General features: G+C 38.6%; 1 pseudogene; it reads left to right on the top strand.

The window, feature by feature from the left end:
- The first annotated feature begins 41,486 nt into the window (after positions 1-41,486).
- On the top strand, positions 41,487-59,986 carry LOC123862870 (homeobox protein NANOG-like; annotated as a pseudogene).
- Positions 59,987-72,089: the final 12,103 nt, after the last annotated feature.

Here is a 72,089-nt window from a genome sequence, read left to right as displayed (position 1 = left end):
ACTGTTGGGCTCCCAGTGCAACAGGGCGTTTGTTCCCTCCCCCCCCACTCACCCCACTCACCCCGCAGGTGTGCTCTCTCTCAAATAAAAAAATAAAATCTTTTTAAAAAAATAATAGCATATAGAAATGTTAAAAACTCTCACCTAATTAAATATTAGGTAAAGGAGAAAGAAGCAGTTTATAAAAAATGAAATCCTACATAACAATATTTATGATGTAGCCCGAGGTACTGGGTCAAACTGCCTACTCTGTGTGTGGGTGTATAGTGTGAAAGTCTTTCCTTCCAAGTCCTTAGAACAAGATTCCTTTTTCCCTTTTGTGACAGAATACTTTCATAACTCCGAAGTGAATTTAGTTTTCTATTTGCAAGTCCTTAAAATGAAGAGAAACCTCTGTGGTCAATATGTGGGTAAAAAAAAAAATGAGTGTGATTTCACTTTAGTAGTTACAAGCATCAGTAATTGGTCAGTTGATTTATGAATTCAACATATATGAATAAGAATGAACAAAATATATGAATGGATGAGGAGAGGAAAAATATCATAACCACTTTTGGAGAGGGTCTCTCAGAAACATTTTTCTTTAATTTAAAGTGTGTATATACACATTGAGTTGATATGCCGTTGTGGTGCCAAGGCCTTTTCCAGTTTCAGTATCTTTAAAGTGGAGCAAAGACATTATAAAACCCCCATGGGGCGCCTGGGTGGCTCAGTCGGTTAAGCGACTGCCTTCGGCTCAGGTCATGATCCTGGAGTCCCGGGATCGAGTCCTGCATCGGGCTCCCTGCTCTGCGGGAAGCCTGCTTCTCCCTTTCCCCCTCCCCCTGCTTGTGTTCCCTCTCTCGCTGTGTCTCTCTCTGTCAAATAAATAAATAAAATCTTTAAAAAAAAAAAAAAAAAAACCCATGAAGCACCCTGAATGCACGAGTTCAAGAGTTTTATCATTCTGCCTCTCCACCTCCTGCCCCAACACTCCAAAACAGTATTCTCACCTGAGAGGCCACTAGCTGGATGATTTTTTTTTTTTTTTAAGATTTTATTTATTTATTTGTCAGAGAGGGAGAGAAAGTACCCAAGCAGGGGGAATGACAGGCAGAGGGAGATGCAGGCAAGGAGCCTGATACAGGACTTGATCCCAGGACCCTGGGATCATGACCTGAGCCGAAGGCAGACGCTTAACCGACTGAGCCAGCCAGGCGCCCCTGGATGGTTTTTTTAAAAGCAACATTCCTATGGGATATTTCCAAAATAGTCTATTTAATTTTCAGAGAAAAACAGAACAAACTCTTTTATTTACACTTGTATTTCATTAGTTACCTATTGTTTAATTAAATTACACTGAAAGAAGAGAATCATTAACAGATTGAGGAGCAAACATATCTGATCCTTGCTAACACAGCCGGCGGGAGCTGCTCCATGCTGGTGCCCTAGAAGAGGGTCTCCAAGTGCGGCCTCCAGCCAGGAGCAGCCTCCCCTGGGAACGAGTTAGAGATGCAGATCTACTGAACCAGGAATTCTGAGGTGAGACTCAGGGGTCTATACTTAGTTTGCATTCGTATATTTCTACATGCTTAGATTTTATATTTTAACATTATCTTTTTGATGCCTGCCTTTTAGCACTGATTAAGCTTATCTTTGTGGCTTTGTATATGGTGAATTATAAGTCCCTACCTAACTCTGATGCATGCTAACGTTTGAGAACCAACTGGCTTAGAATAGTCCAGCAGCTGAGAGATCTCAGTGTGTGGCAGACAGGAGTCTATTCTGTGGTCCTGAGGGGAGGAGCTGCTTAACCTTCCAGATCTCTCAATCCCCCTGAGACCTGGCACATTTCCACCCCCCTCCCCGCCCTCCCCAATTACAGACTGATGCCGGAAGCCTAAACGCTGTGCATGTGCTTAGTAGAATTCTCCCTGTTTGGCAAACGATCACAGAATATTAGTTCCTGTGCTTAATATGAGATGTTTCTCCAGGCCTCCAGGCAAGAGAAAAAGCTTCCCGCCAGGGGTTACAGTTTGCAGAAGTTCTGGGGATGTTTGCAAGGTAGCAGTTCTAGGCCTTTGGTCTGCTCCTTACAAGGTCCTACCACCACAGAAGTAAAGGCATCAGGCTCCTTCCCTACTCTTTTACTCATTTTTTTTTCTTCTCGGGTCAATAAAGTTTTGCTAGTCTGAAATGGAGATTGCCCCTCCTCCCTGTGGCTGGGACAGTCAAAGGACAAGACATGCAGAGAAGAGGGAGCCTTGAATCTGTTCACTAGGTCAGTGTGAAGAGCAGTGCGCTCAGGCCTGAAGCCCACCTTACTTTGTACTTGTTTCCTGGCCGGGATGGCTTGGTTTGAGGCGGTGGTTGTCCACTGTGGCTGCCCTTCAGAATCACTTGAGGAGCTTTTAAAAGATGCTAATGCCCTGGTCCACTAAATCAGCATCTCCAAGTATGAGACCCTGTCAAGGGTCTTTTTGAAAGCTTCCCCAAGTGATGTATGGCTTGGGCTGAGAACCACTTATTAAAGGAACACAGTAATAAGATTTTATGGGAGGTCTTGTGTCTCCAATTCATGGATTAGCAAACTGAGACCTGGTGAGGTTCCATTGCCTCAGGCCACTAGCAAGTGGCAAGTTTGCAGTTCAAAGTCCCTCTGATTAAAATTCCCTGTTTCTTGCAATTCACAGAAAAGGCTTACTAACTCCTGCATTCACAGTCCTGTAAGTTAAGATAGGTACAGGGATCGGTTGTCAGAAAGAGCTATTGAGCACTGAGAAAGGAGCAATTAGCCATAAATATAAAAAGTCCAAAGGGATGCTGGCAGAGGAGAATATATTCAACGGAACATGGTTTCTAATGCATCCTGGGCTTTAAATCCCAAATCTCAAAGGAAATGGGAAAGTATTGCCCATGGGCTAATGTTCCTTAATTGCCTGGAAAATGGAGTCACTTTTAACCGAGGGCCAATTAGCAAGTGCATGTTTGTGATCTGATTTATTTATTTATTTCCTGAGAGGAATCTCTTAGCAAAGTATTGCCCTGGATTTCACAAATTTGTGATTCTTTGCAGAACTAAAACCCAGTGGATTTTCTTGTAGCTTTCCTTGTCTGCTTTTCTTAATGGAAATTCTGGTTCCTGAGACAACTTATTATTGAAATAATTATACCTTCTGCCTCCATAATCAGGGCCTGGTTTTCCAAAAATCTCCCCCCACCCCAAAAAAAGTAAAAAACACTTTCACACTCTCAAAAGTAAAGATTCTCTCTGTCTCTCTCTCTCAAAAACAGTTGGTTCTGAACTTGGAGTCTTACACTGGAATTTCTCCAGAAGTCTATAAATCTTTTGAAGGTATGGATTTGTTGTCAAAAGGAGGGTGTTTCTTTTCTGAATGAGGTAAGGACAAGGTATGCAAGAATGAGCATTCTCAGTTCAATTTGCTCAGTGGACAAGGAATCACCTCATTCTCCTGATTAGCACCTTTTGATGACTTCCTATTGCCCCCAGGCATTCTTAGCATTAAAGGTTTTTGCTTTGTCCTCTGCCTCTTCAGCCTAACCTTCTGGCACATTCCTTTCCCTCTCAAACTCCATTTCACTTACTGAAATCGGTACATCTCCTTGTCTTCGTGTAAGTTTCTCTGCCTTTTGCCTGAATGACTTTCACCTTCACATCGGCATGGTTAATTGCTCTCTTTCCTACAAAATCTAATTCAGTCATTATCTCTTCCTGAAGGGAAGTCTTTCCTGCCTTTTCTAATTCTCTTTTAATCCCTACCTTCCTCCTTGCCCAACAAAAAAAAAAATACATCTATTTGGCTTAGGAGCCCCTTCTCTGTGCTTTCATAAGAAAGACCCTTACTACTATTATTATTACTATTTAATTTTTCTTTTTCTCTCAATCAATTTAAAGTGTGAGGGATGGCACCTTCTTTGTTTACCATTTCTTTCAAGGAGCATCTTGTCTGACACTAGCTCTAGACTTACAAAGACAAACATTGTGGAAGCATTAAGCCCATATTCCCAAAATGTTTCACTGGCAATGATCACAAGCCAGGCCACTCTTACTTCTGCTCCTTGGTTCCTATACCCCCCAGTATTTTACCTACTGGTGACAGTTCTGTATAATGGTCATTCATTTAGGTATACACTACTTCCTCAAGGATACCATTCTAACCTCACAGAATCATTTCTAACCTGGTACATTAGCTCTGACTTCAAAAAAACCACTTCATTACTCTTTTATGCTAGCAGTGTTGGGGTCATGTAGTATGTCAGAAGATCACAAATTATGTGCCCATTACTGCTTTTCATTTGCTGCAGATTTGGATTCTTGGTTCTTTAATGGCTTGATGCTATGTGGGATCCTGTATCTGTGCATCAAATAATCTATTAGTCTTTGGTTAGTGATGTTGGTGAGCACCCTGCCTGCAGGAAAGAAAAACATGCCTAGAAATGTGTCAGTTCCAACCAATACCAATTTTTGCCTTTTCCAAGATGGAAGGGGTACAATGGAATCAAGTTATCACCAAGTGATGACTTGGTCTCTTGAAGGGATGCAGTTATATTTGGGCTTAATTTTGGTCTTCTTTTCTATAATGTTAGGCACTAGACAGGGACAGTAGTTACATCAGTCTTGGTGAGGAAGAGCCCATGATATTGGATCCATCCATTGCCTAAGAGCCTACTTCCACAGTTGTTTTGTTGTGGTGGTGGTTGTTTTCCCCATGACCCTATTATGCCACTGGGCAGAACTGGGAGGGTACAATGAATGACACTGGCCTACATCAACTGGCCAGGTAATTTTATCTACTCGGTTGTTTACTGACTTTTTTGTGATAGGTGCTCCCTGGAGGATATTAACATACAATACAGAGTTCTTTACACTTCTTGCCCTTTCCCTTATGCCTACTCACAAGCTTCTTCTCTAGACCTCCTTGATCTTCCACTCTGTCCCCTTCTAGGCCTCTGGCCATCCAGCCAAACTTTTGCCACTGACCATGAATCTCTATATGTTCTTACTTCAGACCACTTTCTTTCCACACGAAGTTGATGATTAGGTATACTAGCCCCAGGATCTGTCCTTTAGAAAGACTTCTCCTTACAAGTATCTTTCAGGGCTACTCCTGTATGGAGCTTTAGTGCAGCTGCTTTCTATTTTCAGCTTGTATCCACATATGGAGCCAACCTATCCATGACCTAAGCTCAGCTTTTTCTCTTTTTTATCAGATGGTCATAAAAGACTCCTGTGCAACCAGAGATATGAGTGGAGAGAGAAGTATTAGTGCAATAGTGGTGAAAGGCATCGACTTCTGAGATACTTGCTTATGCACCTTACTCATGTCCTCTAGCACTGCTTGTGTCTAATCACAGGTATAAAATCTCTATGTAATAATGGGTCATTATTGAATCTAGCAGGCCATATGATTTGGTGAGTCTGATGGAACCACATTCATGATGGGCAGCTCTGGCTGCATGATCACATGATGTCCTATGGTCCAGCATCCCATCTTTGCCAGGGTCTAGAAGTATTACAAAAGTGAGGTCTAGGAAGATAAATTGTGAAGTTACAAAAAGACAATAAAAATGTACTAATATAGTAGCATATGTGTCAAGGGTATGGTGAAGAAAAAATGTTAAGATCCTAGACTATTCAGGAAGAGGGTAAGGTAAGGGTATTAATTAAATGTAGACTTTGATATGTTAATTGTGTTGTATTTTTTTCAGTAACCACTAAAAGAACAGAAAAATAATACTTAACTCCCAGACAAGTAAATAGCAAAAGATAATTTTAAAAAATTTCAAATGACAGTAAAAAAGGAAAGACAAAGTATTTAGAAGAGCATACAGAGAGTATACAGAAGTGTACAAATAGAAAGGATGAAGGAAGATATTAAAGTGGATAAGTAAAAATATTAAAATGTAAATGGACAAAATTATGCAATTAAAAATAAAAGTTGTCATATTAGACAACTAATAGTATTTAAAGAGTATATATAACATAAAGATACAGAAAGGTTAAAACTATAAGAATGGAAAAAGATATACTGTAAAATTACCAACTAAAAGACAATGATATTAATATCAGACAAGGTATAAGGTAAAAACCATTACCAGAGCAAATGGGGGTCACTTTATAATGATAAGCCTTTTAAATCACTAGGAAGTTATAATTTTTTATTCATATGCAACTAATAACACAGTTTCAAAATATGTAAAGCAAAAATTCAACAGAATTGCAAGAGAAATAAAAAATTACACAATCACAGTGGGAGATTTTAACAATTTCTTTGAGTAATTCGTAGATCAAGCAGATGGAAACTCAGTAGATAGAGTATAGCCAATCAATATTATTACAAACTAGACCTAAGGTACATATAGAACATTGCATCCAATAACTGCTCAACACTCATTCCTTCTGAGTACATCTATATATAGCCGTTTATAAAAGTTGACCTAAATTTTGGTAGCAGGTTTTAACAATTGTTCAAGGATTAAATACATACAGAGCATGATATCTGAACACAATATAATTAAGCTAGGAATAAATACCTTAAAGATAACTAGAAAATATCCACTCACAATACTATAAAATAATATGATAGACCTAAGAATAAAGCTAGCAAAAGACATATAAAATCTCTATGGAGAAAATTCCAAAAAATTTTTGAGACATGAAGGAATTTTTGAGACCTCAATGAAAAGAAAAATACACCATACCCTTGGATTAAAACATCCAATATTATAGAGAGTCAATTCTCTAAAATTGATCCAGAGCTTTAATATAATACAAAATTGTAAGTTTTCATATACATAGCTTAAAAAGCCAATTTCTAAAATATATATGGAAGTAGAATAGACAAGAATACCTAAGACATTCCTGACAAACAAAGAATAAAGTGGGAGAACTTGTTGTACCAGATATTAAGACTCATCAGAAAGCTATAGTAATTAACACAGTGCGATATTGGTACCTGGTTAGACAAGTAGACCAATGGAACTGATGTGTTAGGAATTCCCACAAAGGAACTAGGAAATGATTGATTGTTCTACAGCCATGGTAACAAATTGTCATCTGAGCCAGTTTTAAGCTTGTTCAAATAATCAGTAACTTGCCATAGCAAACACAAATTGCAAACCAACCAATCAGTATCACCAGTCAGTGCTAGACTCATTTCAATAAACCCAATTCTGAGTGCCAATCAATGAATAGCAGTTTTATCTGAATTAACCACATTTCCAGATAATATCATTTACATTTCTCAAAATGTGTGCTTCCTAAAACCTTAAAGAAGATCAGCTATTCTTCTCAGAGACTGATCTTGATGAGCAGGCTTCTCCCTTACTCTAGTAAACAATAAATAACAGCTTTGCCTATTTATTTTGTGGTGAGTGGTGACCTCATCATCCTTTAAATGAACAGTGTGAGGAATTTAGAAACAGATCTCCACATAAGTGGACACTTGATTTGTAACAGAAATGGTATCAGAGGTAAACCAGGAATGAATGGTGCTAAGACAGTTGGCTGACTTCTATCATATAACATGTTACAAAATGAATTTTATGTGGATTAAAACCTTAAGTGTAGAAGTCAAAACTGAAGCTTTTTTAACATAATGTAGAATATCTTCGTGATCTCAGTTTTAGGAGGGATTTCTTAAACCAGTACACACAGAAGCAGCTGATTATCCAGTTTGGATGGAACCTGGCTGGGAGATTTAATAATTACAGGCACTACTAGGCCTAGGCACATCCAGAGCCATTACATTCCCTGCTCAGGACAAATATTCTGCGACTGGTTTTCTCTGGATGTGTTAGGAACTCCAGATGGGTACCATAAAGGAATTCTTATCAGTGTATCCAGAAAGTCAGTCCATCTGAGCAAGGGTCCTACTCATCTGTGTAACCCTGGGCTTGTTGACAGAAATAGAAGTAATGAAGGCTTAATGGAACTGAGGAAGTTAAAACGATGGCAGTTAAGTCAGCCAGGTCTCCATGGGCATAAAGAAATTGGGGACTTGTTCCTAGCCTTTTTACTGTGGTCAGCTTTCTGATTTCCACTAGAATGTGTTAGGGCTTTTAAATTCTTCTCATGGAATCCGTCTACCCTAAGGCCCTGCCCTAACCCATCACACCTGTCCTTTATTAGAGAGGTAATATAGCTGGCACTGTAACTCAGAGGACCCCTGGGAGACAGGAACCAGACAAGGAACTGTAAGACCAGGATCCCATTCCAGCCCCATCCTAACCATTACCATGGCAAGTCAGAGGACCACTCTGCTTTGCTTGCGAAGTGGAAGAAAGGACTACCAAACAGATCTCTTGTGGGCCACTCTAAGGATGGTACCCAGAGACCCCAGCATGCTTTGTAAACTGAAGCAACTGATACCAAACTGAAGACTATATTGAGCGATAGAATAAATGTTTGCATTCCCCATGTAACATGAAAATTATCTCTATTTAAAAGAAACTGCCTCCAAAGTAGTGGTAACCACAAAGGAAAAGGATTTGAGTGTATTTGTATTAAAATTGTAACCAAATACCATAACAACAATAAAAGGAAGCCACATATTATGTAAGAGGATATTTGCACCACAGATTCAGGAACCAGTACCCAGAATATATAAGGAGTTCCTACAAATACATTTTAAAAAGCAGATAACTCAATAAAGAAATGGGCAAAATATTTGAATAGGCAAATCACAACAAAACATCCATATAACTCATAAATATATGAAAAGATCTTCAATTTAATAAGTAAACAGAAAAATGCAAATTAAAACCACAATGAGATTACCTTCTCAATTGTTCAGCAACAATTAAAAAGTCTGACAATATCAAGTGCTGCAGAGAATATACTACAATAGGTAATCTCATATACTTTTCGTGGGAGTATAAATCGATATGCCATTTTTGGAAAAAAAAAAACCCTGGCATTTGTAGTAAAATTGAAAAGATGCATATCCTGTGATCTAAAAAATCCACTCCTAGGTATATAACCTAAAAAATATCTGGGAAATAAGTATTCAGATATCTTTACAAGAATGTGGATGTCAGGATTTTATTCTTTGTCCCAAATGAAAAACAATCCAAATGCCTACCAACGTGTTATGGATAAATAAATGGTGGCAAATTAATGCGATGGAAGAGCAGGCAACAATGCAAATGAAACAATGAAAGCTTTGCACAAAAATATGATGGACGTCACATAGAAATTGGCAAAGAAGCTAGATAAAAAAAATACATAAATTATGATTCCACTTATAGAAAGTTCAGAAGTAGACAAAGCTAACCTATACTGATTAGGGAGACATGCTTAGTGGGTAAAACTATAAAAAAAGCAGGAATGTGTTTGTGACAAAATTCTGAAAGGTGGTTATCTCTAGAAGGACAGGGAGGGATTGTGATTTTGGAGGGGCCTCTGTGTGGGATGCTATGAATATTTTATTTACTTAACATGGGTAGTGATGTTGGCTTGTTTTATTTTTAGTTTTTAAATTTTACTTACATGTTTTACGTTCTTTTCTGTGCATATGTCATAACAAGAATTAAAACAAAATAGGATAATTGGTGATCTGTGTCACTGTAGTGATTGAGAAGTCTCATTGTTGTGGTTCAAAGGAAGAATGTGTGATGAGTCAGTAGGAGACCTTGCTCAGAGGCTACTGTATCAGCAGGGTGCATTTGGATAAAGTAAACAGAAGAACCTGAAGCCAATTGCCCTAAACCATAAGGACATACATTCTCCGATACAAAGCAGTTGGGTTGCTGCAGCTCCTGGAGTCAGGGCTGGTTCCTTTTCTCTGTAGTTTTGTTCCTATGTTTTTACAGGTGTGGTTTTTGTCACCTCCAACCCCCCACCCCGCCCCCCCGCCCCCAGGTTGAAGCAAGGTGGCTAAAATAGTTACAAACATCACATTTGGCTTTCCCTTCCTGGTTGATTTATAAAGATCTAGGAAGCCTTCTCCCATACTTCCTTTCATATTGCTTTGGCGAGTTTGGCATCACCATATGCATATTGTAAAGCAATCTTTATCAAATAGAAATGGGCTTGAACTGATTCTGTTTGATGGAAGGCATGCTGGTGAATAAGTCACTACAACCACTATTGAGAACTGCAGAGGGTCTGAGATTTACTTGCAAGCGAGCAAATTGGCCTGCCACAGTTTATGGATGTTGATGTAAGACATGAGATCATTCATCAGAGAGGAAGGACAGTTTCTTACTCAGAGTGAGAGAATAGCCTGTGTTAGCATTTTTGCACCGGTTCTCTGAAGCCCAGAGCCTAAAGCACAGCAGAAAGAAGTTTGGGTGACACCTGCCCGCACAGTGAATGCATTAGAGGAGAGGGTCTTTGAGTTTAGGGAATCTGAATATTTTATCTTGGCCTATATAGCATTCCCTCCCTTTGTTGAAAGAGAAACACTATCACTGTCTTCCATGGCTGTTAACTCCATGAACATCCTTGAAAGTATATTCTGCAATAAAGGCTAGTTAGTACCCCTGCTCAGAGGTAGAACAGAAATATGGGAGACTCCTGGATAACTGTTTTCCACCCACCTCTTGAATTCTCAAGAAATCTATCTTGAAATTGTCTATGAATGAATAAAGTGAATGAAGGCAGGTTGGAAATGCCTGATTTGGTTTAGAGGCAGGCAGTTTCCCTAAACAGCACCAAGATATTAATCTTGCAAGGGTAAAAGTTTAATGGAAGCTAGAGGAAATCTACAACCATTGGAATTCAGAAGACTGGATATTTCTAAAATATGTATTTACAGGTTTAGATTTAAAAAATAATATTTAAGGGAAGCCGGGGTGGCTCAGTCTGCCTTCGGCTCGGGTCATGATCTCAGGGTCCTGGGATGGAGCCCCACATTGGGCTCCTGGCTCAGAGGGGAGTCTGCTTCTCGGTCTGTCCTCCCCCCTGCTTATTCTCTCCCTCTCCCTCTCAAATAAATAAATAAAAACCTTTAAAAATAATATTTAAAATATATATTTACAGATTTAGATTTTTTAAAAAATAATGTTACACCTCATTGCCTTGAGAGAGAATACTTTTAGAGCATAAAACTAAATCTGAAAAGGAATTACCCAGTAAATTAGTAGTGTGTGTAAATACTCACTGTAGAAATAACAAAACAGAAATCATTGAAACAGTCACTGTCTTAAAAATTCCTGAACTCATGAAATATTTGTATGACTAGTTGTTACTTCTAATTCTTAGTACTTGGCTAGAATCTATAGCTATCCTTGCATCAATATGAAAGTATGATGTGGTACAAGTCTTAGTCAGATCTTCCTCTAATGGGCTTTGTTCTTTATCTGTAGAGTGAGGATATGGGACTAAGTTATCTCAGAGGCCCCCATGACGCTGAACTGCTGTTGCTATGTTATTTACTGAAACTTCCCATTCCCAACACTTACTGCTCTTTCCCATTTTACCTCCCCAGATATACACCCCAATCTAACATGTGTGAACCTCTTTAAAGACTTTAAGCATTTTGAATTTCCCAGTCCTCCTAGGTGGTAGACAAAAGGGGTCATCATTTTTCAATTGACAAACAAAAACAAAAACAAAAAACTTTGTTGCTCAGAGGGATCAAATGACTTGCGTAGGGTCAGTTTTTTTTAGATCAGACATATATTTAGTAAGTAGCAGAGTCAGTACTCTGCTTAGAGACTCTGAGTCTGAATCTTGGGACTTGAAAGTCTCTGATGTGATTGTTCTTAGAGAATCCTCAAAATTTCTTCCTGCATAGGAGGAACACAGTCATCAAGGAAAGTCATTCTGTGGGTTGCTGTGATGACAGAAGACATCCCAGAGCAGACCTCTACCTGAGAATTCAGTTGGTTTCAGAAATGACCCAGGAATTTTGAAGCTAAGTGGAAACATTTTTTCACCAAGGTTTGCTCAAGTTCATCAAGCCTTTTGCAAACCTCTCATAATATGGACAAAGTAACTGTAAATGAAATCCAATGAGTAAATATAGTTCTTCTACCTTCTGGGATAGCCCTTCTTTAATTAACAGTTAGCCCTGTAGAGTCTGTTTCTGCTTGAACTTTTCTGCAATTAATTTGGTCCTGTATGAGGATGTGTGTATCTGTGTGTATGTGTATGTATCTGGGTATGTGCTCACACACACACACACACACACACACATTATGAGAAAAAGGGGGACATATACATTTGACTCATAACTGGAAGAGCCATTAGAGATATCACACTGAATTATTATTATTGGTTTATGTCTGCTCCCCCACCAGATGTTGCAACCCTTGGAGCAGGGATCATAGTCTCACCTGTCTCTGAGCGTAGGACTTGGCATTTGGTAAATTCCAACAAATGGTGGTTAAATAACAAAGTGTATGAATTATGCAGTCCAATCTGCTCACTTTATAGATGAGAAAAAATGAGGCCCAGGAAGATGAGAAAGAAGCCTGAGTGCACAACTAGTTAGTAGCAAAGCCATGTATCAAACCTAGGTTTTGAATCTTATAGTACACTTTCTAATAGTCTAAACACTTTACCATTTTCAAATTATACAAGACATGTTTCTTCAAAACACCATCTCATTTAAAAGTGATGTTAACTGTACATAGTTAAATTAAGGTACGGTAGACACTGGGTGCCCTTAGTCTGGAATAATATAGCCACCTCATCCCAGATTAGCCACTGAGTGGGATGGGATAGGTTTGTGAGACACACCAAAAACTAATTTTTGTATTGCAGTTTATCTTTAGATTGAGCTTGAAACTAAACTCTAGTCCCAATGCTGCTTTGAAAGGTTGGTGGCTACATCAAAGAAAAATAAAACTCCTACTCACTTATAAGAGAGATGCATTAGACAGACTGATAAAACCTTGTATTTCTATGGTGCTTTATGCTTTTAGCAAAATATTCTCACTTGCATCCATTAGCTCCTTTGATCTCCTCAAACAGCCTGTGGAATAGGCAGGACAGCTCTTAACAGCCCTCATTTAAAGATGAGGAACTTGAAGTTGGGAAAAATTAAGCAATAGTCTCACCTTAAGTTCTTATAAATAGTAAGTGGTTCTGTAACATTAAGATCAGGTATTGCATCTGGTTCTACCACTAACTAGTTGTATGACTTTGTGCGAATTCCTTTTCAGCTTAGACTCAGTTTCCTTTCCTTGTTTGTGTGCTGATACCCAACTGTGAAGATTAAAAGAATTGCCTGAAATGCATAGGGTATACTCAATAACATGTCCTCTAGTTTATGTCCTAAGTATTGAGTGAGGTTGTATTGTTATTAATAATGTTTGCAAGAATCTTTTATGTGCACCAGCAGAAAGATGCCATTTTATCAATCGATGGTATTATTTGAGATGGAATTCTCACAGGTACCTTCTGTTAGGACAATTGTTTTTGAAACAGGTACATTGTGGGGGTGGAAATGGTGAGAGTGAGATCGGAGGCTTGCTGGTGGCCCAGATGATGAGACTACACATTTGCATAAGAACAGTTGAAATGAGTTGCAGAGTTAAAGCAAATCCATAAGGAAGAAAAATGAAGTTTGTTACACTAGCAATGGACTTAAAACTGTTTCTTCCATAATGTAGCTCCCAAACTGAGCTCTATCAGCAAATAAGCAGAGGACAGCGAGAATTTGCTAACACTTCATTCCTAGCAGTAGATTGGCCAACTCAAGCAACACAAGAAAATAATGTCATGGATGTCTTCTTTACTTCCCAGTCCCAGGATAAAAGTAATTCATTTGGACACATCCTGGTCCTCCGTCTTGCCAGATATATGATCTTAGCTGAGCTTATAAATATTTCTGAGAGCATTTCCTCTTTTGTAAAATAGGGATTAGTACTTTAAACTTAGAGTCTTGTTTTGAGAATTAAATGCAACAAGGTGTGCAAAGGTGCCTGCAATACCTGGTAGACAATGCTTTCTCTGAAGTGTTTCCTAAAACTGACATTGTCTGTCCTTAAATTTTATACCAGTTGCCAAATCTTTGGATATCAGAGATCTTTCTTGTTCACTTATTAGTATAAATATGAAAAGTATATTTATAGTAATTTAATTTCTACCAAGTATTAATAAAAACGTAGTTTTAAAAATTAAACATTACACATTATAACAAATAAGATACTACATCAACATATTACATATTATTAATACTTATTAATATTGGTCTATAATATATAATAGTATAACAATATAGTGTTTATATGTTAAAATATATTACATAAATTTATATTTTATAATATTTTAATAACATAAATTTTATTTTATATAGTTTAATAAGATACATTTTATTTTTTATATATACATTATTTTAATGTCTTTTAATAATATAAATATAATAGGAGATTAAAACTTATTTAAAGTTATAAAATCATGAATAAATTAAAATGAATGTTCCAGTATAAAATTTAATGAAATACATGGAAAATTATGCAGAGCTGACTAATGAGCTAAGCCAACTCCTTGGCTCTTAGTAAATGTCATGGAAAGCAGACAATTTACTCCCAGATGCTGTGATCTCTGTTACTTAATTGTTGGAATAATGAATTTCTAAAATAAGGAAAAGACAAATATCTAAGAAATAAAATATGAAAATGATCAGTGCAATTACTAAGCTGAATAATCATGGGTGAGCAAAGATCTAAAGTTTATCTCATTTGTGATGGAACATTCTCTAGCAAATAACAGTAGTATAAGATAATAAAATGGTTGGGAGCCCTTTGTAATCTAGAGCAAGTAAAAAACCCTGACTCAGTTTTTTTTTATGTTGGTGTGGTTTATTTTGTTTTTATGGGTAAGCTAGAGAGAGTAATATCAAACCTATCAATTTGTTGTTGAGCTTGATGTGTTATGTGTGAATAAGGTGGTTAACTCTAAGTAGAATACAATAATTATTGTCTTCCCCCCACGGTAGATTGAGCTTCCACGTCTCATGAATCTCATATCACTACAATTTGACATATTTTCTCACTCACTGTTGATACTCACCAAACATTTGTGAAATAAGACCAAGGAGAGTCCAAGTTCATTTTTTAAGTGGTGTTACCTCATGATTATTATTATTGCAGCTCTAATCCTATATCCCTTAACAACTTTACTTGACCTACAAGGAAAGAAAAAACCTTGAAAGTCCAGTTTCCTCCCATTTTCCTTTCTGAAACCCTGAAACATTATCTTTCTATTTTAAAATATATTGACACTTGTTACTTACATAATTCCTTGAATAACAGTTTATTCACCATTTCACATATCAGTCTATCATCTAACTTGACTGTAAATTCCTGGAGTTTCACTGACATGTTAAATGTCTTTGCACCCTCCATAGAACTTTTGTTGCCCATGTTTATTAAATAAATTGCTGTTCATAGCAACAAAAATCTGGGTCTTGTCCCTTTCCCAATTTGAATCAACAGAGACAAATCACCAGTAACCAATAATCTTTGCCTTTCTGTAATGGAAGACAAGTCCTCTTGTCAGATAATTTACTATTTGCAGCCTCCTCAACTAGTTCTACTATTAAGATAATAGAGATTTTCTTCTTCAATTCATATTCCCTCTAGGAACTAGCACAGTTTCTGGCTTGTCCAGCTTCAGTAAATATTTGAGGAATGGTTATGTGACAGGACAAGCATTACCAACACTCAGTCCTTTACCCATTGTCCATCAAATAGAATCCTGTACTCCCCTTCCTACTTTTCTCTCTTCCAGTGAGGAAAGATTCTTCCTGCTAGGAAGGGGATTAAGTTGATCTACATACTGAAGAGCCTAAAAGAATGGTATTAGGGTAGATGCAAGATTAAGGAAAGTGGCTAAAATTTTGTGAAGTGTTGCTGTGGATTGGTTATTCGGGCCCTTTTTAAATCCACCTATGGATAAAAGAATGAAATTCCTTTAATTACTTTCACCTGTTGAACGATGCTGGCTGAACTTGACATGGCTCATGTACTGATCCACAGAGGTCTCTGTGTGCTTTAGGACTGTAATTAAAGGGAGGAATGAAATTCTGGATCAATTAAAGTCTGAGAGAATCTTGGGGTTGGTTGTTTAATAAGCAGAAATTTTGGCATCAATAACCTGTGGATTCTAATGAGCCCCAAGAATGGGCAGTTGCAGTTCCAGTTCTTTACTTCTCCCCAAGCTGCCCCAACCTCCCACAGTCCAATCTTAGTCTGTTGGCTAAATTTGAGAATCCAAACTTGGTGTCATATCTCACAAAGTGGAAAGAGAACTCAGTCTAAGAAAACCAATATGAATACACACAACAGGAAAAGATATTATACAAGATATTTATCACTGTGTTGTATATAGTAACCAGGAAATTATCCTAATGTCCAATAATCTAGAATTAAATACATTTTGTTATAGCTCTATGATGTGACATTATGTGACCAAGTAATTATGCCATGAAAGAAAATTTACTAGCATGAACAAACATTTGTATTATTATGTTTAGGTTAAAATTTATAAATTGCTTATATCAAATGATCCATTAAATATAGGAATATTTATATATATATGTGCACATATACATATATATATATATATAATTTCCAAAATGTCTACAGTGAGCATATTACTTTTGTGTCCAAACACATACACACACACACACAAACACATACACACTTTATTTATTTATTTATTTTTTATTTTTATTTTTTAAAGATTTTATTTATTTATTTGAAAGAGAGAGAATGAGAGACAGAGAGCATGAGAGGGAGGAGGGTCAGAGGGAGAAGGAGACTCCCTGCTGAGCAGGGAGCCCGATGCGGGGACTGGATCCCGGGACTCCAGGATCATGACCTGAGCCGAAGGCAGTCGCTTAACCAACTGAGCCACCCAGGCGCCCAACACACTTTTTTTAAAGGGAGGGGGAAGGGGCGCTTGGTTGGCTCAGTTGGCTGAGCTTCCAACTCTTGATTTCAGCTCAGGTCATGATCTCAGGGTCCTGAGATCAAGCCCCGAGTCGGGCTCTGCACTCAGTGGAGAGTCTGCTTGGAATTCTCTCTCCCTCTCCCCTCCCCACTGTGCTCTCTTTCTCTGTCTGTCTCTCTCTCACTCTCTCTCTCAAATAAATAAATCTTTAAAAAAAATAAAAGGAGAGGGAATGCATTGCATACTTATTTCTAAAGATCCAGTGTTGAGAACTTGGTATTGAAGAAAAGTGCATGTTATTGAAATTAAATCCATAGACTCTGTTAACATTCAATTTACCCTCCAGAAAAGAAAACATCCTTGCCTGGGGCCAGGAGAAAGAGAGGTGAAGAGAGGAAAGGAGGCCACTGCTCCTATGTCCTGTTACATGGAATCTGCCTGAGCATGCTGTGTGTAAGCTGCCAAACATCTTTTCTCAGAGAAGTATTGATGCCGGCTGCCGGCTGATGAAATCTGCCTGACCTATTCTTTTTGTCTGTCTTCCTCCTCCGCCTCCAGTGCACTGTGCAAGAGAAAGCTTAAACCATCTTCCTGTCAGGTGGAACCAGAGGGTAAGGACCAGCTGGCCATGTTCCTGCTCCTCTGGCTCAGGTGCAGCTGCTGAGGTAGCGGGCCAGGCGTTGGCCCCCGGCACACACTGTCCCTCAGTAAGGGCTGGCTAGATAGGCACTGTGTGCTCATTTCATATCCCAAAGCCAGAGTTTTACGGTGGAGGAGCCAGATTCTTGTGCTAGGGGGTTGAATGACTACTGGGAATGCATGGAGCAAATTAATTATTTTGCAAGGGGACTTTTACCTCGCGAGTTCAGGTCAGAGACCCTGTAACAACTATAATAAAAGCTGGGGCATAGAAAAGAACTGTGGAATAGCAGAAGATTATAGCAATTCAATTGATAACTGATTGGATATTTAATAAGGCAAAGCACTTTCTAAGTGCTATGAGATAAAGCAGGAAGTCCGAGGGGCTCTGTCCACCAGAATCTTCCAGTTCCTGCCTGGGTGGACGCACATATAGTTAAGTGTCTTATGTCTATGGTAATGATTGACCCTAGGGTGACCTTTGGAGATCCAATCAATCACACATTGCTCCAAGATCAATATTACTTAAATATAGACCCTCTGGCCTTCTCCATTCTGGTGTAGTTAAGTTGGTAAAAGCTAGCTAGAAGAATAATAGTAGATATAGTACAGCCTAGATATCAGGATAAATGGTTCTAATCCTAGTTCGGCTGCTTACTGAAATTTACGGTTTGGAGTAAGCTACTCCCTTGCATCAAACTTCATCTTTTCCTAAGCTCCTTCCAACTCTAGCATTTTGTGATCATCACAAAAACAGCATTTCTGTGGAAGTCAGTGAAGTGTACTCATGTTATAATGTATCCTTCAAGCTGAAATCGTGGTTTAAATCACAGATAAAAGACCATGATGGCTCTTGATTCCTTTCTTTTCCTGTTCCTTTTGATTCTTCACTGTAACCCCATTCAATCTAAACTGTATTGAGCTCTTTGCTGTGTCAAATTCCACAGTGATGCATACTGACATGCAACCTGGAGTAATAAAAAAACAAAAAAATTTGGAAGTGTGCTCCTACACAAATGACCAAATAATGAGGCAAAATAAGATTAGTGCCTTGTCTTCCAAAGAAAAAGACAAAAAGACAGGTTCAGAAGATGGACAGCATACATCTGCCCTAAGAAAGGTGTAGTGGGAGAGGGGCCATTCAAGCTGCACCTTGGAGACGGTAGAAACATGGAGTTATGTGTTAATAAGAATGGTGGGGAGAAAGAGGGCAGGGCATTCTGAACCACTTCACAGTATTATGAAAGTATGGGCATGGGAGGGCGTGTGTGGAGAAGAGTGCACCATTCACTGAGTGGCACGACATACATCTGCAATAGCTGATTGCACCAGATGGTGGAAGGCCTTGAACCCTAGTGTTAAAAAAAATGCACTGTGTGGGGGGCAGTCGAGGCCCTCTAAGTGTTTCTGATTAGAGGCGTGCCATGATTAAAAATGAGTGTGTTCTGGCTTAACGGCCCAGGCAGAATAGTTTTAAAAGTTAGGACTTTGTCAAAAAATAAAGAAATAAAATAAAAGTTAAAGAATTTGTCTAGGTAAGCAATGATGAGGCCTAAGTATGACAGGGGTAGATACACTAGGGGAAAATCTGCCAGCCTCTGCCACTGAGTAGCAATAGGAGAACATTAAAGAAATGAGAGCTGAACCAGCAATTTTGAGCCAAGTTCACAAGGCAGATGCTGGAGAAGCCACGGAGGTCAGGAACAGGGGCTGATATGATGGAAGTCAATGAAGACAGAGTGGATCACATCGAGCTTCAGGGACATAATACTGATGTTGATTAGTTAGAAAAGTGGGTTGGGAGCTGAAACCCCAGTTCAGGTTAGCCTTCCCGGAATAGTAATCACCACTGGTAGGTGGTGATTTAAGTCTTAAGTGTACATGAGAAGTAGGCAGAGAAGACCGAATAAAGGAAAAAGAAGAGAGGAAGGTCTTCTGCCCAATGCCTTCCTGGAGCTCTGGTTGGTGGGTCTGGCCAGCGCGTGGAGAAGCACAACTTTGTGTTTTTCTTGGATGCATTCACAGCAGTGCCTAGACCATTCCAAAGCTCTACCAATTGGTTTGGATCAGAGTGTGACCACAGAAATCTGATCTAGGCCAGACTAAGCTCTAGAGGTCAAGTCTGCTTCAGAGAGGGCATGGAGCGGAGGACTCCACAGCTTACCTTGCTCCCTCTTCAACAGATATTAGAGAATAATGAATCTACAAGTGCTTTGTAAGTCTAATATTATCAGACCGCTATTACTGTTGTTGCAAATAGTGTAGCAAATAGTCATAATTAAAATGATAGATCCCTCAAAATAAGTGAAATCTTGGCAATCAACCTATTCAGCCCTGTTTCCATCAGCTGAGGAGGCTGAGGCTCAGGGAAGGGAACCTTGTGCCTACGGGCAGACAGAGTCAGGGCAGAGCTCAGACCTCTTGCACTCAAGCCCTCTTTCCCTTTTTTATCCAAGTTAATTCTTCCCCTCACCCTTGCTTTTTTGCAATCTATTTAACACAATGCAATATTCAGTACAGAGAGGTCTCATGTATTGCCTTTCACTTTTAACTCTGTGTTTGAAGGTATTTTGGCAAAGTTGCCAGCAAGTTGGGAAATGGGGAAGTGTTAAAGGAATAGCAGAAGGGTCAATTCAAGTCGGCCCTACTTGCCTGGGTATTTAATGCAATGAAGATTTCCCTGGGTACTGTGGGAGCTGAGGTGAGTCAGAGGGGCTCTGTCCTCCAGAACCTTACAGTCCCTGTCGGTGAGACAGACCAGCAGACAGCTAAGGCAAAGCTGAATGAGATAAGACCTACCCTAGAAAAGTAAACAAATGTCACATTTTTGGTTTTGTTCACTTCCTGAATGGCTAGAAAACGGGGAGACTCTGATGTTTTCCACCTCCCCACAGGTGTGGAAGAGAGATCACCTTGAAGTAGCCATTTTTCTGTTGGGCCAGGCATTCTAGGATCATATTTTAAAAAGCAGAACAAACCTCTTTTTCTACCCGTCTTTATACACTCTCCCATCCAGGGGCCTTCACAGTAGACTCCAGGAGAGACAGGGGACCATCCCATGACCCAGCACACCCAGGACAAGAAGCTACAGGGTTTTGGGACCATTGCCAAGCTGTGAGATGAACCTGATAGGGTTCCTAAATAACAGCATGGCCTCAGCCTCAGGCCTGACTTCATGCTATTCCAGTCGTGTGACCTGTCTCCTCCACTGATCTAAGATAACACTTATCACATTCTGCCTTGGAATCAAGTTACTTGTGTGTGTGCCTCCTTCCGCCACCAGACGAGAGAGCAATGGCCATGCCTTACTCAACCCTCTCCCCCAGAGCACTTGGCACAGGCCCTGGCACTCTGTGGATACCCACTAAGTGTGCAGGGTTGGCTGGAATTTTGGCAGGCCTCATCATTTTTCATTGGTAAAACCTATGGCTCTCCTTGCCCGGTTTGCGAAGGATAAAACGCACATTGTGTTGAAAGCCTGGATCTGATTTCAGAGGCCAGGGCTCTGAAAGAAATACTGACTGCAGTTTACTCCCTGTGGAACTCTGGGCCAGCCGTTTTCCTTCCACACCTAGGTTTCTGTCGGTAGTGAGAGGGATTCACATGCATTGTTCTTATAGTACTTGCTTTTTATGATTCTATTATTTTGTAAGGTAAATTCAAATGGAAAAAAATCCCTTTTGGTACATCTTCTCTTTCTTTATCTCTGCTGATCCTTGACCTAACAAGATGTATTGCAGTCAGTCATTGTTCTGATTTGAAAAAGATTTATTTCAAAGGAAGAGCAAAGGCAATGGACTATAAAAAAGCCAGCAACTGTACTGTCCCCCAATGAGAATAATCACTCATTAACAGGCTGCTCCCTGTCAAGCTTGGGACAAAAACTCCTTTATACATATTGAGGTATTTATTCCTTATTACAACCCCAAGGTGAAGTTTGCTAAGTTTGATTGGCGGGTGAGGAAGCAGCTTGGGATATTAGGAAATTCTCTGACATAACAGAACCCCCTCAGTGGTAGAGTCAGAAATCCAATTCAGACTGACCTTCTCTGTCTACCACTCTGCTCTTTCCATCCACGTTGAACACATCACTTAAGATCTTTGGGTCTCGGTTTGGCTATCACATGGAATTAATAATACCTCATAGCATTCACGGGAAAGTAAAATCCTATATGTAAAATGGCAACAACATTGAGACCCGAAGGACCTAAGCAAATCTAAGAGATGATTGCATCGCTGAGTAGTCAGACTAGTAGCCCAGGTAATCAAGCCTGGTTTCTGGTGGCAGTGAAATCCAAAAGCTGTTGATCTCAGTAACAAAAATCTCTTCGTCCCAGTTTTGCTCAGCGCCTTGTCATTTTATATCCCCCAATCAAGGTATTAAATCATGTCTCTCGTGAATTCGAGTTTACTTGCCTGCAGAATTAGAGGTTAGAATAAAACTAAAGAAATCTAAAGATTATCCCTTGATCATTCTTTGATTTTAATTTAGCAAAAATTTTCAAAATGATATCGCTTACAAGAATACAGTGAAACTAGTGCTCTCATTTATAGGAGATTGTTTTGTAATTCAGCTTGTCAATATTATCTGATGATGTTCATACATACATATTTTTGACCCACTAATTATTTCTCCAGTAACATATTGCAAGAGGGGGTAATAATTTGGGAGATACATGGATACGCTTGTCTCTTTTGCATTTTTATATGCCTGACTTCCATTCAAGTCAGCCCAAACATTCATTTACTGTTTAGGGGGATGCAGAGTGGGGAGGCAGAAAGAGTAATTAGGATGGGTACAACAACAATGCAGAGAGAGTAGAAGTTAATATTCGCTTTCTGGCCATCAAAATAGGAACTTTATGTCCACAGGAAAAGAATGAGATGTAAAGCCAGGCTTGCTAAGAGAGAGAAAAGTTCCTGAATTCCTCTTGCCCTGCCCTAGTATTAAGGCCTGGAAGACTAGGTGACAGACTTTTATTTAAGGATGATAGTGGTCATCTAGGAAGAGAAAGAGGAGAAACCCATCCTTGCCAGCCCCAATGGCTTCGAGAGGAAGAAGAGAAACCAAGAGCAGATACCAGTCTTCTCTTCCCCATCCTGGAGCCAAACGTATTGTCATGTACAGAGAGATATGGGGGATTACTTTAGAAAGGCCCAACTAAGACAGCCTGCTTTCATATGTGTGGCATGCAGGAGACTAAAGCACTAAAGACCTGCAGCCATCAGCTTGGTGCTCCCTCCACCACCATGCACACAGTGAGTTGAGATGGCCCAGGAAGGCGGATGGGCCAGAGGGATCACGGGCATGTCCTTACACTACTACTTATATGGTACAAAAACATCCAAAGAGCTTACATGTCTTATGATGAAGAAAGGTTTAAACTGAAGTGTTCCCTTCAGTGTCCTGCAATAGCATTGAACTTTTTGTGAATGAGGCCTATACATCTTGTTTGCAGCTCATTCAAAATCAGTTTTGAAAATTCCTCATCTAAGTATGCAGTGAATGAAGCATTAAAAAACTTCAGCTTTGAAACTTTTGGAGAAATCACTGAAAGTAAAGTTTACAAAGGGGAAGATGTTGAAATTTATCCCTGTAAAAGTAAGACAAGAAGGAAACAAACCAAGAAAGTACAAACTGTGTAAAACAAAATGACTCTGGAATTATTTAGTTGTGTTTTAGAATACATAAACTTATGGAAAGAGATTTTTTGTTTTTCATGAAGCTCTTATTTACATTGAATACATTTATATTCTGTTTTAGAATAAAATAAAATTGAGAAGAACTTTTATTTTGTTGTATCTAAGTTTGGTGAAACTTTCAACCAAATTAAAAAAAAAGCGGCAACTTATTTAATGAGTTTTGGCTTGTAAAAATATTTTTTGAAGAAAGGTATCCTAAATAGAAAAGACAGTATTTTTGAAGGTATATGGCTGAAATGTTAACACATTTTTATATGAAATAGAATAGAATATGTCCCCTATTTTTCAAATTTTGCACTGAACTCATGGAATATTTCAAGTACTATGAAGAGTGTTTTGTCCATAAAAAAAAAGTCTATAGAGAAGATTCACCTAAAAGTGTCAGCAATTTCAAGTGTATTAATAGTTAAACGCAACTTTGAAGAAATATTTTAGCCAATTGTCTGAAAAGTTAAAATAATATCATATTGAAAAACGTATGTTCTTTAAGAAACACCAATATCATGGTATTAGAAACAGATACAACTAAAAACAGTAGTTTGTGAGCTTATACAAACAATAATTATTCAGTTAGGTTGTTGGGTTTGGATAATTAATATAAAGAAATTTTTAAAAAATATTTCAATGTAACTTTAAATGCTTCAATGTACATAGATACATGTTACTTAAATTTTTTAGGGTGAATTTTATTTTTGAAAATAGGTTTTGAATAATACTATTTAAGGTACCTCAATATCTTGGAACTAATTTATCAGTCAATAAATATAAATTTCAAAAATTTATATAATTAATTTTAGCTCCCTTTTACTCTCAAAATTGTCCTGAATCAAACATAGTCTATGATCCCCCTAGATATCACATAGACATCTTTCCATATTGCTGTTTTATGTCCAGAACAAAAGCTAGAGACAAAAATACAATTCAATTTTTTAAAAACATAGGGAAAAGACTGTAAGGGACTTTTTTTTTTTTTTGAAGTGCTAAAATGACCGTGGTAGGTGGGAAAGATGATGAATTTCTTTCTCTTCTCCCAGTTGCATTTTAACAATTGAGATTCTGTTATTTTTACAAGGAACAAACTACACTAGAGGAAAAAATAGCAGAAAGTGCTGGGAACTTCCTGAGGCAAGAGGAGCCTGCCAGCAAGACTCTGAGGGCAGCAAAGGTGAAGATGCAGGCAGGCTCAGCACGCCATTTTCCCCACATCTCCAGCACACGTGCCTCTCCTGCATCTGTTGGAGCATCAGCTGGTCAAGATGTTCTTTCCTTGCCCTCCAGACCCAGCCAAGGTAGCACTGACAAATAAGGTCAGATTTGGGGGCCGAGGTGAGTGAAGCATTTTATATTTATATCCATAGACACACACTCTTGTGTATGCTCCAGTGACTTCAGGGGACTTCCCACAGCCATGGGTGTCCTGTGTCTATTGTGAGCTAACTGCCTGGCCCACTGAATTCTCTGGACACAAATCACTGGGTGAAGGGGGGAGGGCATTCCAGGGCCTATGGACTGAGGCAAAAAGAGTATCTTTTTCAATGTCATTTGGCTCTCTTCTGTACTCTCTGTTCACTATGATAGTAACATATATGCAGGATTTTTTTGGCAGGGTGCTTGTTTTGTTTTTCCTCTCTCTGTGATTATAAGCTCCAAGTTTAAGGATGCACAGAACACAGTGACTTCATAACGTCCAGGCTGGCGCTTTTCTGGGTGATTACTCTGATTAATTTAATGCAGGGGGGGATATACATATAGTATAAATAAAATACTTAGGAGAGTGTTTGGTACAAAATCAGTACTAGATCAGTATTGGTTATTACTCTGACACTTTATGGAGGAATCAAGCTTTCTATCTAGAAGGGAGACTTTCAGTGGCAACAAAAAGGAGGTGATGAGAAATGGTAAGAAATAACAAGATTTAATAGTTTAGAAGATATGTTGAACACATTATTATGTGCAAGGCACTGGCTGAGGCTCCACGAATAAAATGATAAAGAAAAGAGTTTAAACTCCTGCTCTCACAGAATTCACAATCAGTGGATGAAATTTAACTGAGCTGAGTGTGAATGTCTCCCATTTTTACGCAAAATTCTAGCTGTGCTAGGATGTATACAAACTGGTCTGTGTGTTCAAAGGAGCTAAAGAAAATTGAACAAAATTCACGGAATTTGAGGGAATAGTCGATATCCTCTCCTCATTAATATATTTAGAGGGTAGCATTTGCATCATGGATTTTTTTTTCTACCTTATGGGACACTTAGCACAAAAGATGAGTTTAAAGAAAGTAAAAGTATATTGGATTGTTGTGGAAGACACTGTGAGGTGTTCCCCCCAAAGGCCATTTTTATTTCTTTATCGTTAAAAGAATTTGTTTTGTTTTGTTTTGAGGTAACAGTGTGCTCAGGAAAGATGGCTCCCAACCTTCAACAGAAAATGGACCTCAATTAGATTAGAGTGAACATTTTTGCTAGTGTCTCTCCCTTTTGCCAGTGATTGGTTTAGAGTGGCAAGCAACCCTGTTCTGGCTAATGGAAAATGAGGGAAAATGTGTTGGGACATTTTCACGTGAAGGCGTTTGAGAATTAATGTAATGACGAAAAATGTCTTTGATCTCTCCATGGAGAAAATAACTTGTTCTGTGGCCTTGGGCATTTGTCACTTTACCCCCCAGGGCTCAGATTCCCTACCATATCATATTAATAAACTTTGTCCTATCTAGTTAACAGGGTTATTGTTAATGTAATAGAAAACCATGGATTTTAACACAATTTCCAAATTTTAAGTGCCTGTAAGATGTAAATGATTACTATTAGTTGTAAATTACTTTGAAATCCTTAGATTAAAACTGATATACAAATATATCAATAATACATGAAAGTATATGCTAATCCGCCAACCCTGGGAAAATATGCTTCTTACTTCAAGAAAACTCAAGTAAATATAATGGTGCATAAAAGACTTCCAATGCATTCATTTATGCATACATATTTCATTTTCATTGTCTTTATTTCTCTCAAAATCTATGTGTAATTAGAGTTATTTACTAAGGCTCAATGAACTTATGTTTATAAAGAAAAATTCACCTCCCTTCTTTGAGACCTTATGAAGACCTTCACCTCCCTTCACATTTACCTCCCTCCTTTGAGAGCATAATGGTAAGTGCAGTAAGTAGTTAGGTGTCTTATGCTGGGATCCCCCAAAAACATTCAATTCTTTTCATAAAAATGTTCGAATATGTGGAAAATAACATAATAATCACCAAGTGCCCACTATGCGTATTTAACGAAGATTGATTCTTTGCCGTATTTTCCTCAAATATATTTTTAGAATGAAAATATTACAGATACACTTAAGGTCCTTGTGTACCCTTTCTTAATTACAGTTTGTGGTGGATGTGTATTTCCAGATCACATTTCTACTTTGCTTCTGTATCTGTTTATTACATAAGGTATTAACTAAGCCTCTCTAACCAAGAGTCCCCCAAACACAGTGGCTCAAAGGAGATTGGAGCTTATTTCTCCCTCAAAGCAGTTTATAGGATGGTAGAAGGGACAGGGTAAGCAGTCTGCCTTGAACCATGAGATTTAGTTGTTTCACCATCTCTTAAGGTAGCAGTTTTGAAAGTGCAAACTGAGGGCTCCTGGGGTCACTGGGATTCTTTCAAGGTGTCTGTAGTCTCCTCCTCTTTCCAACTATATATCTGTGTGAGGCCAAATTTTCTTCAAGTTCAGCAATAAAAACAATATTAGAATAGACTGCAGAAGCAGATGAGACTCTACTTGTCTTGAATCAAGTCCTAAGTTAAAAAGATTTTCAAAAACATGAGTGCCACATTTTCACCAAATTTATTTTTAAAGTTATTTTTCATAAAAGAATATATTAATATAAACATATATTATTTTTTTATAATGAAATATTTTTAATGCCTCAATTTTAAATTTGAATTTGATAAATATCAATGGACATTCCAACATAAATAAAAGCTCTTTGGAGTCCTAAATAGGAAAAGTAGAAAAATGTAGTGTCTAGTTGTAACTATATTCAGCTAAAATTCTTTTCACTATGAAGAAGGGAGAATGAATTTGGAGGAACAACTAGCAATTCAGTGCAATCTGTGTGTTCATAAGCCATATATAATGATTGTGTAATTTAAGAATTTGTATGAATGGTATCTTTCTGCATGAATCCTTCTGCATGTTACTTTTTTGTAACTCAAAATTATGTTTCCAAGATTTATATATTCTAATACATACAAATCTAGTTCATTCATTTTAACTGTTGAATACTATCATACTGCAGGATTATAGCACAATTTATTGAAATATTTCTTTGATTAGTGGATATATAGAACGTTTCCAGTTATTTACAATAAACATCTTTCTGCATATCTCCTCACATCAAAATGAGAGCATTTCTCTAGGGAATTAAAGATTAATTTGTGTGTTGTAGGATATACATGACTCCAAACTTCTTTATTAAATTGCTGTTAAATTGTTCTCAAAATGGTTGTGCCAATTTGCAAACCACTTGCACAGCATGAGAATCCCTTTGCCTTTTCTGCCTCACTCTTTGGAATGATCAAATTTGTGCATGTTGTCAATATGGTACCAGGGAAATGAGAGTTACTGTTGTTTAATTTGCACCTCTCTTTTTAGATATTAGGATGGTTAGAAATAGGTATGATGGCAATCAAAAGAATTCCTGATAACAGTGATTACATAATTGAGGCTTATTTTTTTTTCACATAAGAAATGTGGTGGTGTAAGCAGTTGTTAGCACTGGTTTTGCAGATCATTAATGTAATCAAGAAAATTAAGCTCAGACAACTTTCTGCTGCATTATCCTAAGTATGTTGGCTTTTCCTCCTCATACTTATCATCTTATGGTTGCAAGATGATTGCCACCATATCACTTAAATGTTCAATAGAAAAGGGGGCAAGGGGAGGAATGGCTCGTATGACTCTCCTCTTGAATCTGGTCCCTTTTATCAGCAAAGAAAAAGTGCCTCATCCTCACTCTAACAGACTTCTTATGTAGTTTTTGCTCAGAATTGGCTTAATTAACCAACACTAACACATTGTTCTTGTAGCTTTAAATTAGCTAGAAAAAAAGATAGGTATGTCTCTCACATTTCTTATTTCAAACTGTCTTGGCTTTTCAAAGATCTTTATATATATATATATTTACATATATTTACATTTGGGATAAAATTAAACTTTATAATGTTGTAAACAGAAAACAAGGTATCTTACATTTTAAATTCAATTTGACAACCTCTGCCTTTTAATTGAAGTGTTTATTCCTTTAAAGCTAATATAATTATTGATATAGATGTGCTTAAGTCTTCTATCTTGGTCATCTGTTCTTGATTTTCTCAATATTTTCATGCCTTCTTTGAGGAGAATAAAAGTATGTGCTATAAAACTTACAACACATTAACATTATTTTGGCTGTATAAGAAATGATAAAATAGTAAGTTCTTCAGGAGAAGACTCTTATGTTAGATGGAAGCTCAGATCTTCAGGAGGGAATGAAAAACATCAGAAAGGTAAATATCTAGGAAAGTATTTCACAAAATCTTTATTGTTTTTATTTTTTATTTTTATTTTTTTTAAGATTTTATTTATTTATTTGACAGAGAGAGACAGAGAGAGCAGGAACACAAGCAGGGGGAGTGGGAGAGGGAGAAGCAGGCTTCCTGCTGAGCAGGGAGCCCGATGTGGGACTCGATCCCAGGATCCTGGGATCATGACCTGAGCCGAAGGCAGACGCTTAACGACTGAGCCACCCAGGCGCCCTTTATTGTTTTTATTATATAAACATTTCTCTTTAAATTTATTAGAGGACTATTAACTGTTTAAGGCAAAAATTATAATATATTGTAGTTTTTACAGCATATATATTTATATTTTATATAAACATATATACTTAAATATATATACACACACATATATATATACACATTACATTACTGGAAAACCTTGACTAATATACCTTCCTTATGCTGTTTTGTAGAGTGGGAAATTATGTGCTATTCTATCTACTTTCATTACCCCAAATCTTTTGTTCCAAGCAAAATCTTACTTGAAATGTCTCTTTTAGTTCCTGGACCCAATTCCAACATGTGTTGGGGGGATTGTCTTCCCACAACACACTGAACAATTCTTAGATACCATAAAGGTATCCAAGAATGCAACTCAATTCTGATACCTATCTACCAGAGATCCTGCAGGGTAAGGGTTGCAGGACTACCCTCCCTCCACCCCATCACTCCCTCCTATACTTCAGATACCAGTCTCAAGTCCAGGTTATTAGCTGAACTTTTGACCTCCTGGCTAGAAATCAGAGATTTCCATGACCCTCTCCTTGGGTTTGATTAATTTGCTAGAGCAGCTAACAGAACTCAGAGAAACATTTCACTTACTAGATTACAGGTTATTATAACAGGATATAAGCCAGGAACAGCTAGATGGAAGAGATGCTTAGGGCAAGGTATGTGGGAAGGACAATGGAGCTTCCATGCTCTCTCCAAGCTTGCCACTCTACCCCCATCTCCATGGCTAACCAACCCAGAAGCTCTCTGAACCATCCTTCTGGGTTTTTATGGAAGTTTCATTACTTAAGTATGATGAATAAATCATTGGCCTTTGGTGATTGAACTCAATCCTCAGCCCCTCACCTTCCCACTCACCCTTCCATGGAGGTTGGAGGGTGAGACTAGAAGTTCTAACTCTCTAATCACCATTTGGCTGCCTGGGGACCAGCCCCCATCCTTTGATGTGTTCCAAAATCACCTCATTAACGTAACAAAAGACATTTTTGTTGCTCTCAACACTTAGAAAATATCAAGGGTTTTAGAAACTCTGTGCCAGAAACCGGATGAAGACCAAATGTATATCTCTTATTATAAATCACAACATTACAGCCACAATTCACCTTCTGAGTGCCATGCCATGATACATTGCAGCTTGTCACCAAAGACAAGAGACAGTACCTTAGATTTGATGACTGCTATTAATTTCCCTGGCCATTGCCAATATTTAGCAAACAAAATTGGCTTTGCCATAGTTACCAGGGAATCAGTACCTGTGCATATCCATTTTAGGTTGCAATGTCTATCCATGAGAGTGCATATGCCAAAAGATGCCTTGGTACTGGCAACCTACAGCATTTCCTGAATAGCCACCTCATGTAAGATCATTTTTAATTATTCTCTAACTGATTTTCAAGAGAAAGCCAGAGAAATGAAGGCTTTCTGGCAGAACACTATTTTTTTTTTCAATAAGAATTTAAGCAGAATGAACCTGTGAGTAAGTCACCTCGGGGTAATTTCAATAGGCCAAAATACCTGGGGGGGGGGGGGAGGGTTCTGTGCACCAGCTCTTTACCATTACCTGTGAAGCTGGACTTTTCTCAGACCCTCATTTCCTCTTATACTCTTAGTAGCTAATCTTCCTCAAATGCTTAAGGTTTGCATAAAAATCATATGAATTAGTCTTTTCAATAACCCTCTAGTGTAGGTGATATTTCCCCATTTAGTTTTAGTGATAAAACTAAAGATAAGAGAGATTAAGTTATTTCCCCCAGATTATACTGTTAATAGATTTCAGAGCTCAGACTTCCCATTGTAACATTTGATAGGCTTATGGTTATAGGGTATTTTGACTTTGACACTGGCATTTGAATTCAGCTAAATTAGTTATTGTAGGCAAACTACTGTCATAACAATCCCAAATCTCAAAGGATTAAAAGAATAGAAGCTTATTTCTCCTTATATAAAAATTCAAGTCTAGTAGTCTTCTATCCAGTCATTCAGGAACCTAAGCTTCTTCCATTTTGTGTCTCTACCAGTCTCTATGTCCACAAAGTCCTCTCCTTTCAGTGAAACAAGGAAAAGAGGGAGCATGGAATTATCTGATAAACTTTTATAGGCCAGCCTGGAAGTGGTACACATCACTTTTCATTGACCAGAACTCAGTCATATGAACACACTAACTGCAAGGGAGGCTGAGGATATGGTTTAGCTATGTGACTAGGAAAGAGATGTTTCAAATATCTACATTGGCTATGGCCACTTTATATACTTCAGTGTGGAAATATTTGGCTTAAAAATATTGAACATTTTAAAAATTGACAAGTGTATTTTCTGGTAGATACCCCTGCCTATACATGATTCTCAGTCATCTCTGAGTCTTATCATAAATCAGCTAGAATGAAATTCAACTATAAACAACAACAACCACAAAGTATTACTGGCTTAAACAAGGTAGAAATTTATTTCACTCTCTCTCTTTTTTTATGTGAAAGAAATTAAGAATTCAGCTTGGAATTAAGTTCAGAGCTGGTATGGTATCTCCACCACCATTAGGAATCCAGACTCTATTGGCATGACTTCTACCCACAACCTTCCATCATCAAGGTAATCTTATAGTGATTGGGGCCATGAGCATTCCCACCTTCCAACCATATTGTAGGCTGGAAAAAAAAAAAATGGAGAAATGGGGCATTTTCGCATATTTCTGTCTTGCTCCCTTAATGGAAACCTCTAAGAAATCTCTCTCAATAGCTTTAACTCATACCTCATTGACTAAAACTTATTCACATAGCCACTCCAACTGTTATGGAAATTGGAAAATTTTGTCTTTTGGCTGGGCATATCATTGGTCCAAATGATATAGGAGTTCTATTAGTAGGGAAGAAAAAAGGATATAAATTAGATATGCAGCTAGCTGTCTCCATCACTCCTGCCCCCATATTTCAGACTTACTCCCTTTCTGATTATTATATTTAGAGCATATCAGAGATAGATGAGGTTCAGGGCAAAAGTAAGGACCTAGACTGGAGTAAAGTAAGAAATTGTGCATATTATTTAGGAATTCAAACTAGGATTTTAGATTTTGGTGAACTTTCCCTCCTAGGGTTGGTCAAAAAGAGCTAAATCAACATGTCCTACTAAACAACTCTTACTACTACATGTAACTTCTACTTTTTCTTCTTTTTTCTATTGTTTCCTTTCTTTCCTAACTTCTTTTAATATATATTTGTTGAAAACTTATATACCACATTACCTAGGACTCAGTGATGAGCAAAACCTTCATGGTTTCTGCGTTTGTGGAGATTATAGTCTATGTCTTCATATATCCAGTGTGTGTTTAACACCTTTCCAGGACTAATTATCCTAAGGAGCAAGTTGCATGGTTCTCTCTCTCACTAAAAAAAGTAGTGTAAGTAGACTCATGGCTGTAAGGGTGATGCAACTTGATGTGGCATCTTCTATATTTTCCACTGACATGGTCAGTGAAGACAGGTGGCTTCTGCTCCTCCTTGGACAGGTGAGAATTGAAGTATAACTTGTCCTGTCTTTCTTTCAACTGGGAAACAAGCTAATGTCTGAGATCAGGACTCTCTCCATTTAATTTTCTTTTGATACTTTTGGGTCCCATTCCCAAGGTAGGCAAATTTTTCCCACAGAGACTAAAGAAGCAAGATCAATGCTCAGGACCTTTTTTCTTCAAACTCCCAGACACCATTTCCATGCCATTGCTCCTACGCTTCTATTGCAATTCTGAAAGTGGTGCTTAACTGAAGGCTAGGGTTCTTCTAGAGACCTTTACACCTCCATGCTCTTTAAAGGCATATCCCAGGAGTTCCCATGTTCTTAGGCTCCTCCATCCTAATGAAATATTTCTAAAACCTCTAGTAATTACCACTAAATTGCAGATTCTGATAGTAAAGTAAAAACAAAAAAACAAACAGACAAGAATTTGGCACCTGAACTCATACATATTCTGCTCTTTCCCCTCTTCTCAAAATTCTTCTGGTTGAAAGATTTCTCCTTTCCCTACTATCTTTCTTCTAAATAGGGCATTATATCTCATGAAATAGATGAAAAGTTACTTTCTCAGTACTATAGAAAAAAATTGTCTAAGCCTAGTCCTGATGTTTGTCAGAATTACTGAATGAATCTTGAAAATTTAAATGTTTTCTTTAAATAAATATGCATTTATGACTATTATCTTGCTTCAAAATTCTATTTTGGAGACTTCTTTTTCCAGCTCCAAAGAAGGAATTAGTGTATTTTCCCTTCTTTCATAAACAACTATGAAACCAGACAAAACACATGAAGCAACTCCTCTTATTCATTAGATATTAGGCAACACAAGAGTCTAACATAAAGATAGACTTTATTAAATTAAAAATGTATATTGAAACCTCCAGGACAACTATTAAAACAAAGAAGCAGAAATGGAGATATACCCAACAAACCAATAATACAGATAAAAAGGAATTCAACTAATCCAAAGGGAGGACACAAATAACAAGGTAGACTTAAAAATATCATATTAATAATTACACTAAAGCAAATGATGTAACACTCCAATTAAAAGACAGTGATTGTCTAATTAACTAGATATGAAAATAAGAACCAAGTATATGCTATCTATAAGAAATACATGTTCAATGTAAAGACACATGTAAGTTAAAAATAAAAATATAATAAATGAATAATTACGGATGCATGTGTATACTTAGGGCAAAATATACATATATTTCCTAGCTCTACCCACTGAGATGACCTAGAGCCAGTGACAACCCAGTAGCAATGAGCACACCTAGCATTTAGATCTTGGTTTCTAAAAAACTTCTCAACTTCCTGTTTCAATTCTGATATGTAAAGAGCTTGGACGTTCTCATTCTGTCATTACCACAAGAAAATGATATGCAAACTGGACCTCAGTGAATGACGGGAACAGGACAATCTATCACTCTGATATTTGGAGAGACATGTGCGTCCAGAGAGATGCAGTTAAGATCCATTTACCTAAAGGGAAGCCCCTGGAGATAAACCTATAGGCACACTTCATGGTAATTTTGATGAACTGCTGGAGACTGACTGTGGACTAGCATGAGACTAAGAAACTGCTGCGATGTGTAGTCTTAAGGAGATCTCCCAAAATTTGTGAGCTTTACATCCATAAACCCAACCAGATCACCATGGTGAAGTTTTAAGAAAGGTTCTTTCATGAGTGTATAAGGAGAGGGGAAGAGTAATTGTTAGTTTTCTGGGCTGCCATAACAAAGTATCATGGATGGGTATGGCTTAAAACAACAGGAATTTATTCTTTCATATTACTGAAGGCTGGAAGTCTAAAACTAAAGTGTTAGCAGGGCCATGTTCTCTCTGAAATATGTAGGGAAGAATCATTCCTTGCTTCTTTTTAGCTTCTGATGGTGGCCATTGGTCCTTGGTATTTCTTGGCTTGTGGCTGCATCACTCTAATCTCTGCTCTGTCATCACATGGTATTTTCTCTGTATATCTGTGTCCAAATTTCCTTCTTCTTATGAGGATACCAGTCATAGAGGATTAAGACTTATGCTAATGATTTTTTATCTTAATTTGACTGAATCTGCAAAGACCCTTTTTTCCAAATAAGGTCTACATTTTAGGTATTGAAAGGTAGGAATTCAAGATATATTTGGGAGGGGGACAAAATTCAATTCATACAGTAATCATTGTGGAATATACTCCGAACCTTCATGACAAAAGTCTACTATTCAGCAGAAAGGGCATTTCCAGAGCAATATCCCAACTCAGGTAAGGGAATCCCTTCCAATCCTTTTCCTTCCAGCCTTCTGTCTCAGCTAAGAGAAAAAGTAATAAAACATACTTAACAGAGGTTAAAAAAAAAAAAAACCCAAAAAAACAACTCTGCACTGGAAACATTTGTGGAGGTCACAGTCCTGAGACATAGGTCCATTAAAAGACTGAAATTTTAATCAGAGGATTATAAAACAATTCTTTTACCACACACTTACCATCACACCAATAGAGCTCCAGCATAATAACAGTGGATTACAGCTGAAATGGCTGCAAGACACAGACTCTCTCTGCAGAGGACTATTTAAGGAAGCCTAAAGGCCACTAAAGGCATTTGAATCTTCTGGCACTTACAGATAGAGCAAACATTAAACACAGCCTAACTTCTAGCCAGATTAACACAAATCCTCACACGAAAGACCTATTTATCTCAGTCTCTATTACCCAATAAAACATATCTAGCCTTTAGAGCATGCCAAAAGGCAAGAAATGACATACCCTGAAGAGAAAAATCATCCTCAATGCCATCCTCAAATATGACACAGATACTGAAATCATCACATAGGGAATTTAAAATAATTATCATTAATATGTTATGGGTTAAAGGAAAAAGTATACAACTTGCAAGGATAGTTGGGGAAATGTAAGCAGAGAAATGAAAATATGAAGAATCAAAAGGAATTTCTAGAAATTAAAAAAAAAAAAATCACTGTACCAGAAATGAAGAATGCCTTTGATGGGTCATCAGTAAATTTGACATTGCTCAAGAATCAGTGAGCTTCAAGATAGGCAAATATACACTTTTCAAACTGAAATCTGAAAGGAAAGAATACAAAAGATAGAAAGAGAAAAAGAAAGAAAAAATAGAACAACCAAGAGCTATGGGATATTATCTGGAATACCAGAAGGAAAAGAGAGAATAGAAAAGAGAAAAAAAGTGAGGTAATAATGACTGAGAACTGAGCAAAATTAATGTCACACATACCAAACCACAGATGCAGGATGTCAGAGGATGACAAACAGGATACATGATAAACAGCAAACATACATACATACATCTGTATACACCTCTAAGCATAGTATATTCAAACTCAGAAAACCAAAGAAAAAGAGAAAATCTTGAAAGTAGAGGAAAACAATACTTTATCTATAGAGGGAAAAAGGGTAAGAATTACAGCAGACTTGTCATCAGAAACCCCCTACAAGCTAGAAGAGAGTGGGATGATATTTTTGTGTTGAAAGGAAAAACGAAACAAAAGAAAATCACCAACTTAGAATTCTATATCTAGGGGAATAAAGCTCTAAATGTGAGGGAGAAATAAAGATTTTCCCAGACAAACAAACACGGAGGTAATTCATTACCAGCAGATCCTTCCTGGAAAAAAATATTAAAAGAAATTCTTTAGGCAGCGGGAAAATGACATAGGTAAGAAACTTGGATCTACATAAAAAAAGAACCAAATTTCCTAAGCAGATTGCTAATTCTAGACCTAATTCAGGGAACATGAAATAAACCTGGAGCACCTTGCAGTGCCAGGAAGTAAGGAAATGCTTAAAAAAGGGGGGGGGGTCATGTCAAAGTGACACAGGGGCCAGTATGAAAGAGCTCCCAATGGTCAAAACTAGAATAATATGAGAAAAAAGATCAAATACTGTAATATTGGATTATAACTGAAAGTATAAAATAAATATGGCGAGTGCATACTGTTACATAAAAATGATTAAACCAATAAATAAATGGAAAAGATAGAACAAATCTTTACAGAAGAATTCCAAGTAATATATGAAGATGCACCTCCTTCTAGAAATTAGAGGTTAATTCCCCTCTTTTTGACTGTGGACTGGACTTAGGAATGTACTTCCAAATAATAGACTATGAAAGGCAAAATATAGTAATTTAATGGGGGAGTACCTGAAAGACTCTAACTTATTCAAGTGATCAAGGTTGAACAACACCAGTGATAACTCATTGTTATTATTAACCTCCTGATATAATGTGATAAGAACACACTAGACCTCTGAGGTATTCCTCCAAAAAAACAATAACCCCTATAATCATGAAAAAACGTATCATAATCATGGGGCGCCTGAGTGGCTCAGTCGGTTAAGCGGCTGCCTTAGACTCAGGTCATGATCCCAGAGTCCTGGGATTGAGCCTCGCATTGGCCTCCCTGCTCAGCAGAGAGCCTGTTTCTCCCTCTCCCTCTCCCTCTGTCTCTCAGCTTGTGCTCTTACTCTCTCTCTCTGCCAAATAAATAAGTAAATAAATAAGTAAAATCTTAAAAAAAAATCATAATCATCAAAAAGCCATATAATAAACACATATTGAGAGATAGTCTATAAATACCCAACAAGTACTTTTCAAAATTTCCATGGTCATGAAAAACAAAGAAGAATGAGAAATTTTTAAACACCAGAAGAAACAAAAGAGTAATTATTAATAAATGCCATATGATGGATCAAATCTTGGAATTTAGTTAATAGTAATGTGCCAATGCTAGTTTTTAATTTTGATAAATGTACCATGGTTATGTAAGATGTAATATTGGGGGGAACTAGGTGAAGGGTGTATAGGAATATTTTGTACCTTTTACAACTTTTCTCTGTATCCAAAATACATTCCAAAATTTAAAAAAAAATCTACAAAAATAAAAGGGTGAAAAGGAGATATATCATGTAAACACACATCTTAAAAATTTTGAGGTGGCTATATTAATTTCAGACAGACTTCAGGAAAAAGAATAGTACCTGGGACAAAGTGGAATATTTCATAAAAATAAACAGGTAGATATATCTAGAAGACAGAACAACCTAAATATATATTTACCTAATAATAGACCTTAAAATACAAGCAAAAAAAAAAAAAATAGAACTAATGCCAGAAAGCAAAATTACTAGTAGTAATTAGTATGTAAGTTCATATTCTTGCACATCTGCAATTACAGAAGATGATTAGCATTCCTGTTCCAATGACTAATAAAAACATAAATAAGGATACAAACTGAAGATTCTTGGGGGGCGATGGGTTAGCCTGGTGATGGGTATTAAAGAGGACACATACTGAATGGAGCGCTGGGTGTTATATGCAAACAATGAATCATGGAATGCTACATCAAAAACTAATGATGTAATGTATGGTGATTAACAAAACATAATAAAATAAAATAAGATAAAATAAAAATAAATAAATAAATAAAGGATGTAGAAAAACTGAACAAAAATATTATAAATCGATTTGACCTAATTGGTGTTTAAATACTTTTCCCAACAACAGCAGAATACTTACCCACCCATCCCCATGCCAACAAGTATGCATGGAACATTCATCTTGATATACTGGGTCATAACCCAAGTGTCAATAAATATAAAAGTAACTGAAAGCATACAAAACATTTTCTTTGGGTACAATAAAACAAAATTAACAATGAATAACAACAAAAGGATATATTAAAATTTCCCAACTGTTTAGAAATTAAATGCTATACTTCTATATAAACCATTAATTAAAAAGAAATCACAAAGAAAATTAGAAAATATTTTAAATTGGATGAAAATGAAAACACAATGTAAAATGTGTGAGATTTAACTAAAGTAGTTCTTAGAATGAAATTTCTAGCACATAATGCTTTAATTATGAAAGAAGGAAGAAAGTTCTAACGGCAATGTGTAAGTTTCCAAAAGAAACTGGAAAATAATATAATGAAGCCAAAACTAAGTAGATAGAAGAAAATAATAAACAGTGGAAAGTAGTGACATAGAAAACAAACAATAGAAAAAAATCAATAAAGACATACTTGCCTTTAAAAATATCAATAAAATTGGGCGCTTGGGTGGCTCAGTCGTTAAGTGTCTGCCTTTGGCTTAGGTCATGATCCCAGGGTCCTGGGATCGAGTCCCACATCGGGCTCCCTGCTCGGCAGGAAGTCTGCTTCTCCCTCTCCCACTCCCCCTGCTTGTGTTCCTGTGCTCGCTATCTCTCTCTCTCTGTCAAATAAATAAATAAAATCTTAAAAAAAATCAGTTTGCAAATATCTTCTCCCATTCTGTTGGTTCAGATAAAGGGCTAGTATCCAAAATCTATAAAGAACTCATCAAACTCAACACCCAAAGAACAAAGAATCCAATCAAGAAATGGGCAGAAGACATGAACTGACATTTTTCCAAAGAAGACATCCAAATGGCCAACAGACACATGAAAAAGTGCTCAATATTGCTCAGCATCAGGGAAATCCAAATCAAAACCTCAATGAGATGCCACCTCACACCAGTCAGAATGGCTAAAATTAACAAGTCAGGAAACGACAGATGTTGGTGGGGATGTGGAGAAAGGGGAACGCTCCTACACTGTTGGTGGGAATGCAAGCTGGTGCAACCACTCTGGAAAACAGTATGGAGGTTCCTCAAAAAGTTGAAAATAGAGTTACCCTATGACCCAGCAATTGCACTACTGGGTATTTACCCCAAAGACAAAAGTAGGCATCCGAAAGGGTACGTGCACCCTGATGTTTATAGCAGCAATGTCCACAATAGCCAAACTGTGGAAAGAGCCAAGATGTCCATCGACAGATGACTGGATAAAGAAGAGGTGGTATATATATACAATGGAATATTATGCAGCCATCAAAAGGAATGAGATCTTGCCACTTACAATGACGTGGATGGAACTTGAGGGTATTATGTTGAGCGAAATAAGTCAAACAGAGAAAGACATGTATCATATGACCTCACTGATATAAGGAATTCTTAATCGCAGGAAACAAACTGAGGGTTGCTGGAGTGGGGGGTGGGGTGGGAGGGATGGGGTGACTGGGTGATAGACACTGGGGAGGGTATGTGCTCTGGTAAGCTGTGAATTGTGCAAGACTGTTGAATCTCAGATCTCTACCTCTGAAACAAATAATGCAATATATGTTAAGGAAAAAAAAAAAGAAGAAGAAGATAGCAGGAGGGGAAGAATGAAGGGGGGGAATCAGAGGGGTAAATGAACCATGAGAGACGATGGACTCTGAAAAACAAACTGAGGGTTCTAGAGGGGAGGGAGGTGGGAGGATAGGTTAGCCTGGTGATGGGTATTGAGGAGGGCATGTTCTGCATGGAGCACTGGGTGTTATGCACAAACAATGAATTATGGAACACTACATCAAAAACTAATGATATAATGTATGAGGATTAACATAAGAATAAAAAAAAAGAAATGATGAGCATTAGTATATAAAAAAAAATCAATAAAATTAAGCAATTTCTAGTGCCACTGATAAAAGTAAAGAAAAATTATAGCTTGCAGATATCATATAATACTAACTACTAATACTAAATATAGGTCAGTGCTAAATTATGGCAATAAGTTTAATGACTTAGATGAAATGGACAAATTCTAGTTAAAAAGACTGGTAAAGATGAAGTGTTGGTGAGAATATGGAATAACTGGAATTTTCTTATATTGCTTGTGAGAATATAAAATAGTACAGCTGCATTGAAAAACACTATGATATTACCTTATAAAGTAAAATATATGTAAATAATATTTTAAAATTATATATAAATAATTATAATTGCATTATAATTATATACTTTATATGTGTGTTTATGTATGTTTATCATATGACTCAAGAATTCCACTCCTGGATATTTACCAAAGAGAAATAAAAGTATACATTCACACAAATAACAAATACACATATGCAGATATTCTTAGCAGCATTATATGTAATTGCCTCAAACTGGAAACAATTTAAATGTCCATCAACTGATAAATGAAAAAATAAATTATAGTATACCTATACATGGGATACTACTCAGCAATAAGAAAAACAAAATATTATTACACATAACAGGAATGAATCTCAGAACATTACATTAATTGAAAGAAGTAAAATATAACACTATGTACTTTATGATTCTATTTTTATGATATTCTATAAAAGGCAAATTTTTAGTCACAGAAAGCAAATTAGTAGTTGCTTGAGACCTGCTTGGGGTGGGGCTGAATGACTTGGCACTAGGGAACTTTCTGTTATGTTGGAAATATTCTGCCTCTTGAAGATGATGGTGGTAACATGAGAATATTCATTTGTCAAAACTCATTGAACGGTGTAGTAAAAATGCATACATTATTATTGTCATCAGGTTATACATCAATAAAATTGGTTTAAATGATTTTATTTTAGAGGTCAGAATGAGAAAAAATAAAGTCTTTGTTTTACTCTTCTGGTAGCTCCATAACTTCCTGAGGCAAATGAATGCCCCCAACAAAATAGGTAAAAGGATCGGTACATTAAACAAACAAGTAATACTGAAGAAAGAAGCACACTAGTATATTGGAAAACTATTTTCTCCATTACAATCACTTCTATTTTCATTTATACAATAAACTTTGTCTTCTACCTAATGCTGATAAACCACTAATACCCGTTTATTAAATTCCTGTAGACAATTTAACAGGAAAGTATTTAGAATTCCAGGTAAATGAGTTAGTCCAATTTTTGCTCACAGCCTCGCGACTGGAACTGACAAGCCACTTAATCATGTAGGTCACAATTTCCTTATCTGCACAATGGGGGATGGCACTTGATAACATCTAAGGTTCTTTTTAGATCTGATTTTCTGCAATTTCACATCAGTGTCCCTATCAAAAACAGTAGAGAGGAAACAACGCTCAACAAAGTAGCTGAATATAAATTCCTTCTCTGATTTAAGAGATGACTAAAGGCAATCGGAAGGAGTAAGAGCTGAAGCAAACCAAACCTTACATGTGATCTTTTTTTTTTTTTTTAAGATTTTATTTATTTATTTGACAGAGAGAGACATAGCGAGAGAGGGAACACAAGCAAGGGGAATCGGAGAGGGAGAAGCAGGCTTCGCGCAGAGCAGGGAGCCCGATGCGGGGCTCGATCCCAGGACCCTGGGATCATGACCTGAGCCGAAGGCAGACGCTTAACGACTGAGCCACCCAGGCGCCCCACATGTGATCAATTTTTTAAGAGATTTTTTTTGCCTTATTTTAAGTTTTTGCTTTTTTTTTTTTAAATTAAAGGGATTCATACCATTTTAAAATCAATCCTAGTATACCTGCCCTTCAAGGTTTTTCTGAAAACGTGGACGACGACAAAGGCATCCGGGAAGAAGACTATTTTCAAAGGAAGTAACTATGCATATTATTCTGGGAGTTTGTGATTTTATTATTCTTTGTACTAAATGTTTCAATTGTTTCTTTAATGTCAGGGATGAGAGTTTCAAGGTTCTTCCAGTGACCCTACCAGAGATTTCATTTACATGATATAAAATTATATCAACAAATAGGAATGAATCTCACAAACAAGTTGCTGAGTGAAAGAAGCCAGACATAAGAAGGCATATGGATTATACCTTAATGAAGTATCCTACAAAGGCAGAGAACATTTACTTCTGCTGTCAGGGAAGTGGTTGTCCTTAGGGTAAGGAAGGGGCTAGTGACTGGAAGGGAGCTCAATGAGACTTCCAGAATTCTGGCAACATTTTCTTTCTCCTTCTGGTTGCTGAGTGTTTCTTTTGTGATAGTCCTTGAGTACAGTTATGACACATATACTTATGAATGCATGCACATTATATATAATAGTACAGTAATATATTCCATACAGTATCACAATTCTATATTTTTAAAACATGCTTGTAAACACAGGATTTCATCTGAGCCTCATAGCAACCTGTTGGGGCTAGTGATACAAGGACCATTATCATAATTTTAGACATGAAGGAAATGAGGCTTTGAAAATTCAGGTCAATTCAATTCAACTAATATTTCTTAAGTATTCCAGAAAGAGAAAATATACTGGATAGTAAGATACAAATAATCCTTACAGTTAAAAAAAAAAAAAATGAAGTAATTTACTCCCAGAGCACATAGCTAAAAAGGGTCATGGCATTTTGGACATAGAAGGGACCCCAGACCCCATCAGTGATCTCCTCTTTTAGATGAGGGCGAGGCCAAGGGCCTGGACTTTGTCGTGGCCCTGATTTAGGTTGGATTACTAGTTTCAACACTTATTGACTGGGTGACCCTGGGCAAGTTACCTACCCTCTCTCTGCCTCAGTTCATTGATCTGAAGTGTAGTATTAAAAATATCCATCTTAAAAATAGCTCTGAGGTAAACTGTAAAATTCTGGGAGCAATCCTAGCACACCACCCAGCAACTAGTAGTTCTAAGTTACTATCTGTTCCCTTCACGTGATTTGAAGTGGCTCACAATCCAGCCCCTTTTTTAGCATGCTTTTCTGCTTCTCCAAATATGTAAAAAGGAGGTGTGGAGTGTTAGGTACACTGGGACGTGAGGCACATGCTGGACAAGCCCTGTCCACTTTCCAGGGAATCTGCGTGTGGAGCTCCTGTGTTTCATAACCTGTGGTCCAGAGGGCCTCTGGCCCAGCGGGGAGGCAGAAGCTCTCTCCCTGGTGTTGATGGCAAGGCTGCGAGAGTGCAGATGAGTAATCCTTTCTGGGAGGAAAGCAGATACGGCAGCCTGGAAAGCACACTTTCGGAGAGGCTGAGTAGGAGGATAAGCTGAGATGAGCAAAGACCACCATCCTGGGTGTGTGATGCAAAGCCTCCAGAATGTGTCCGAATCCAATCCAGTGGCCATCCTCATCAGGCTCTGCATCCCTCTGAGCCCTGGCAGCTGTCATGGTGACTGATGTGCGACACCCTGACCTTTGCTGACACTGTCCTTCCTTCTTGTCTTTCACCCACTGCTGTCCCTGTTTTCCACATCATGCTGGCTGATGGCATATAGGTCTGTGGAGCAGCTTGGAGGAAATTCCCTTTCTCTGTTATCCCCGTCCTGGGACAGCAATCTCCCACTGGTTTAGGTGATTGATGGGAACTCTCATTCCAGTAAAACACTGCCGGCTCCTCTGCAAGGGTCCCTCCCCACACCAGCCATTCTCCTAGTGCCTTTAAAGGAGGGCCAGACTCTTCAGAATATATTCCCCACCAATGAGGAAGCTCCCATGTGTCTTGTGAGGCAACTTCATCCCCAGTACTTCATCTGTTTCTCATGACAGCCCTCTTGGGGAGCCAAGCAAGGGTATTACTTCCTTTTCACTGGTGAAGGAAATGAGGTTCCAAGTGTCTCCTGAATTGTCCCAGGTGACATGGTAAAGTAAGTGGCAATCAGGATTAGAACTCAAGTCAACTGAAAACCAGCCCATGGACTATCACTATGCTGGCTCTCAATTCCACAGATGAAATTCTATGGCTCCTACTGCTTAGCAATCTGTTCTTCTCTAATTTGTATTTGTTCCAGAAAGTCTATGATCAAGAAGAGCTCTCTCCTGTACTTACCATATTTCATGAAATTGAGGAAAGGGAGTGCATGATTCAAATGGACAATCTGAGGTAGCTTCCAGAGTCAGTTTGAACGTCATCTTCAGGAAGCTATAACCAACAGCCTCAGTCTGGGATCGCCCCCCTCTCCTCTTTATGCTCTTACAGCACCCTGCATGCACATTTGCAATGCATGTGAATCAACCATTTATGCAATTCTCTTTCTCCCATAGACCCTTGAGTTCAGGACCATGTCTTATTCATGTTTGTATTTTCTGGCGCCTGAACATGGCAAACACAAATGCTCGATTGGATGATTGACTGAATATAAAATAATGTATTCGATGGTATTGAGAGTCAAAAGGTATCTAAAGGTGATATACCTTGGCCCGAGAAAGACACATTCAAGGTCAGAAAGAGTAAGATGCAGGGACAGGATCCTTCTCCAAAGGATGGTCTGTGCTACTCAGTTCTGGGTTTCTACTGTATTGTGCAAGTTCTCTATCCTTTCAAATCATCCTGTTCAGTTATAGCTAAAGATAATAAAGGATGCCCCGATCTATGTTGCTGGATGAGTCTCCCCCTCCAGAAGTACCTCTGAACATTCTTCAGAAAAGCTTCTATTTTCTATTATCCAGACTGCAGCCATCACCAGGTCCTTGGTTCACTCTCTGCAGTCTCACAGCCTCTTTGATGGGCTACTTATCCCTGCTTCTTACTGATTCCCCTAAGCACGAACGTGCCTCTTCTGCCACTCCCTAAGCATTGAGCATGAGGCTTAAAAACGTCTATCAAAAACATGAAGATAGCAAAAGGGAATTGCCAAGCCAGAAGGGGAAAACTAAATATTGGCTATTAGACAGCAATGCTTCCTGTAGCCTACCTACTAAATCGCATCACAAGGGGGCTGGGGCAGCTTGTGTGCCTCTTCGGCCTCTGGCCTCCCAACATGCTACATGGGTCTACTCTTCAGAGTTTCTTCTACCAGATCCTTTCCTTGAGTATCAGTCTCTTACTCCCAACTCTGTTCTTTAGTCCTGCAAGAAAAAAATCTAAAAGGTTATTTTAATATAGAAAGGAAAAATCTTTGAGAAGATATAGCTCACCCCCTACTTTGATGATTCATTAGGCAGAATCTGTCAAGGCAGGTCTGAGGAATTTGCATTCGTATCCTTTCACTGGCACTGGCTACCCAAAGGCCAAAGTAGAGGTACTTATATGCATAACCAGAACATTCCACAGAGTGAACTCTCCCGGAAAAGAAAGTGGTATGCTTCAAAGGAAATTTTTACTTCTTTATTAAACCATAGGAAGAAAATTCACAGTAAGCTAAGACAACCTATTTTGTTCCAGTTTCTATCAGTCAAATGTTCAGGTGTTCAGCCTTAAAGCACTTTTCCCAAAACTTGAGAGCTATCTGATCAGGTACGAATAGCCGATGGCAAATATTTAGGATCTGTGTGTATTATTAACAATAATTAACATTTATTGAGTGTGTACTATATGCCAGGGACTGTGTTTAGCATTTTACATGCATTCTCTTATTTAATCCTTCCAAAATCCTATAAAAAGGCACAATGATGCATTCTGGGTGTGGCTTAGGGTGCGGTTGGTTCGTTGCCCAAATCCTACCATTCATCCTTCCTCTTCTCCAGAGTTCCTAGCCAAAGAGCATATTCACCAAAGGATCAGCAGCCAAGCAGGAAAGAAAGTGCTGATATTATTAATGTCTGGGAAAGCCCACAAAGGAGAGCACAACGTAGGCCTGAGGCTTAGGAGAAGCAGCCCCAGCATCCACTCATCCTTTGCATAGAGGCTAAGACAAAGCACAGAGTGTGGTCAGCTTCCTAAAGGGATATCCAGAGTAAAAAAAAAGTGGGTCATGGAATCTAACTTTAAGACACTCTTGTTTCTCACAGTGACCCTCTTGGGTTCTAGTCAATTAGATTAATAATTCCTGCTCCCTAGGAGGGATCCAATGAGGTCAGAGAGAGGAGTGTGATCTAAGGGGGGAAGCTGAGGTCTCAAGGGGCTCTAGGAGTCTGGAATCTTCTTGTACTAAATTCTATGCAGAGGTACAGAGAATCTCTCTCTTACTGTTTCTTTGAGATGGGCTCTAAGGAAGTTCCACTGTGTCTTTAAGAGTTTTAGAAAAATCCGTTCCTTTCATTTCTGTTTGCAGAGTCAGACACTGTGGGACAGGTGAGGAAGACTATGCCTGAAGAAGTATATTTCTCAGCCACCCCCTTCTATTCTGGTGTCTGATATTTTGAACCAAATGCCCTTGTAATTTATTTCTTGTGCCCAACACCAAGATTTCAAGATTTTACAAGACATTTCTGAATCCCAAGAACGGACCAGCTTTAATTCTACTGGAAAGGCTCATTAAGTATTGAAAACAGTTTCACTTTAGAGAGAGCTACATGTGTCTGATTATTAATATGCAAGGAAGGGGAAAATAAGTGCAAAGGAACCACATTGTTACCGGTCCTACAAGTGCTACCAAGTCCCCTATGCATCATGCTGTGGGAACATGTGAATGAAAGGCAGCCATAGACAAAAACACTTCTCTCATATATTTGCTGAGGATTGGACTTTTGACTTACCAGTCTTCTACCACTCATTGCTCCATAGTCTCTATCACTCAGCTCTGTCCTCTGTCCTTATAATGCTGACTTGCTCAGGGTGTCTCACTGGACATCCTCCTGGTGCATCCTTCCCCCAAACACACAATCAACTCTCACCCCTGTGGTCCCCATACTTCTGACTTAGAGACGTCTTCTGTCAGTTTTGGATTCATGGAATGGACTCAATTCCTCGTAGCCCTCTAGCAGGGAAAGGAGTATTGTACAATTCTGGTGTTTGATAGCTCAAATTTGCAACTGTTTGCTGATTCAAAAACAAAACCAGAAAACAAAATTAACAACCCAGATTTTCGGTATCAGAACATCATGACTTAAACAAGAAAATAGTTCTTTAATAATTCCTTCCAATCTTCTCTTGCTAAACATCTATTGTATGCAAGCTTTCACCATATAATGGTGATAGTGACTCTATACAGCTGGATAAGATGCAGAACTTCAAAGAGTACTAATAAGGAAATATACATGTACTGAATTCAAGATAATTTATTTGGATACATAACATGTACATTAACAAGAATAACTATAATAGAAGGCAGTATGATGTAAGGGCCAGGAAAATATGTAAGAAAGTTGCTTATTCCAGCAGAGGCAATCAAGAAGGGTCTAGGAAATTTTTATTACATTTTGATATGAGTGGGGAATGGTGTTATTAAAAAATGGGAGCGCGCTTGGGTGGCTCAGTCGGTTAAGCGTCTGCCCTCAGCTCAGGTCATGAGCCAAGGGTCCTGGGATCAAGCCCTGCATCGGGCTCCCTGGTCAGTGCGGAGCCTGCTTCTCCCTCTGCCTGCCACTCTCCCTGCCTGTGCTCTCTCACTCTCTCTCTCTCTCTCAAATGAATAAAATCTTCAAAAAATAAAAATAAAATAAATAAAATAAAAAATGGGATTATTTTTGCAAGGACTCAAGCCCTTGCAAAGAGAGAGTTGAATTCAGTGTTCATTTTGACCTGAACATAGAATTTGTTGAGAGAAAAAGTGAGTATAAGCATAGACCTACACTCAGAGTCTAAAAATGGAGAGCTTGGTTGCTGATGTCAAAAATTTCAAATTCCATTTCAGAGGTGGTCAAAAGTCTTTCAAGTGTTCCCATCAGGGGAGCGCTGTGATTAGAAAATGATAGGGATTCTTAAGATCCTATCAGCAGTGTGGAGAAGAGAATGAGAGACAGACAAGGAAAGAAGCCGGAAGAGCAGCTGGAATGCTCTTCAAACAGCCTAGGGGTCAGGTGGGCATGTACCAAAAAAACAAACGAGCTAAAAACTCCAACAGCTTTCTGGAGTAAACTTTTATAATGACTAACATCTACTTCTTGTTTTCTTCTTATAAAATTCATTTTATCTCATTGCAGAAAGTTACAAAAATACGGAAGAAAACAAAGTGAATTGATGACTTCCCAATTAAGAACATAGTAGTTCATATTTGTATCTATTTCCTTCTAATTTTTTATCTATGTAATTAAATTTTCCAGGGTTAAGATTATAACACACATTCAAGTATTTTTTAAAAATTTTATGTCATAAACATTTTCCATATATGTTCATTATTATCTTCATGGTATTGAAAGATTTTTTTTCTTTATTTACTTATTTATTTATTTAGAACATGGGGGTTGGGGAGAGGCAGAAGGAGAAGAAGAGACAGAATCTCAAGCAGACTCTGTGCTGAGCATGGAGCCTGATGCAGGACTTGATCCCATGACCCCAAGATCATGACCTGAACCAAGACCAAGAGTGACACTTAACCAACTGAGCCACCCATGTGCCCCTGTGTTCATTATTATCTTAATCATCTTTTAGAAATATGACAGAAAATTGAATAGAAAAATTTTAAGTGATTATGACTGTCAATCATGTTAAAAATGAAAATATAAAGGCATAAAGAAGAAAACAAAATGGAGCTATAATACCACCATTTAGAGATAACACCAGTGAATATTCTTGAAGTATATTTTAAGCATTAAAGGGTTTTAAAAATTGGTATGTTACTGTATAACATGCTTTATAACTTTTTTTGCTTGTGATAAAAATCATTTAGAAGTGTTTTAAGTGTTGCATAATGTCATATAGCTATACCATCACTTATTCATACCTGACAGTAACTATAATAATTTATTTATGATTCGGAGGCAAAACTATACTCAAAGCAGACTATTTCTTAATGTTCTCATTACCAATCAAGAAAGAAAGTCACCAAGCATAAAAGATAAGAAGTTAGAAAGACACCAATAAAATGAACTTGAGAAAAGTAGCAGAAAGGAGGGAACCTGGGTGGCTCAGTTGGTTAAGCGACTGCCTTCGGCTCAGGTCATGATCCTGGAGTCCCGGGATCGAGTCCCGCATCGGGCTCCCTGCTCAGCGGGGAGTCTGCTTCTCCCTCTGACCCTCCCCCATCTTGAACTCTCTCTTTCTCCTTCTCGCTCAATCAAATAAATAAATAAAATATTAAAAAAAAAAGTATCAGAAAGGATTAAAGGAAGATAAAATCAATTACCAATGGATTGGGAAACAGAAAAACAATAGACAATAAATAAATAAAGTTGGTAACACTGCTCTTTGAAGCAAACAACTTTTGGGCTTCAGTCCTGGACTGTGTGGATCCTTCTTCCAGCTCCATTGACAACTGTCATGGGGGAACATTCTCAGTCAGCCTTAATTCCTGGCTTCCCTTGCTTCCTCCTTATTTTTAAATAATCCATAAATATGCAATTCACCTTGGAGATTAAATAAATACAATGAGATTTTACAAAATTAGGATGTTGCTATTTCTTTTTTTAATTTATTTTTTATTTTTTATTTTTTTTTATAAAGATTTTAATTATTTATTTGACAGAGAGAGGCACAGTGAGAGAGGGAACACAAGCAGGGGGAGTGGGAGAGGGAGAAGCAGGCTTCCCGCCGAGCAGGGAGCCCGATGTGGGGCTCGATCCCAGGACCCTGAGATCATGACCTGAGCCGAAGGCAGACGCTTAACGACTGAGCCACCCAGGCACCCCGAATGTTGCTATTTCAACTTAAAAATATTTTAGACTAAAATACATCTTAGATAAGTCACATCTCACATATATGAAAGATACATCTTAAAATCTCAAGAATACATTCCAGAGTTATAGGCTCTTGAACAGGCTTTAAGTTTGGGGAAAGGTCTTAAGCTTCTTTCTTAGATTACTTCCATGAGGAACAAAGAAAACAGAGGAATAGTCTTGTTTCAAGAAGGAGGCAGCAGAAAGAGTAGCTCAGACAAGGCATCGTAACACGAGTCCAGGGTCAAACTCCGTCAAACTCCTGCTTTCATATTGTTTCTCCACCACTTACTGCCCCATGGACTTGGATGAGCTAATCTCTCTGCACCTGTTTCTTCAACTGTAACACGAAACACTGAGGATGCTGTGCTTTCAAAAGACTCTGAGAGACAGGAAGAGAAAGTACCATTCTGAAAAACACTTACCAGCAACCACTTTTAATGATTTTACAATCCAAGAAGTTCATCTTTGCTTCATATCCTTTAAAAAAAATCTTTACAAGCCTAGCTTACTGAACTTATAACAGTTTCAGATAGGACACCAAGAACCAGCAGGATTCTAAAAGCACATTTGGAACCATGAAAGTGGTCAATTGTTATGATGTGATTTCTTGTCTTTTAATGTTTGTGGCTTCATGATATTTCCCCACAACCTGACTTGAATCTTCTTTATTGAGATTACACTTTGAGATCAGGATTTTTCTATAAGGAAAAGGCAGCCATGCTTAATGGCATGTTATGTTTCTTTCTTATGTTTAATGGCAAAAAAACTCATTTGTTCAGTCATTAAGATGTGGTTTCTGAGGGGCACCTGGGTGGCTTAGTCATTAAGCATCTGCCTTCAGCTCAGGTCATGATCCCAGGACTCTGGGATCGAGCCCCGCATCAGGCTCCTTGCTCAGCGGGAAGCCTGCTTCTCCCTCTGCCTCTGCCCCTGCTTGTGTTCCCTCTCTCACCATCTCTCTGTCAAAAGAATAAATAAAATCTTAAAAAAAAAAAAAAAAAAAGATGTGGTTTCTGACCTCGGGGCTTTTACAATTTATAAACAGGGAACGCAATACAAAGCACAGAAACAACAACAACAACAACAACAACAAAACAGATCAGACTATTCAGAAAAAGGCTTCATCTGAATTGAAACTAGAATGCTTCTTTGGGAAAGTGATAATTGAGCTGTGCCTTGAAGAATATAGTATTGTAGGAGTTTTATGGGATAGGGGAGGGTGTTCCAGCTTGAAGTGAGGTAGGCCTTAAAAGCCTCATTTCATTATTCTAGGCAGTGAGGGTAAATTATTTTAGATTCATGTGAAAACCTGTGACATGATACAACCCATGTTTTGGAATATTCTTTTGGCCCCAAAGTGAGAGAGAAGAGGCAGTAACATCATGTTGTGCCCTCCTTGCTCGGACAGAGGTGGGAGGGCCTAGAGAGCAGCTACATTGTGGAGGGGAAGTGAGAGGCCTGTGGGCCTCTGTGTATGTAACAAATGTGTACCAAATGCTACCAAAAGAAAGCTTTCTCTTTCATTAATGCCATCTCAAAGACGTGAAACACAGTTTGCTGGCATTGATTTGCCTTTATTTACCTTCTCTAAAATAGCTGGCAGTTTCCGTACAAATGATATCTACTTGGCATGTTAAATTGCTGAGACGTTTTCTTCCCTCGGTGGGTAAATAGGCATGCCTGACTAAATCTGGAAAGTCCTGCTGTGTGAATGCAAGAATACTTTCCACAAAAGCCTTAGACTGGGCCATATCCTTGTGTCTTTGTAATTGTTATTGTTGTTGCAATACACTAAAAATGTGGTGCTCACTATGGAACGCACCAACCCTCTGCCTGGATGTGAGTTCTTGCAAGAAAACATCACTACCTATCCTCACAGAAAGACTGCAAGTCTATTTTGCTCCAAGAGTGGAAGACAACTAATGCTTGAGCAATTTAGACAAAATAGCTATTTTTAACCATGGTATCAGTAGAGATGTTTCTTTCTTTTTCACTTTTTTCAACAAAATGGTTGTAGTTTATTTTAGGAGTAATCCGTTTTATCACGGATAGTACAACGTTTCTGAGTACAAATTAGTTATTTTTGAAGTATAAGCTCTGCTCTTTTGTAAGCTTTATTTCTGTGCCAAACCCTAGTACTGGGTAGTATTTGGTGATTGATTTTGCTACATCTCTCTCAGATCTAAATTTAGACATGAGAATACTAAAGATAAAATAGAACATTCATTCCAAAAGACATTTAATGAATACCTCCTATCTTCTAGGCATTGTACTAAATGCCAGCTGTGCAGTTAACGTGGCCCTTGCCCTCCAGAAGCCTACATTTTCACCGGAGTTTAAGCTATGCACGAAAATATCTCTATTATAATTTATAATACTATGTGTGTCTATAAGGAAAGTACTGGAGCACAGAGAATGTTTATTCCATTAGAAGAAAACAAAAACATATTCATAGAGAATATGACATTTTAGATGGGTCTAAACAATAAGTGGGGAAATGGAAAGAACATTCTAGAATGAGTAAAGAGCATGTGCAAAGAAGTTAAAGTGCAGAGTGCCTTGGGAAGAGAGCATGTGCAAGTAGAAAAAGCACAGAGAGACAGACCTGTGTCTGAGCCCTGCTCACCCCTCCAAAACCTGAGGAACCTTGGGCAAGTTAGTCAATCTCTCTTGAAAACTGAGATACTAATACCTGTCTTGAAGTATATTCTTTGATTAAATGAGATAATGTATGTAAAAGCACCTGGAACCTTGAACATGCTCAGTAAATATAGTCTGATGTTATTCAAGAGGAAAACATTTCCTTGGGGTAGAACATGGAGTGTCTGGGTAAGAACGGAGAGGGAACTGAGATCGAAAAGATAGGTTGGGACCAAATCATGTGAAAGTAAAACTAAGTAGTTTAGATTTTATTCTGAGGGCAATCGAGCCATAGACTTTTTAAGCAGGTCTTGGCTGTGGTCAGACTTTTGTTCTAGAGAGGTCAACTTGGGACAGGGATGAGAATAGACAGAGGAAGAGGGAAGCTAAGCATAGACTGGAAAGCTATTGTAGTGACTCAGGTTGGAGAGGCTGAGGATTTGAACTCTCATTGTTTGTATACTAGAGGGAAGGAGCAGACCCCCACAAGAAATGTAATGCACAAGCATATACCAAATTGTCAGGGTTTGGGGACTACTAGCATGTGTGGAAGTGAATCCTAAATTATCTGTCAGCGAAACACTGAGGAGTACAGGCTGCTTGGTATTTTCTTCTGCAGTAGCACAAATACATCTGCTTACTCGTCCAGCTGCTTGGAGTTGGAAGAAGCTAAACCCACATTGAGAGGAACATGGCTATTTTCTGCTGCTAAGTCATTCCTCAGCACGTGGGAGTGTAGAAGGAATTTAATTGTGCCATCTCCTAAACCTTTTGGTGTTTATCAACAGAACCTTGACTTATTGGGAGAGGGGAGGTTGAATCATCTAGTAGATTCCACCCTCATTTTACAGATGAAGACACTGAACTCAGAAACAGGAAGTGACCTATCTCAGAATCAGAGGTTGTGCAAAACACTAGAGCCAGTATTCAAACCCAGGATTTCCATTCTTCGCCTATTGCACTCTTTCTACACCCTTGATATGAGAAATTGCCGAGAATGCAGGCAGACATCTCTAATAGCTACAGGGTGAGCATTAACTTTGTCTACCTCCATCTGCACAGAAATGAAGTGAATTGTTTAACTTTCCTTTTAAACTTAAATGCTAGCTGAAGGTCAATCAAATGGAGCTAAAATACCTTGTAGTTTCTATGTAAATTAATAGTAAAAATTAGTTGACTTATAAAATATAAAAAAACTACAAGGGCACATTGCTGGAGTGAAGTCAGGCAAAATAATTTAATGATCAATTTGGATATAACCATTTTACCTATTTCCTTTCCATCTTAAACAGTATATTTGGGAACCATTCAAGAATAACTGGTTTGGAATCATCATAAGTAATAAGAATCACAGAATTTTACGTCTGGAAGTGTCTTTGAATAGGATCTGCTGTTTTTGATCCCCCATGTGATGAAATATCTAGAGTGTGGTCATGAGATCGTCCAGTAGGTTAGGTAGAATGAATACAAACCTACTGGGGGCCTCTGGTTTAAAGGTGGAGCTATATATCTTAACCTTATAGCTCTATATACATACTTAAGAGTATTTAATGTAGAAGGAAGTTTTAAAAATGGGCCAGGGGCACCTGGATGGCTCAGTTGGTTAAGTACTGGACTCTGGATTTCAGCTCAGGTCATGATCTCAGGGTCCTGGGATGGAGAACCCCACATCCTTGGACTACCAGCTCAGTGGGGAGTTTGCTTGTCTCCCTCTCCCTCTATTCCTCCACCAACTTACACGCATGCATACATGCTCTCTCACTCTCTTTCTCTCTCTGAAATAAATAAATCTTAAAAAAAAATAAAAAATAAAATTGGGCCAGATGCAAAGTGCAATAAACATTGCTGTCTGGGGCAGAGAAGAAAACAATGGATTGGGGAAAAATTGATCTGGGTTTGAATTGCAGTCTTTCACTGCCCTGGATTAAGTCTCTCTGTCCCTGTTGGTGGTGGTGGTATTTTGTTTCAGTTACCTCATTTGTAACCAGGTGATCACTACGAATGTCCCTTCAACTTCTGACCTATGATCTTGTGGTTCTTCCACTGAGGATGAGTTACTTGAAACAGAATTCAAAATAGGCTGAATTATGAGTGACCCAATGTTACTCAGAAAATCAAACATTCAAATTCACTCTCATTTCAATCTATTTATTTTTTTCATTTTAAAAAGTGACATTTAACTGGTACTTACTAAGTGCCAGAGTATGTGTAAAGCACATTATTAAATGTGTTCACTCATTAAATCTTTCAACTCCATGAAGTAGGTACTCTTTGGTCTTAACAACTTCTTCACATCATAGGATATTTTTGTCTTGTATCTAATAGGAAACTTAAGCAGCCTTGCTAGTGTTACTGTAGGCAGGATGTGAATCCAAGACAGCCATCTGAAAGCATTACCAGAGCATCTCTCTTGACTGGAGAGAGCTCATTGGCTATGCATGTTTTTGCCCTGACCAATGATACAACCTCCTGCCCAAAGTTATCAGTATCACTAGGTTGGCAACAAGTCTTTGGAAGTTTACATCATCCCTATATTTTTGAAGTTACTAAATGTGAAAACTATCATGACCTCAGTGTTCCCTTGCTGAGCCAGATTCATAACATTACCACCACCTGCTCTTCCAAAGGTTTCCATTTAATGCAGGTTTAAAAATAAGGACTCTGAACTCTCTCTTGCTTTCTTTAGAGAAAAGGTGTAAGTCTGGTTGGAGTGTTTAAGAAATTCCAGGGTGATGCAGTGGAAAGAACTTGTCTCAGCTCTGCCACATGACCTTGGTCAAGTCAACCTCACCAACTTGTAATTTTCTCCATCTCTATAACAGAGTGATTGAAGAAAATAATTTGGTTGGAGGAGAAGGGATCTGAAGCTGATTACATATAAATTTATTGGTCTTTAAAATCCACACAAAACCTTTAAAAAACTCAAATGTACAGTAGTTGGTAAAACATGTCCTAGCTACTGAAATGCTGAAAGAAATCTTTTAACTCCTTTTTGTATCTTCTTCCCTTCTTCCCACCCTCCCTTCCTTCTTCTCCCCCCTGCCCCCTTTTCTATCCAGACAGTACTTTAGGTGCTAGGGATACTGTTGTGAATAAATTAGGCAAGGCTTCTCCTGTCATGGAGCACACATTCCCGTGGCAGAAAAGAAAAAGGTAGTAATAAGTAACCCAATAAATAAAGTAATTTAAAGAGGTAATAGGGGCAGTGGACAGAATACAGTGGGAAAAATAGGTTTAAAACTGGTGGTTGTAAGTAGAGGCATTTAGATTTTAGAGAGGATGGTGGGGATGAATTTCTCTGAAGAGGAAACATTTTGCTGGAGAATGGAATGATAAAATGGAACTGGCTTGTTCTGGGGGAGAACATCACTGAGAAAACATGGCACATGCAAAGTGGCTGAGGGAGGCATGAGTGTGGCCTGGTCAAAAAAACAGAAAGAAGGCCTAAGGTCAGGAGTATGGTGAACATGGAAGAGAGTTGAAGATTCTCTCAGTGGAGAGGTGGGCATCAGCCAGGCCATGCAGAGCATCTTGAGTTTAGTTTTTATTCCAAGTATATTTGAATGTTATTGAAGTGTTTTAAGTAGAGGTATGGTATTTTTCACATTCTTAATTTTTTTTAAGTAGGTCCCATGCCCAATGTGGGGCTTGAACTCACGAACCTGAGATCAAGAGTTGCATGCTCTACTGATGGAGCCAGCCAGGCGCTCCTATAGTCACATTTTTAAATGACTGCTCTAACTGCAATGGATTATAAGAGCTAGAGTAGAAGCAGAAAGACAAGTTAGAAAATGTAAAGTAAGTGATTCAGGATCATTCAAAACCTAGGATCCAGGGAATGGGAGTAAACTGAAGGCTGATCGGAAGTGGTACTTGAACATGAATCTGGTTTGAATGCCTCCAGTAACATGTAACCCATTATTTTTTAAGATAACCGACTTTATTTTTAGACAACTCTATCTCTGAGAAACTACCTGCCACAATCACAGAATACGGTAAGTGCGTATTAAGTGTTATTTCTCTAATCTTTTCCTTATAATGTTTATGTATCAGCCCTAGATTCATCCTTTTTGGTCATACCCAAAAGACCCTAATTATAACCCCCTGCATGTATGGAAACTGACTGAACATCCCCTTTTCCTTTAATTAGTCTAACTGTGCACACATTCATACTCATTTAGTGACAGGACAACAGCCATTGCCCTGTCCTGCAGCCTATTTACTGTAGGTGTACAATTCTCATTACACATATGCTGGAATCATGCTGTGACTAAAGTGTTATTGGGCTTTGCCTAACTAGATGTAGTGAGAAGGGCCTAGGTGTTTGGTAACTTAGGCTGGGTCAGCTCTTTATCAATTACCAAATCCCACTAGTTGCTAGAGAAACAGGTATGTCCCTCAAGCTAAACCAAGTAGGCTGCCCCTAAATAGCTTTAGTCACACAGTGGACCAGAAGACAGCATATGCTAGGTGAATGGGGACATGTCCCCTGTTCTAGCCATACGGAGGGATGGGGCTCTGTCTGGAAAGCGAGGAACCAAGCAAAAGGTCTAGGAAGTTGCCAAGGACCCACAGCTGTGATATAGCCATTTGGGGAGACTGGTGTGCAATAGCTCAGAGCTACAATTTTTTGAAGCCTATTTACTAATAAAATTGTCAGATGTTTGTACTATGTAAGCTAGACTTTTTTCTGCTTCCTGTTTTTTGTTCTCTTTCAACTGGCCTTTAGTATTGATAAAGTAATTTTGAACAATTCTTTTTTTTAAGATTTTACTTATTTTATTGTTTTTTAGAGAGAGCGCTTGCATGAGTGGGGGGAGGGGAAAGGGAGAGGGAGAAGAAAAGCATTTCAAACAGACTCTGCGCTAAGGCATGGAGCCCAACATGGGGCTTGTTCTCACGACCCTGAGGTCATGACCTGAGCTGAAACCAAGAGTCAGATGCTTAACCAACTAAGCCACCCAGGTGCACCAATTTTGAACAATTCTGTCTTATCTCAGCTATTTTCTGGGGTATGGAATCACATCTGGCCTAGAATATTAAAGGGTAAGCACCTCATCTCTGAGATGCAGCATTATGGGCAAAGAAATGATCAGGAGTCCCCAAAAGTATGGTTGGGCTAAAGGGGAGAGAATCTGGTGATCCTTTTCTCTGTACTTTCCCAGATAAACATTTTGCTTTGATTCTTACATCTTGTGTTTTATTTTAAATAAGTGAAGGCATTTCCCTTGCATCCTCACCATCCTGGTCCCTTTTCTAAACAGGTGCTCTAGTTCAGTTGTTTTCAAACATGAGGTCTCAGGCCAGGAGCATCAGCAACATCTGGGAATTGTTAGAAATGCAAATACTTAGACTCCAGCTAGACCTCTGAATGTGGCACTCTTGGGGTAAGGCCCAGAAATTTCTGTTTAACAAGCCCTGCCAGATAATTCTAATACACACTCAAGTTCAGAAATTCCCTGCTCAAATTGGTCCAAAGTGAGGAACTCAGAAGAGTCCCACACTTCACCTGAATGAAGCCGAGCAAGAACTCCTGCGCCTCCTGTGGACTGGAGGTCAATCTAGGGTTAGAAGCCGGTTCCCTAGGGTTCTGGGTCACAACTCTTTACATTACGTCATGCTCTGAACCTCAATCCCGGTAAAGAATCACAATGCTAAAGATCACTGCTCACATTATCTTTCCTTTAGTTTTGTAGGTTTGCCAAGCTGAAAAGGAAATAGTGGTTGGTAATTTCACATCTGGAAGTAGAACTTAAGAAAATAATCAGACAAGTGCACACAAATCTGGGCACATAGATATTCACTGAGACATCATTTGTGACAAAACTTAAAAATATCCTGGAACAACTGAAATGACCAACAGTGGAGAAACTGAAAAAATAATTTTGTAATCTATCCAAACATTCTAATACAGTACAGCCATTAAAACTTATGTTTTCCTATAATACATACTGATATGGAAAAATACATGCTATCAAAGTGCAAAAGCAGAATATGAAACTGGATATTTACAATAATCCTGATGTTTAAAACAATTATGACTGGAGATTGTATTAATAGACTATATAAGTATAGAAAAAAATGGAAATGTATCCACATTTTAGAGGTATTAGTCACTGAGTAACAGTATAGTGGTGACTTTTTCTTCTTGCTTTTCTTTCTGTTTAACATTTCTTCAATGATTTAATTTTTTCAGCTTCATTATGAAAAAAAAAAAAAAAGCTCATGAGTGGTTATCCCATCAAGCCTACTCATACTGGTTTCTTATTGCAATATTAGCATGACACTTCTGGGTAAACTCAGGCAACTAGACCTGTTTATGCTCTTATGTCCTCCATTCTTATCCAAGGTATTAATCCATGAGTGAAAGATGATTAATCAGTGTAAAGAACTCTGTCAGTATTAAGAACCATTATTAAATATGATTATCAACAATGAAATTTCTAGTTTCTAGTCATATGTTTAAGCAATATTAAATACCATTACCATGGGAATATCATTAATTCAAAAAATACTAATTGAGAGAGAAGATTAACTGAGAATTCGAAAGACAACATGAGTGTGAGGCCCAGCTCCAGCCCCAATGCCCACCTGGCCCCAAAATATCCAATTCTAGGGACTCTTCTCCAATGCCTGAGATTTGTGGCCCTGAAGAAAATTATGCATCCTTGCAAATGTCATCTGCTGAAACACCCCACTCAGGGACTATCTCTCTTCTTCCTTCCTCCATGGATCTGCTTATTCAGGGCAGCCCTGATTCTTCCACCAATCTCAGAGTAAAACTACTACCCACTTCTGTAGAGGAGAGCATGGTGAAGAAGGAAGATGTGGCCCAGGGCAAGAAACACAAGATCAGAACTGTGTTCTCTCAGGGCCCCTGGTGGCTCAGTCAGTTAAGCAGCGGACTTTGGCTCAGGTCATGATCCTGGGGTCCTGGGATTGAGCCCTGTGTTAGGCTCCCTGCTGAGCAGGGAGTCTGCTTCTCCCTCTCCCTCTGCCCCTCCCGCCCCACTTGTGTTTTTTCTCTTTCCCTCTCTCTCAAATAAATGAATAAAATCTTAAAAACAAAACAAAGAAACAAACAAAAACGTGTTCTCTCAGACCCAGCAATATGTCCTCAATGATAGATTACAGAGACAGAAATACCTCAGTCTCCAGAAGATGCAAGAACTTTCCAACATTCTGAACCTTAGCTATAAGCAGGTTAAGACCTGGTTCTAGAACCAGAGAATGAAATGGAAGAGGTGGCAGAAAAAATTAACTGGCCAAAGAATAGCAAGACTGTGACTCAGAACAGCTCAGCAACTACAGAATACCCAGGCTTCTATTCCTCTTACCAGGATACCTGATGAACACTTCTGGAAACCTTCCAATAAGAAGCAACCAGACCCAGAATAGCCAGTCTTGGAGCAACCATTCCTGGAACAGTCAGACGTGCTGCCCCCAAGCCTGGAACAACCAGACCTGAGTCAATCAGTTCCACAAGCGTGGAGAGGAATCCCTGCAGGGCCAGATCCTGTTCCAGCAAAATTCTGTCAGGGACTTAGAGTCCATCTTAGAAACTGCTGGGGACAGCCATAGTATAATAAAGTAATCCACTAAGTATTTTAGTATCCCGCAAATAATGGATTTATTCCCAAATTACTCTGTGAACCTATAGCGTGCTGATGTGTGACGATGAGTATATTATTCAATCTCAATTTGGGCAGTGGCTGTTTTACTTCTAGGATTTGTCTTTTAGGGTCCTGTATCTCTGCTTTGATATTCTGTTTCTCATTATGTTAATTGTGTCCATTGAGAGGGTAAGATTGGAGTCTAATCAAAGACGTTTCAGTAGCACTGGCTGCTACAGACAACGTGATAAAAGATGTTTCTGGCTAGAGATAACTAGATATAATATTAATATGAATATCTTTAGGTTTTAGAATCTAACCTCAAGAACAGGAAGTAGAAATACAAAGACATGTGATAAAGAATTATTTGTATTTTCTGAGATTGTGAGGCTTTACTTGTTAATAACCTCAATTGTTACGGTGAAGTGTTGAACTATAATGTGCTTCATTGATTTCCTCTGCCCTTGTGCTGTTTTACTACAACTACTCATTTGTTCATCATTTTAGTATTTGTAGAAAGATGTTTTGTATTTTAATGTATTATGATAATAGTACCAGTTTAGCTGGTTGATTTGTAGGTGTAAGTACAAATAAATAAAATACCCAGTTAAAAATATTTATTGAGTACCTGCTATGTGCCTGGCACTGTGGTAAGCATTGCTATAAAATCACATCATGACGATTATCATATAGTCCAACAGAACTTATAAAACATTATTAGACATTGGAACTCAAATGAAAGTAAAAAAAGAGGGGTGCCTGGGTGTCTCAGTTGATAAGTAAGCATCTGCCTTCGGTTCAGGTCATGATCCTAGGGTCCTGGGATGGAGCCCACATCAGGCTCTCTGCTCAGCGGGAAGCCTGCTTCTCCCTCTCCTGCTCCCCCTGCTTGTGTTCCCTCTCTCACTGTCTCTCTCTGTCAAAATAAATAAATAAAATCTTTAAAAAAATAGAAAGTAAAAAAAGAGATTAGATAAGAAGAGAACTATATAGGTCAGTGTTATGAGCATTTAGACGAGGGATGTATTCCCATTGAGACTTGAAGTTTTTTTGGAATTCAGTGTTGAGGAGATGATGAAGAGGAAGTCTTTCCAAAAGAAGCATAAGCAAGTATTTGGGGTAGAAAATGAGGCCACATACATAGGAAACACAAGTAGTTTTCTTTTGTTAGAGAATACATCCTCCCTTAGAGTGCCATTTTGAGGCTTACCAATCTAGAACAGCATATAGTAAACCCTCAGGAAACTCTTTTGATTGCTACATTTGCAATAAGTCTGTTTTGGGGAAGAAGAGGAATATAGTTTGGCTGCCCTAAGGACAGCTTCTGCCCACCCAACCCATACATTTTCCCAAATCCCAAACCAACTAACCAACCAAACCAAAAATCCAACTGTCAAGAGATCTTTAAAAATAATGCAGTTTTAGACTATTCTTTTTAAAATTTTTTTTAATTTTATTATGTTAATCACCATACATTACATCATTAATTTTTGAGGTAGTGTTCCATGATTCATTGTTTGCGTATAACACCCAGTGCTCCATTCAGGACATGCCCTCTTTAATATCCATCACCAGGCTAACCCATCCCCCCACCCCCTCCCCTTAGACTACATTCTCTTGAAGAGGACATAGAGGAATTACTATAGTCCATCACTCTCTCACTCTCTTATTTTCCATGTCCTCCTTCTTTCTGTGATGTGGTTCATCCTCACAAAAGAGTGAACAGGGAGTACAGTCTGCTTCCCCCTGTGGAGTAGGAATTTCTCTCTAGGAAACATTCTCACAGCACTCTGGTGAATAAAAGTATCCATCTTCTCTAGGAAAGGATCAGAAAGAGAGGTAGAAGAGGGAAAAGGGGGAAAAGGGGGAGTGAACAAAACAGTCCCTCCTAGGATGCGCTATCTGGTGTCCCTCAGGCTTTCAGTGTGTTATTTATTCAGTCCTTCCATCATGTGGTGGCTGATAGGGCTGAGACCCAAACTCACCACCGGCTTCTTCTAGAACAACTTTTTTTTTTTCCTTCATGATATCAATCTGCCTAGTAAACCAGGAGAGGGGAGTGTTAAAGTTGAAGAATAAGAGTTTGGGGGTGGAGAACTTGACAGGAAAATGCTGTGAAGGAAAAAAGAATTTGAAAACTGATTTATTTTTTTAAAGTTGTGATATATAATGATAGGTGATAATCTGTAACCTTCCAAAGAACAGTGATAAAGAAGAAAGTATAGAGGTGCCCAGCAACGGAGCCAAGGATTATAGTTCTGATGGCTTTTCCAGGAGTTTTGACCCTAAGGAGAGATTGGTTTGGTTGCACAGCACCTTTGGAAGGAAGGTTTGGCACCACTGTTTTCAGATAGGAAAGATGGGTTCCTGCTGCGAAGGATTCAGTCCCTCTGAAGCAGGGCTTCTGGGACTTAGTTGTAAATTAGATTCACCTGGAGAAATTTTAAAAATGCAAATGCCCACCTCTCTGTCAACTACTCTCCTAATAGGTCAGAGGTGAAGGCTGACCTTCAATTCAGTCTGTTGCTGAAGCTCCCCAGCTGATTCTAATATACAGTCAGTGGAGAGAATGCTGCTCTGATGAGGTTGAAGAATCAAAAGAAAGTGGAAATGATAATAAAAAGAGCCAAATATTTATGAGCAAAATAATGAGTAATTTTCTTACATTTATCAGAAATTTCATATATATCCAAAACACTTGTTTTTATTTTTATTTCAGTAGGATTCCTGATGGTAAAAATTGTTTAAAAGAGAAAGTGACAAAATAGCAGATGTCTGGGTAATTGTATATAGGTGGAGTTGTTTTTTCTTTTTCCTGCTTCTTTATATTTTTCGGTTCTCCCCAAACAGATTTAGAATGTGCTAATTTTATAATTAGAAGATATAAATAAGACCCAAAGCAAATATTTGCATATTGAATCATTTCATCTATGTTATATAGAAATATATACCTATAATTACATGATAATTTGAGAGAGATATTCATATAAGAAAAGATCCCTTAAATATAATAGCAATTCAAACTTTAAGAACATTTTTACCATTGGCTTTAAATATCCATTTGCCTTTGTTAATTAAAAAAACCCCATTCACAGGGTCACCAAATGCTAGTGATCCCTGAGTATTTTGTATTCATCCTTTTCACTCACTACAGCTCCTGGGATTTTCATTAGCTCCATCTTACAAAAGCACAGATGGGCCAATGAACTTGCCCAAGATCAAGAGACTACAAAATGGCAGAGGTAAGATTTGATCTCAGTCTTGCCTTATGACCTAGACAGTGTGCCTGGTGTTGATGTGCCCACTTGCTTTTTGGACCTCACATCCATCTGGGAGGTGAGTTCTCATTTCATCACAAAGTCTTGATAACTTATTTTTAAGGGCCAGGCAGGCACCTAAGCTAAGAACCTCAAACCTAAAAATAGTTAATGAATCTTAAACCAATCACACATTGGAGAGTCAATGTAGAGAGTTAAAGGTTATTCTCCACTGAAAACAACAATCTCAGGAGGTGGTGGTTATCAGTCCTCGTTAGCCCCCACTTTGGTTTAATAGTCATTAGTGACAACAGAGATAAATTTTATAGATGCTAATTGACCCTGTAGGAAGACTTTGAAGTTCTCCCACTAGCTTAGGACCTCTTTGAAGTTTTGGTTTAGCTGAAGTGCCGGGGTCAAAGACCTGAGAAAAGTGCACAGCAGAGAAAGAAATACAGGTACCAAACCTTTGCACTATATGAGTGATCATCGAACTGTGGTTTAGAGACTCTGACCAAAAGGAACCCAAGCAGTACTGGGCAGGAAAGAAACCCCCTCACCAAGTTGCTCTAAAATTTTTCTGAGGAAATATTTAAGAAGATTTTGTATGTGTTACCACTCTGTTCTCATAACATTAGGGAAAAAGGAGAAAATAGCCAATATATTTATAGTACATACAGCTTTCACAACTCATTTGATCCATGTAAAAAATGCCATGAGTAAATGGGAAGCTCAGAGAGGTAAAGGAACTTTCCCAAATTCTCTGTGCCAATGAAGAGAGAAATTAGAACTCATTTAGACAAGTAATGCAGCATATCTTTCTTGAAAGCATAGCTCCCTCTGTTCTTGAGGGGGAGAAATTGAGATAGAATAAGGAGGGAAAGGAGACACAAGTCTAAACATGAATGATAGAAGGAGGGAATAAAGAGTTAAAAAGAAAAAAGCACCCTAGTCCTAAGAGTTTATATTCTGGTTAAGCTCCATGTTGACTAATATCCAATCAAGAGCCAGGCACAATGAGAACAGAATGAAGGCACATACAAGAGTCTGCAGTAGGACTCAGGAATTATTCCAAGTTTGCTTCCCATCTGTCCACTTCCTCCATGATTACTAGCTCTATATGGTCTTCACATCAATTAGAAGGTATTGAATTTGGGAGATGGCAAAAGAATGCAATCCTAGGGAGGTTGGTATGCTAAGAGATTTACAAAGAATGCAGATCAGGCATGAGGCCAGTGACAGGGACTCAGGTTCTGGTGCTGACTGGGTGTCAGGGATAAGACAGAAAGCAAGTTATTAACACAAGGACTCAAAGTCAGGGTTAGGCTTGCAATGAATGTCCTTTGAGGTAATACTCCAGGGTATTGAAGTAGATTAAATCAACCACATGGCTAGAGTCTGGCCCAATCCCAGAGCTCTGAGCAGGACTGAATCCGTAATTTTTAGGTGGGGGTCACTGCTGCAGAAGCTGGGGACAGGCGGAGCAAACATATGAGTGTAAAACCATCCAGGCAGTCTTTACAATGTGGGGAGATCTCCTTCCTGCAAATGTCCTCATCTTTTAAACAACAAAATAATCCCTCATTAAATGGAAAAGTGGGACTCTTTTCTAAAACCTTTCTTGTAAGGATTCCAAACTTAATCTCACGTTTCAATTTAGCATTATTAAAATTAAAAAAAAGAACTGCCTGAGGGAAAGAAGTCGGGGGAACTGATATCTACTAGCCCCTTCTAGCTGGGGAGCCAGACCAGCTATCCGCATTTCTATAGATGGTAGAGCAGAATCATGTGGTCTTAAACACACATGTCAGAAATATGGGGTAGATATAGAAATTTTTTTTTTTTTTTAATATCAAGGCTATCTGAGTATTGCCAGGTTTCTAAGGATAATAAGGTACTCTTCCCCAGAGTCAAAAGAGTTCACTCTTTAGTGGGATCATGGGCATTCATGATAAAAAAGGAAACAGAGTAAATGGGAAGAATGGAGAAAAGAGGGGGCCAGCTTGTAGTTGTCAACCGGCCTAAAGCTCACACTGGCACATGAGTGTGGTGTTAGGAGAGATTGCTTTAAAATTTCATCCCAACAGAGTGATTACTGGTAGGAAGTCCCCTGGAGAAAAATAGAGTGGGTGGAAGATGATACCCTGGAATGGAGCAGACCTGACGTTGCCAATGGGAAGCAGAGAAATGACTTGGTTTCATTGTAACTGTGCCTGACACCGGAAGAAAAGACTAGATGGCCCCTCACAGCCATGTCTACCTGCCTGACTTTATATGCAGAATCCCTCCTCTTTTATCCCTCAGAATGTTGGAAAACTTTCAAAAGACAAGTGATATTAGCACATTCTGCATCTTTTGAGAACTGTGGATGAAAGGGACACATAAATTTCGGTTATTATTACTTACGTGCAGTAATTTTAGTTGGATATCCCTGACACACCTTCTCCTTTGTAATATTTTTCTGGGAGTATGTGTATGTGTGAGTGTGTGTGTGTGTCTAAGTGGCTTTGACCCTAGGGCTTTCTTTGATTTATAGGCAGCTCTATAAGTTGTGCTAGGGTGGTTTCAGAGCCTGTTTGTTCTGGCATCCCAATAAAGCCTTGCTTCCCATGGCAACTCCAGCCTACGAAGCAAGGCCTAAGGGAAAACACAGTTTTCCTTGCCAGAATGAGGCAATAGCACTTTTGGGGTGCTATTTTGCTGGGTGGTGTATTATTTCTCAAGCAACTTCACTCATGAAAAACTAAAAAAAAAACAAACAAAACAAACAAACAAACAAACTTCTTTAGGATCTGAGTATTACCACGGGAAGCAGCAATCTTGGTTTTCCCTAAACATGTTAAGTGATCTTTTGAGATTTTAGACTTTAGGTTTTCAAAGATTTATTTATTTATTATTAAAGAGAGAGAGATTGAGAGTGGGGCTGGAGGTGAGATTGAGTAGGGGGGGAGAGTCAGAGGTTGAGAATCTCCAGCAGACCACACTGAGCACAGAGCCTGACACCAGACTTGATCTCACAACCCTGAGATCATGACCTGAGCCGAAATCAAGAGGCAGATGCTTAACTGACTTAGCCACCCAGGCGCCCCAGTTTTGGGGTTTTCAACTTGCCATCTGCCCAGTGGCAAGATTGTGGGGCATGCTCCCCATGAGTAGGCCCAACAGATGCATGTCCACTTTCAAATATCCTTATCTTTTATACTAGAGTTCAAAGTTTAATCCAAGGTCGATTCTCTCTTGTCATTGATGCCTTCCACTGCTTGCGTTTAGAAGAAACCTGTACCTCTCAGGCTTGGCTGCACATCAGAATCCCTAGGGAGCTTTCAAAACACACCAATGCCCAGACCCCACCACCACAGATTCTGATTTACTGAGGGTGTGGTGGCAGGTGTTGGGCATCAGTAGTTTTCAGAGGTTCCCAGGGAATTTTAATGTTCAGCACCCCTGATCTGGCTCTGTTATTATCTAAATAATTTTCAGGCTGTTCACATAGTAAATAGGTAATCTATGGCAGTTGGGTCCTGAAATACAGGATGCTGACTTCCCTTGCCCTCTGCACCAAATCAGAATGTGCCTGTTTGCCATAAGGAGTGAGATTATGGCTGGGAAGGAGAAAAAACATAGTGGAGAAGTAGACTATGCTGCCACACCCTTTTGCATAAAGGACATTTCCCAACAATATATATCTTCTTATACTGGAAAGGTGACTTATTCCAGTGGTGAACAGCACTCCTGGGTAATTTAGTGTATTTATCCTTATAGGCCTGGTGATAAAAATTCTTAGTATGCCCAGTACTTCTGCCCCTACTTCTTGATGGTTTGGGTAGGTATGTATGGGTCACCAAGTGTGAGACTGTGGCAACTTTCTAAGCAAACTAATTTCTGTTGGTGTCGACCTTGTGCCCAAGAACACTCAGCTTATCTGTGTGTGCTTGTATCTGAAGCCAGAAACCAAGACAAATTTTATTTGTTGCTTTTATGTGATGTTCATTAAGAAATAGGGTCATTTTTGGGTAACAACTCCTTCTACCTTTTCAATGTAGTTAAATGGTTTTCTATTAAAAAGTATCTTTCAGTACTGCAAAACTGTAACTCGGTCTATAGATGTAAGTCTTTACTAGGCTTTCCCTTCTGTGTTTTTCTTTTATTAAAAAAGTCAGTAAGTCATTTAGCTAAAATCACTATTAATGTAAATGAATTTATTTGGCTTAAATTAAGAGTTTGTAACATTTAAACTCAGAGTTTGTAAAGTTATTGCTAGGCCTTATAAGAATATGGCTTTCTGGGACTGTAACTGTGTTTCAATGAGGAACACCAACTACGGCTGTCCAGGGGCTCTTTGCCTCTAAATCGAACCAGATTCAGACTATAGGAAGGGTGAAGCAGAAGTCCTAAGAAGAGAAGATCCGCATTAACACTGGCTTCTTTCTGCCTCCATCATGCTCTCCCTGTGTTCTCAACAAATACTCATCTTCATCAACCAAGGAGGGAACTCCCTGGAACTTCTGTTGTTACCATCTTCTCTGCCTTTTTTTGTACCCCCACCCTTTGCCTTTATGCCCAAATAATCTAGATATTTCATATATAAAGATATGCATATTTAGAGAGATCAGATTTCACTGAATGGTAGAACTAGAAGGACTCTTGGAGAAATGTAGTATAAAATTTCTCCTCTTTCCTTAGACAGATATATCCCTAGATTAGTACATCTGCTATTATTTCACAGATAACAACATTGAAGCTCATTGAAGTTAAGTGACTTGCCTACAGTCATACAGTAAAATTAAATAGGAATGCTAGAGTGACACCCAGGACTCAAAATTCCAAGTCTAGGATTTCTATTTATTTTGCCCTATAGAATGAAATAAATCATAATACAAAATTAATTAAATGTTAAGGCAATATGCTTTTAGAGATCATCTGTGTGCATAATACATGTATACTAATCCTGTGTGCAAAAATACTCGTTTAACTCTTGTTTTTCCGTGCTACCAGAGACAACAATCACCTTGATAATTATCAGATATTGAGAGCATAAACCAGAGAGAATTAATGCTTGAAGGCATATTTAGTATCCCTGCTCCACTGGTCCTATTAACTGAGACATACAGACCTAGAGAAGTGCAACTTATAAGTGCATTCTCAAAATCACTCACATGGTAAGGAAGATTTGCATTATATTCTGAGCAATTAATTCTGCTTTATTTTAGGCTTAATATTTCTAAGAGTCCATGATACATATGGTTACTATCGTGAATACCAAGCATGACACAAAAGATGTAACAATAAGAGAAAAAGAGAAGACTAACAAAAGGTGAAGTAATGAGATTTGAGCTTTTTTAATGGTATCAGCCAAATCTCTTCTCTCTGCTTGTGGACTCTGCCAACTGTCAAATGCGGCATTATAACGAAGGCCTTTAAGTTCTTTTTCTGAAGGACATTCTCTTCTATGAAACTAGCAGCTTGAAGACCAAGGAATTGACCATGATTACTGAATGAACAGAAGGGAAAATCCTTACCAAGCCAGGCTCCACCTCAGCAGCATTTTGTGTCAGGTTGAAAAGGGCCATGAAAGAAGCCAGTCGGAAATAGATTGACTCCCCGAGGTCCCGGGAAATGTGTGGGCTTCCCCCTGTGCTTCTCTAGATGGAAGATACATGAGTCTCGAAAAGTACAAGAAAGCAAAATAAAGAGCAAGAGAAGCTCCTGACGTTAACAAAGTCATACACATTATACACGTGTTAATTTTCTAGTGAATATGTTGTTTCCTTAAAAGGAAAGAATCTTAGGAGAGACCTTTGTGTAAATAACTTCTTTGGAGGAAAAAGGTTACACGAATGCATGAAGTTTCCAAATGAAAAAATAACCTGGAAACTGTTCTCACAGGATCAGCTTACCAAGGGTAATGAGGAAATGCTTCCTAATTTTCATCCTAGGGGTGATTTGGACCCAGAGCTCTTGAGACAGGAAGGTAGGTGTAACCTAGTCTGCGTGACTGGTTCTTTGTAAGGTTTTAAATGGCTCCAGGGGAGAAAGTGGAGGTGCTAGCAGCCCTACCCAGGGTGCCTGAGCCTGCACAGAGCCTATATTTCCCAGTGAATTCTCTAGAAGAGGGCCCCCCAGGAAATCTATAGAGCAGATCTGAGGGTCAAAATGTCCCTACAATGCTGCTGGCTACTTTTACTGGCACAGATGAAATGCACTTATAACACTGAATACAAATCAAATCCCCCTGCATCAGGCCCTCATCTTTTAGTACCTGTCATCCTATCAATTGAAGGAATTGCATTTGGGTGTCTTGAATACTGAGGCTAGGAAAGATAGTTTTTTTCTATCTCTCCCAGGGGCTGAAAGAGTTTTTGACTCAGGAAGTCAAATTTCTTTCCCAATTGTAGATGGGAGGGTGAGTGTAGGTGTTTGCTTTACATTAGGATGACAGGTGGTGCATACCTTTCTGAGGCGAGGTCTGGGTGTACTGGGGTGTGCCCCAGAGGAAGTCAATGTTTAGAGCTTTGTGTGTGTGTGTGTGAGCTATTTAGTTTAATTATACCCATGCTGCTAGTTCCCTTTTTATCATTACTCTTATTCATTTTAATATCCACTTCCCTTGGCTAAGCATAGAGAAAAGATGCATTTATTATTTGAACAGCTTTACGTTTATGATGCCCTATTCGTTTGTGAAGCTGGAGACTCCACTGTAATAATACTCAGAGAAGATGAGCTTGAATCCGGAGGCAGAGAGGAGCTTCAGAGTTGCTCCCAATATAAAGGCACTTCCCTGACATGAGGGGAGGGAAAGAAAATCAAAGGGCAGAAGTGGGGGAACTGGGCACAGGAGTGAGATCAGAAGAATGAGACTGACAGTGCATATGTCTCTGTTCAGTTTTTAGTTGGCGAGGAGAATAACAGATTACCCACTGACATCCTGAGAACAGCAGCTGTCAAAACTGTCAGTCAGTGGAAGATTGATTCCTTTCAATTTCTTGTTGAACCAGAAGTTAAGAGACAGAAAAGATCTATGAGGCCATCCAACTCACTTCAAGTTCCTCTGCATTAACAAAGTTACTTGCTAAAATCAGCCTCCAAGGGCAAAATAAAAGTTTATCATTATTTTGTGTTGATGTCATAGGAAAGACAAGGAAGACCAACATCTATTCATTCATTCCATCATTTCATTCATTTATTCGACAATCTTCCCTCCCATCCCCACCCCTCAAACTTACTCTTTGCCAGGCCAGTTGTCTTGGTGATAAAATGATGTGATAAAGGCTAAGTGCTGGCCATTCAAAACTGGTAAGATTCAACCCCTGTCCGCCAGGAGCTCACCGTCTTCCCTGGGAGACAGCTCTAAGAGCCAACAGTGCAAATGCAGTGTGATGGGTGCACTCACTCAAAAGGTGTGTGCAAGGTACTGATGGGAAACAAAGGAGAAAGAGGTGATTACGCTTCCTTATAGTATTCGGAGAAGCCGCTCCTCTCCAAAGTTGAAGCTGCTGATCTGGATCTTGGAGGAAGAAGAGGAACAAGTTTCCTGTTCCTTTCTCAGGCAGAGTCAGATGGCCTTTGCATGACCCTCAAGCCAAAGGTCAGAGAGTAAGCACTAGCTCACTTTCTCATTATCTCAGACTGTGGAAGCATCTTGGAGAGAGAATCCATCTTCATCGTATTCATCTGAGAAAATTTAGGAAATACACATTCCAGGACTCCAAACGTCCAGATTCTGTTTCAGGAGACCCAGAGGGGATTTCAAGAATTGATATTTTTATGTAGTTCAGGAAGTAATTCTTATTTGTGGCCACATTTGGGAAGGACTATCAGGCAGTTTTTCTCAAAACGTAGTCCCCAGACCAGCAATATCACCATTGCCTGGGAACTTGTTAGGGGTGAAAATTCTTGGGCCCCATCCCAGATCCACTGAGTCAGAAATTCTGGGGATGAGGTTCAGTAATCTGCTGTTTAACAAGCCCCCACTTGATTCTTATGCATATTAAAGATTCAGAACCCTTGCTCTGAGGCCACCAACCAGCTCATCAGATGGCATCCCACATGGTAATTGAAGAGTTTACTGAGTGGACTGTTTGTCTAGATGTGGACAAGTTTAGAAGGACCAGCAAGAGATAAAGCAGCTCAAGATTAGCAATATTTGAAGGAGTTACCACCCCAGATCCAAAGGGGCACAGGGAATGGATGATGTTCTAAGGATCTGACAAGATTTAGATATGGCAGAGGGTTTCTGTAATAAGACCTGCCTTTGTCTGACCCTCGCATAGGAAGGGGGCCAGTGGTAGAGGTGGAGTAAATACACGATGTGCTCTCTTCTCTCCCACTCCAAATTCTTACCTGCATTTTCCACTTTGCAAACCAATCTGAAGTCAAAAGGCAACTATACCCAGGTGACAAAGTCTGGGATATCAATTTCCCAGGGCTCAGAATAGGGCAGAGAACTGAGGAGAATGAATTGGGCATAATAACAAAAGGCCAAATGTCATGAGCACATAACCCAAGCTCTCAGAGTCTCCTCTCCTCCAACTCAATACCAGCACTACTTTTCCAACATTTTAAATCTCTTCTACTGTATCAGTCTCCACTCTGCTCTGACTGCACAAATGTTGGTAACTCACAGTTGCTGAGAAGAGTCAGATATCTTCCCTCCTGTTCTTTGTATCCATTGTTCCATGTTCTAGATGGAAGATCTTCTACTTTTCTGCTGTTTGAATATGCCCATTCCCTTTTTCCACCAAATACCATTTATTCTTTGGATTAAATATCTGCTCTTTCTTTCATTTTTCTTTCTCTGACAAGGTTTGGAGTATCTTCAGGTCTTGTT

This window comes from Mirounga angustirostris, unplaced genomic scaffold (assembly GCF_029215605.1).
Source record: "Mirounga angustirostris isolate CCGP_5_RB_7025 unplaced genomic scaffold, mMirAng1.0.hap1 SCAF_1, whole genome shotgun sequence".
Lineage (NCBI taxonomy): Eukaryota > Metazoa > Chordata > Mammalia > Carnivora > Phocidae > Mirounga > Mirounga angustirostris.
This window is presented reverse-complemented; position numbering and strand designations above follow the sequence as displayed.